General features: G+C 48.0%; 2 protein-coding genes, 1 long non-coding RNA gene and 1 other non-coding gene across 4 annotated transcripts; 1 reads left to right on the forward strand and 3 right to left on the reverse strand.

Moving 5' to 3' along the window:
* Window positions 1-7,969: 7,969 nt before the first annotated feature.
* LOC100284159 (metallothionein-like protein 1) lies at window positions 7,970-8,782 on the reverse strand. The gene is made up of 2 exons (NM_001157056.2): window positions 8,565-8,782; window positions 7,970-8,449 (listed from the first exon to the last, which is right to left on the reverse strand). Exons 1-2 carry the CDS (start codon window positions 8,615-8,617, stop codon window positions 8,263-8,265), a joined length of 240 nt encoding a protein of 79 aa, NP_001150528.1. The 5' UTR covers window positions 8,618-8,782; the 3' UTR covers window positions 7,970-8,262.
* A 785-nt stretch (window positions 8,783-9,567) lies between these two features.
* On the reverse strand, window positions 9,568-9,640 carry TRNAK-CUU (transfer RNA lysine (anticodon CUU)). Its single transcript has one exon. It is a non-coding gene; the product is annotated as a tRNA-Lys (tRNA).
* A 1,647-nt stretch (window positions 9,641-11,287) lies between these two features.
* LOC100286090 (uncharacterized) lies at window positions 11,288-23,641 on the reverse strand. Its single transcript, NM_001398270.1, has 10 exons — window positions 23,383-23,641; window positions 23,184-23,311; window positions 18,719-18,833; window positions 18,486-18,544; window positions 17,973-18,180; window positions 16,458-16,543; window positions 13,199-13,300; window positions 12,696-12,829; window positions 12,017-12,065; window positions 11,288-11,547 (listed from the first exon to the last, which is right to left on the reverse strand). Exons 3-10 carry the CDS (start codon window positions 18,822-18,824, stop codon window positions 11,353-11,355), a joined length of 939 nt encoding a protein of 312 aa, NP_001385199.1. The 5' UTR covers window positions 18,825-18,833; window positions 23,184-23,311; window positions 23,383-23,641; the 3' UTR covers window positions 11,288-11,352.
* Window positions 23,642-24,134: 493 nt separating this feature from the next.
* On the forward strand, window positions 24,135-25,253 carry LOC103636473 (uncharacterized). The gene is made up of 2 exons (XR_558037.4): window positions 24,135-24,284; window positions 24,354-25,253. It is a non-coding gene; the product is annotated as an uncharacterized lncRNA (long non-coding RNA).
* The last annotated feature ends 46,664 nt before the right edge of the window (window positions 25,254-71,917 follow it).

Consider the following 71,917-nt stretch of genomic DNA (forward strand, 5'->3'; position numbering starts at 1 on the left):
ATGGTGTGTCGTAGATCGTTTGGCGGGTGAGCAAGCGGTAGAAGATGGTTGGCCGCCTGGGTGAACAGCCGTCGGTAGCCCTCGGCGTCAGGAGTCCGAGGGAGTCCATCAGCTATCCGAGCTAGTACTCCTCCGACTTCGCTCGGCGTGTTCATGGCTCGGGCGAAGTCAGGGTTCAGGTTGCGCCCAAAGAATGGATTCTCCCGACGTTGCCTTGCATCTTGCTCGGCTTGTTCCTGAGCCCGTCGGCGATCACGTCGTCGGGAGTTCCTTCGTTCTCTGAAGACGCGTTCTTCCGGAGTTTCTCCTATCTCCTAGACCTCGTCTCGCGAGACAGGTTGCTCCGGATCCCGTTCTCCGGCCGCGTGATGTCGTCGAACGTTCCTGCGCCGGTTCCTCCGTCGGCGGGATTCTCGTTGAGGCGGTTCTTCTCCGGGTGCGGTCGGCTCGTCGTCGGAGACGGTGGGTGACTCCACTCTCCCAATGAAGTGGACGTCGGGGTAGAATGGTGCTGCCGTTGTGGCGACCTTCTCTCCGTTCTCCTTTGAGGGCGGAGGAACGGAAAGAACAACTTGCTTCCCCTTGGTCTCCTTTTTCCTCGCGATCTGTGTCCATTCTTTTGTCGGGGAAGTAGACAGCGGAGTTCTCCGGGTCAGCGGGCCCTCGGCCCCTGACTTTCCGAAGACGATCTTTTTCCGGAGAGCTGGAGGTTGCGCTTCTCCGACATTTTCGGAGTTTGTTGGAGGAGACTTCTTTTCCGGTGGATCCGCAATGCGGTGTAGAGTTCCCTCTCCATCGGCTACGGATGAGATTGTTCCGAAGCAGAATACGGATCCGGGATGAAGGGTGATCTTGCTGTGGAAGGTGACGGCCATTGAGCTAGCTTGGATCGTCGACACACCCCCTACCTGGCGCGCCAGCTGTCGGTGTTTTAGGTCCGACCGCACACCCGGGGATGCCCCTCAAGGTGTTTTTAGGAGTAGGACGGTGTCGACGACTGTAGCAAAATAGTTCGTGCCAGATGCACGAGGGACAGTGGACAATGTTTACAGGTTCGGGTCGCTTAGAGACGCGTAACACCCTACGTCCTGGTGAGTATGCTTGGTGAACAAGGTTACAAGAGAGCTCTCTGAATTGAGAACGCAGAGAGTTGATGTGGGTGGCTAAGTAATAGGGTCGATCGTTCTGAAGGGGTGCCCCCTAGGCCTTATATACTCGACCGTGGGGCAATACATGTGGATATGATAACAACGTGTAGCTAAAAGATAGTGAACGGCTTGAGTTTATCTCCTTGTAGTTCTGCCGACTTATCCTCGCATGGCTCCGTTGCATGGGGGCTCCAGCGCGGAAAAATCGGATCTCTGTTGTGGTCACTCGCTCGACGTTGTGGGTCGTCCGGGTTTGCACCAATCCGGCCTCATGTCGATCTGCTTTGCTGGTTGTCTCTCCCCAGGCCCACGAAAGAATGACCTTACGATTTATTGGGCCCTTGGGCCTTTCGTGAGGTCTTTTACTCTTTTAGTGGACCCGGGGGATATCTATCCCCCACAGTACTGTCTAGTTATTGTGGATGATTATTCTCGCTTCACTTGGGTGTTCTTTTTGCAGGAAAAATCTCATACCCAAGAGACCCTAAAGGGATTCTTGAGACGAGCTCAAAACGAGTTCGGCTTAAGGATCAAGAAAATAAGAAGCGACAACGGGACGGAGTTCAAGAACTCTCAAATTGAAGGCTTCCTTGAGGAGGAGGGCATCAAGCATGAGTTCTCTTCTCCCTACACTCCACAACAAAATGGTGTAGTGGAGAGGAAGAATAGAACTCTACTGGATATGGCAAGGACCATGCTTGATGAGTACAAGACTTCGGATCAGTTTTGGACCGAGGCGGTCAACACCGCTTGCTACGCCATCAACCGATTATATCTACACCGAATCCACAAGAAGACATCATATGAACTCCTAACCGGTAAAAAGCCCAATGTTTCATATTTTAGAGTCTTTGGGAGCAAATGCTTTATTCTTGTTAAAAGAGGTAGAAAATCTAAATTTGCTCCTAAGGCTGTAGAAGGCTTTTTACTAGGATATGATTCGCACACAAGGGCATATAGAGTCTTTAACAAGTCCTCTGGACTAGTTGAAGTTTCTTGTGACATTGTGTTTGATGAAACTAACGGCTCTCAAGTAGAGCAAGTTGATCTTGATGAGATAGGTGATGAAGAGGCTCCGTGCGTCGCGCTAAGGAACATGTCCATTGGGGATGTGTGTCCTAAGTAATTCGAAGAGCCACCACAAGCACAAGATCAACCATCTTCCTCCACACAAGCATCTCCACCAACTCAAGATGAGGATGAAGCTCAAAATAATGAAGGAGAAAATCAAGAAGTTGAGCCACCTCAAGAGGAGAGCAATGATCAAGGGGGAGATGCCCATGATCAAGATAAGAAAGATGAACAAGTTCCAAGACCACTACACCCAAGAGTCCACCAAGCAATCCAACGAGATCACCCCGTCGACACCATCCTCGGTGACATTCATAAGGGGGTAACCACTAGATCTCGTGTTGCACATTTTTGTGAGCATTACTATTTTGTTTCCTCTATTGAACCACACAGGGTAGAGGAAGCACTTCAAGATTCGGATTGGGTGGTGGCGATGCAAGAGGAGCTCAACAATTTCACTAGGAACGAGGTATGGCATTTAGTTCCATGTCCTAATCAAAATGTTGTAGGAACCAAGTGGGTCTTCCGCAACAAGCAAGATGAGCATGGTGTGGTGACAAGGAACAAAGCTCGACTTGTGGCCAAGGGATATTCGCAAGTCGAAGGTTTGGATTTCGGTGAAACCTATGCACCCGTAGCTAGGCTTGAGTCAATTCGCATATTACTTGCATATGCTACTTACCATGGCTTTAAGCTTTACCAAATGGACGTGAAAAGTGCCTTCCTCAACGGACCAATCAAGGAAGAGGTCTATGTTGAGCAACCTCCCGACTTTGAAGATAGTGAGTATCCTAACCACGTGTATAAACTCTTTAAGGCGCTTTATGGGCTCAAGCAAGCCCCAAGAGCATGGTATGAATGCCTAAGAGATTTCCTTATCACTAATGGCTTCAAAGTCGGAAAAGCCGATCCTACTTTATTTACTAAAACACTTGACAATGATTTGTTTGTATGCCAAATTTATGTTGATGATATTATATTTGGGTCTACTAACGAATCTACATGTGAGGAATTTAGTAGGATCATGACACAGAAATTCGAGATGTCAATGATGGGGGAGTTGAAGTACTTCTTGGGATTTCAAGTGAAGCAACTCCAAGAGGGCACCTTCATTAGCCAAACGAAGTATATTCAAGACATTCTAAACAAGTTTGGGATGAAGGATGCCAAGCCCATCAAGACACCCATGGGAACTAATGGGCACCTCGACCTCGACACGGGAGGTAAATCCGTCGATCAAAAGGTATACCGGTCGATGATAGGCTCTTTACTCTATTTATGTGCATCTCGACCGGACATTATGCTTTCCGTATGTATGTGTGCAAGATTCCAAGCCGACCCTAAGGAAGCTCACCTTACGGCCGTAAAACGAATCTTGAGATATTTAGTTCATACTCCTAAGTTTGGGCTTTGGTACCCTCGGGGATCCACATTTGATTTGATTGGTTATTCGGATGTCGATTGGGCGGGGTGTAAAATTAATAGAAAGAGCACATCGGGGACTTGTCAGTTCTTAGGAAGGTCTCTGGTGTCTTGGGCTTCAAAGAAGCAAAATTTCGTGGCTCTTTCTACTGCCGAAGCCGAGTATATTGCCGCAGGCCATTGTTGCGCGCAATTGCTTTGGATGAGGCAAACCCTTAGGGATTATGGTTACAAATTAACCAAAGTTCCTCTTCTATGTGATAATGAGAGTGCAATCCGCATGGCGGATAATCCCGTTGAGCATAGCCGCACTAAACACATAGCCATTCGGTATCATTTTCTTAGGGATCACCAACAAAAGGGAGATATCGAGATTGCATATATTAACACCAAGGAACAATTAGCCGATATCTTTACCAAGCCACTAGATGAACAAACTTTTAACAAACTTAGGCATGAGCTAAATATTCTTGATTCTAGGAATTTCTTTTGATGTCTTGCATACATAGGACATTAATATACCTTTGATCATGTCTCTTTTATATGCTATGACTAATGTGCTTTCAAGTGAATTTCAAACCAAGTCATAGATTGAAAGGGATTTGGAGTCTTCGGCGAAGACAAAGGCTTCCACTCCACTCCATCGAAATTACTCATCCTTCGCCGTCGCTCCGAGCATCTCTCCGTCTTTGGTATAATCTTCACTCATATTCCGTTTGCCAAAGGGGAGAAAGTAGTTTGTAAGGGCTTATATTTCACTCAAATAATCCGTTTTTGGCGATTCATGCCAAAGGGGGAGAAAGTATTAGCCCAAAGCAAAAGGACCGCACCACCACCGATTTCAAAAATATATTCAAGTGATGAAATTTTTCAATTGATATCTTATTGTTTTCAAAAGGGGAAGAAAGTAGTATTTTCAAAATTGGTATCTTAAAACCCTCTTGAACACTAAGAGGAGGATTTTATTAAGGGGGAGTTTTGTTTAGTCAAAGGAAAAGCATTTGAAATAGGGGGAGAAAATTTCAAATCTTGAACATGCTTTTCAAAATCTTATTCATTTACGTTTGACTATTTGCAAAAGGACTTTGAAAAGAATTTACAAAAGAATTTGCAAAAACAAAACTTGTGGTGCAAGCGTGGTCCAAAATGTTAAAAATAAAGAAACAATCCATGCATATCTTATGAGAATTTATATTGGCTCAATTCTAAGTAACCTTTGCACTTACAATTATGCAAACTAGTTCAAATATGCACTTCTATACTTGCTTTGGTTTGTGTTGGCATTAATAACCAAAAAGGGGGAGATTGAAAGGGAATTAGGCTTACAGCTTTTTCCTAATTGATTTTGGTGGTTGAATTGCCCAACACAAATAATTGGACTAACTAGTTTGCTCTAGTCTATAAGTTTTACAGGTGCCAAAGGTTCACAATAAGCCAATAAAAAGACCAAGAAAGGGTTCAAACAAAGAGAGCAAAAGACAACCCAAAGGCACCCTGGTCTGGCGCATGCCACCGGACAATGTCCGGTGCACCAGGGCACTTGAAGCTGAACTCGCTACTTTCGGGAAATTCAGAGGGCGCTCCGCTATAATTCACCGGACTGTCCGGTGCACACCGGACTGTCTGGTGTACCAGCGGAGCAACGGCTACTTCGCGCGCAACGGTCGTCTGCAACTGCATTCAATGCGCTACAGTGCGCGCCAGAGTCAGAGCACGCGCAGTTGGCGCACCGGACAGTCTACAGGACCTGTCCGGTGCACCACCAAACAGCCCAGAGGCCCCACAAGTCAGAGCTCCAACGGTCGAACCCCAACGGCTGGCTGACGTGGCTGGTGCACCGGACAGTGTCCGGTGGCGCACCGGACTGTCCGGTACGCCATGCGACAGCAGTCTTCCAACGGCCATTTTTGGTGGTTGGGGCTATAAATACCCCCACCCACCCCACATTCAATGGCATCCACGTTTCTACACTTCTACACCTTACAAGAGCTATAACATTCAATACAAGACACACCAAAGAGATCAAATCCTCTCCCAACTCCACATAAAGCTTTAGTGATTAGAGAGAGAGATTTGTTGTGTTCATTTGAGCTCTTGCGCTTGGATTGCTTCTTTACTTTCTCATTCTTTTGTGATCAAACTCAATTGTAACCAAGGCAAGAGACACCAATCGTGTGGTGGTCCTTGCGGGGACTTTGTGTCCCGTTTGATTGAGAAGAGAAGCTCACTCGGTCTAGGTGACCGTTTGAGAGAGGGAAAGGGTTGAAAGAGACCCGGTCTTCGTGACCACCTCAACGGGGAGTAGGTTTGCAAGAACCGAACCTCGGTAAAACAAATCATCGTGTCTCGCTCTTTATTTGCTCACGATTTGTTTTGCACCCTCTCTCTCGGACTCGTTTATATTTCTAACGCTAACCCGGCTTGTAGTTGTGCTTAAGTTTATAAATTTCAGATTCGCCCTATTCACCCCCCCTCTAGGCGACTTTCAACCTTCACACTTACACAGATCACAATTCACAAGTATATAAGATCAAAACTATATGCCTCACATAGATGAGACCTAAACAACAGATCAACACCTAAAGAATGAGGCTCGACAATATATATGTGTAACGACCTAAACAACAGTCAATAGAATAGATCAAAATCACCTAAACAACAGATCAACAGTCAACAGATCGACAGTCAACACCTAAACCCTAAAGGCCTAAACAACAGATCAAAATCACCTAAACAACATATCAACAAAGTCACCTCTGTTCATAGGAATAAAAATCCCAAACCCTAAACAATAGTTCATAGGATCCAAACCTGAACAACAGATCAAGATCAGGTTACCTCTGTGGCTCTGTGCCAAACACGGCTCGTCGATGGCGTTACCAGTACATCCAGAGCACAGCAAGCAGATTAGGATTCCAAGAAACATCAATTCATCACACAGCGACCAGAACAGGAGCTTAACAGAGGAGAGCAGATGAACACCAGTGAGCAGTAGATCCAGAGCAGATCTGGTCACCTCTGTGCTGGACAGGGAGATGGCACCAGTGAGTAGTAGACCCGGAGCACCGGTTCCATTGCCGACTCGTCATGGAGATGGATGGAGCAGGCGCGCACTGGTTCCTCAAGATCCACACATCTCATAGTTAGGAGCAGATCCGGAGCACCAGTTCACAGTCGCCGGCGCCGGTGCCTTTGAGCCCCGGTGTCGTTGAGGTCAGGGACTCACGGTAGAGAGGGGAGGAGTGGAGGACAGGAGGAGCCGGAGCACGAGCACCGAGATCCAACGTTACCGTGTGGTGTATCGAGATTGATAGGGGGAGGAGGACAGGTCCACGGGGGCGCCGGAGCGGGGATGGAGAGGCCGAGAGCGGAGAGCAGCGGGCGCTCAACGCGTTAGGGTTACGGGGACGGGAGGAGCGAGGAGGGCAAGGCTGCAATGGGGGTTTATGCGGCTGGAGGACGAGGTGCTGTCGCTAGGGCTGGAAACGAGCCGAGCCGAGCCAGGCTCGGCTCGGCTCGGCGAGGCTCGGTGGAATAGCGAGCCGAGCCAGGCTCGGCTCGGTCACTTAGCGAGCTCGGTAATGAGGCTCGGCTCGATATAGGCTCGCGAGCCTGTACACTCAAGTACTCAACAACAATAATTATAGTCATTAGCTCAAATTTGAAGCACAATATGTTCCATATAATAAAAAATTATGTCCCTGCACTCTAGTTCCTTGTGAGTTGTGACCAAAACAGCACACTTACACACTGGTGAACGGAGATACGAGTAAGTAGTAGTTTGGACCAAGCCTTGAGCCCGCTCGCGAGCCTCACCAAGCCGGCTCGGCTCGTTAGTGTAGCGAGCTGCGGAATTAGGCTCGGCTCGGGCTCGTTTAGGCTCGCGAGCCTCACCGAGCCGAGCCGAGCCTGATCGAGCCCGAGCTGGCTCGCGAGCCTCGAGCTTTTTTTCCAGCCCTAGCTGTCGCGCTGGTCAATGGGCTGGGGATGGGGCACTGGGGGATTTATGCGGAATTGCGGAGTATTGGTGGGCAGTGGGTTAGGCTGCGCTAAAATGTAGCGGGCCGGTTTCTAAGCCCAACATCCACCGGGCCGTGCTCGGGCCAGCCCAACGCGTCGGGATGGCTGTCGAGCCCGACACGCTCGCTGGGCCGGGCTGAGCCTGGGCCCATGTTAATTTGTGTCGTGCTAAAAAACCGTGCTTCGTGTCATGCTAACGGGCCACGTGCTTTCTAGACATCTATACATTCAGCAGATAGTGGTCGTACAACATACTGTGTAGAAGACATGATTTACATAGAGAAATTTAAAATAAGAGGTAATCATACTTACTTAGTAAAACAGTATTGTATATATATTCAATCACTGAGCCAATCGTTACAGGGACATAGTCACACACACTGGCGCAAAGAGATCAGAGATGCATGGTGTGTAACGATGCCATACGATTACATGCACCAACACAAGCACAACAGAACCGACACCAAGCATGCATGGCGGAGAGCCAGAGTCAGACCAGACGATGGCTCCATCCTTTATTCTTGACACGCCACAAGCACAAAGCAGACAGTAAAAAAAAGGTGACATCCATGCATGCCGCAAACGAAACAACGCAGCAGGATCAGCAGTTGCAGGGGCTGCACTTGCAGCTGTCACCGCAGCTGCAGCCGTGAGCGGCCTCGCCGGACTCGCCCGCCGCCTCGAACTGCGCCGCCTTCTTCGTCTCAGGGGCAACGCCGAGGACGACGGCGGCGGCGCTGGCCTGAGCGCCCCCGCCGCTCTTCTCCTCCAGGTCAGGGTACATCTTGCTGCGCAGAATTAAGCAAAAAAAAAAAAATTAAAAAAAAAGACACCACGTACAATTCACAAAAGGACACGATCACACAGTTACAGAAAGGAAAATAAGAGCCTTAATTACATTACCCGCACTTGCAGCTTGATCCGCAGTTGCAGCTTGATCCGCAGCTGCAAGACATCCTCGACCTCTTTCGTTTGCTTTGGAAACACACAGACAGAACAGAGCACAAGAAAAGGTTTCGAGTTATGGATTGGTTGATGAGTAGACTCGGGGACACTGGTTTTTATAGCACGCGGTGGTGCATCAAGGTCACCGTAATCTATTGCAAAAACATGCGCGCGGCGGTTGCTTTCGTTCCTAGTACCGTTTATTACAGCTTCCGTTCCCCCCCCCCCCCCACCCCCCCCCCAAAAAAAAAAGAAAAAAAACTATACGTGCGGAACCTAGACAAATGTTTGTCTAGATTCACATCCAGAACTGCGTTGTTGATAATGCGTGCCAGTAATTAACAAGTACACCACCACGATAAATAAGCAAGCTAATAAGGCGTGCTCTACTTGTCTCCCTCTGCTAATTTGGCTGCCTCCTCCTCTTGTTGACATTTGACACACTATAGTTTTATTTTTTATTTATTAGGATATATAAGACCGTACCCACTGTCTTGCTGCAACTTCTAGCCGCGTCAATCTATATCGTCTTGTGCCTTCTTTGATACGTTCGTTCTCAAAATTTCCTCCGCCACACATACTAAAAAACCAAACTAATTTGTGCCTTCTTTTTTATTAATAATATATTTGGAATTTCTTGGCCTTGTCGATCGTTTGACAATGATGCCGATGCTGGCTCTTTACACGCCGTCCAGGGCGCGTAGGCGTAGCTTCCCACGCCTGAATTTGAAACAGCTAGATATTGTTGCCAGTTTAAAACGTTATCCGCTTCATGTCCGGCACTCATCTCATATGCAACTTTGTAAGCTTCAACTACGCAAATGCCCGTCGCCTCGACGCTCCAAAGGTTGGTGGTTTTGGTTAACCTGTAGTGCCTTTTTTTTCTCTCGGAAATCTCCTAGCAGGGGAAAAACCGTCTGCAACTAAGCAAACAAAAAATGTCAAAAAACAAAAAATTGTGCGCCCACCGTGGGGCTCGAACCCACGACCACAAGGTTAAGAGCCTTGCGCTCTACCGACTGAGCTAGACGGGCTCTTGTAAATTTACTTTAAACATTACCTCTTAACAGAATCACTAGCAGTTGGGGAGCTTAAATTATATATTTGTCTTCGCTGTTCAGTAACAACAGTTAACTAGATCTTCTCATGTAAGAGCCCAGAACACCAATATATATATGTAAATTAAATCACTAGCCCATCATGGTTCCCCTCCGCTTAAATAACTTACTACTCCTTCCGTTTTCAAAATAGTAGTCGTTTTAGCCCTAGATTTTTATGTTCATATTCATATGAATAATTATAAACCTAGACATATATATATAACGCATACATTAATTATTACATGAATTTAGTAAAAAGTTTAAACAAATATTAATTTAGGACAGGAGGAGTATTATCTTCTACGCAAAGAAGAAAACAAGTAGCCTCCTTCGATAGTGATTTTTCTCAAACAGATTTGAGGGTATGGATCATACGTCATGTTCTTAAGATCGACTCTCATACTCCCTCCGTTTCTTTTTATTAGTCGCTGGATAGTGCAAAATTTCACTATCCAGCGACTAATAAAAAGAAACAGAGGGAGTATTTGATACTGCCTCCTGTTTCGAGTTTAATGTTGCTCCATGTTCCTCATGCTAGCTCATTGCAAGTAAAATAGACTTAGGTCCGTTTAAAATAAAGTTTTGGTGTTTTGATGGTTAACACAATCATTTATGCTAACATTTTTTCAAAGGGTGCACAAGTGGACTTAGACAAAGGGATGCTTCGAATGAATAACATCTCAAGCAAGATGTTAGAAAACATGTTACATATCTATAAGTATATGCAAGAGTACAAATAGGGCCAAACTGAACGTGAAGCTCACAAAGAAACCAAATAATAAAGAAAAAAAGACTTCTATAGATGTCGGACCGAGGCGTTGGACCACAAACTATTAGAGTATAGATGCACAAGTTAAAGCTTTACGGTGCAACCATTAATTTTTTTTATAGTGATGTATTAACATGTAATTAGTTTCTATTAAATGATTTAAATTTATTTAAAAGTGTATTAAGGCTTGAGACATGATATGGTAAATTATAGACTGGCGGATTGCCGGGCCACATGAAACTATAATAAACTTTAATAGCTTTTAAACTCTTGCAGCAAGTATTTATAAAAGCAACTAAACAACATCTTCAATGGACGAGGCTAAGACACATGAAGACAATCAAACAACATCTCCAATGGACAAGGCTAAGACACATGAAGATAATCAAACATGAGATGTTATATATTTTAAGTCAGGTTAGCCTAAGCTAGGGTCCCTCAGTCAATCTAAAACTGCATCCAGCAATACCGTCTGTTCGGTAAATTTAGTGTTTCATTCATTCTCTAGGCTCTCCAACAACGAACGGTAAAAGTCCAGTAAATAGAGACACCTCTTCATCCGCCAAAGGTATAGGCTCTCCAACAACGAACAATATATATGCATGTATTCGGTGGCACTATACATATAGAGAGAAATTTAGATGAAGTTATTGGAGTTAAAAAGATATAGAGTATGAAATCTTTTAGAGAATGTTATAAAGGATGAGGAATATTTCTTTAGAGGGTTAAAGTTAGGGAACGTTGCTGGAGACTGTCTAAACAACCAAAAGCAAAAGCAAAAGAAAGCTCAGTAATTCAAACGCACAATGAAGTTTTGTAATGAAAATAAATATGCTTTTAGCGAGCGATACACAATAAATTCTGGCAATACTGATCGCTACCACATGTTCCTTGACACTTGGCCAACCATACTTTGCTTCTTGTGCCAAAGGACAACATCTTTGTAGGGTAAATCTCCTCCAAATATATCTAGAGCACTCCCAACAGTTACATCTACTCGACTTTTGCCTGCCTTCTTTATCCTCTCTAGGTCATCCATTGTTGACACACCCCCAGCATAAGTTACTGGGATCTACAAAGTCAAAGAAACAGCGGTGAGCTTAGAAACAGGAACAGAAACACTAAAACATAAAGATATATGCACACAGATATATTAAAATTTCATTTGTTGATATATGCACACAGATATATTGCACATGATAGTTATGAGCTCAATAGAAATAAGCATGGAAAGATGGCTAATCAACTAGTCTTTGATTTGACTGGACCAAGACCTGTAGAAAGACTGAAGAGAATTTTAAATTATGACCGCAGTCAAGTTAGTTTATTGCTTTTGAAATAATAATCACCAACACAAATATTTGTTATAACAAAGAATACCCTGTTTTGCTTCCTATTTTAGTATAGTTTGTCGACAGCATAGCGTAAGCTGTAAAATTAGAAGACTACAGTATGCACTAAACAGGAGAAAAAATATATAAAGAATGAAACGAAGATCCAGAAAAGAAAACTGGAAGTCCAAATTTGAAGTCTGTACGCACTGGTGAATGATGCCCCAATAGTTCCACAAGTTCCTCATCAATCCCTAACCTGTAATTCACATCCTAGCTTAAAATAGAATCAGGGTAACAGGACAGTAGCAAATTTTAAATTGCAAGAGCAGGATAACCAACGAGGTTTCAGAAGATAAGAAATCAAGAGTCAGTGAATTAGAGTACTTAACATGGATGAATATGGAAATTAATTAGATAATACAAAGTGATAATCAATCCAAACAGAAAATTAGATCAAAATCTACATTAAACTCCAAACAAAGGAGCTAGGGTTTAGATCCCCTTGTACTATTACAGTATTAATGCCTTTACATTTTATACTTCCTTTTGTTGGTAGTTTATGTGCCCAACTTGTTGAGATAAAAAAGTTTTTTTTGTCATTGTTGATACTCACAAAAACGAGAGCCTATTTAGTATGATTTTCATTTGGGAGCAGCAGATTAATTTCAATGGTAGGACACAATATATACCCATATAAAAAATCTCAAAGAAGAAACAATTTCAGAACTTAAAATCGGTATGTAAAAACTGGTCCATCATATATATTTCGGAATAATAGGATATGACAACTTGCAAAGCAACTTTGTCCCATATGGTCATGTCAATGTTGCAATATGATTTTTTTAATCAATAAAAGGAAGACTTGATAATAATTCCACAGTTGCACCTTTTGCCCTCCACATCAACACCATGAACCAAAAACTCATCTGCGAAGGCAGCGAGATATTCTAATGCCGGTTCATCCACAAACACATCACTGAACTTCTGCCACCTGTCAGTTACAATAGTATATCTGCCATCCTAACCAGGAACAATGTGGTTAGAAGATACTCAAAGATTGAAAGAGTAGAGAATAGGATGAAAAAAGTGTATGTACAAGAAATATGCTTGCTTCCTTCCTCTGATTACATAAAGAAAATGAAATGAAGAGTAGCATTTGTGACCACAAAAAGAGTGCACACATAAGAATGCATCTACCACAGTTCACATAAAATAGTTGAAATGCTTACTTCACTCTATCTATTTCATTGCACTTCGCATATATTATTAGCATATTCAGCGAATCACAACCCCACACTGTTCACTTGTTTTCACAGATGGAAAAGAACCAAAACATGAATCTAGCATCATAAAATGAAAAATAACATAATTCCCCTATGTACTCGGTACCTTTTTTCGACAGCTAAGGTCCAGCACAAGCCTCTGTTTCCCAACCAGCTCGACAAGTTTTGTCAGCCTTTCAATGTTCATCTTGCCATCGCTAAGCACATACTACATAAAAGACTTGAATACATGAGTTACAGATACTCAAATAATATACAAGGCGACCTGCAGTAAAAGCAAGGTATGTTTGTGCAAAAAATAATATCCAACAATGACAACTATCAAACAACGCAACAAGTACAACAAGGGGGAAAAACTTTCACCTCCATATTAGAACAAGCTAGCTCAGGACTATTATCGAAGGTTGCTTAAGCAGAAGATATAGATGTTATTAGAAGAGAAATAATCAATACTAGCAGCTGAAAAGTGATAACATCATCTACTTGCACTTGCACCAAAGTTCAAGTGGCATCCAGAGATGAGACGAGGATGGGCAACTAAGCGTATTGACCAAGCGGTAAGGATATTGACAAGCCCAATGTGGAATAGGGGCTGTACAAGAATGGTGATAAAGCATTCTTCAACGGCAGCAATGTGACTACAAACTTGTGTCCATCAAGACGAAATCGAGGCAGCCAAGATGCAAATAACATTGGCATGAAGGAATAAACAAAATGTGGTGGTAGACACTGTTAAGGCCCATTAGGCCCAGGCCTACTGCCTATATATTACCAATAGTCCTTAGGGACAGATTATCAATCTCAACGTTAGTAACATGGTATAGAGCAGGTTACGAAACCCTAATCTTTTTTTGCCGCCTTCGCGGCTGTTTCTCGCCCAGCCGCTGTCGCGGCTGTCCTTCCACTACCCACCCAGCCGCCGTCGCGGCTGTTCTCTTCCTCATCTAGCCGCCGCCGTCGAGGATCCTGCCTTAGACGCCGTCGCGGCCGTCCGCCGTCGCGGATCAGCCGCCCGCCGTCGCGGATCCGCCGCCCGCCGTCGAGGCTCCTACCCCTGCCGCCGCGGATCGGGCTTCTCCCACGCGGCTGTCCCCTGCCCCAGCCGCCGTCGAGGATCCTGCCCCTGCTGCCGTCGCTTCATCCGCGCGCCCTCTGCTGCCCGCCGTCGAGGATCCTGCCCCTGCTGCCGTCGCTTCATCTGCACGCCCTCTGCTGCAGTTGCGGCCACCCGGCACTGCTGCTGTCGCGCCTTCTGCGCGCCCGCGCGGCTGCTGCATGCCCTCTGCTGCAGTTGCGGCCGCCCGGCACTGCTGCTGTCGCGCCTTCTGCGCGCCCGCGTGGCTGCTGCACGCCCTCTGCTGCAGTTGCGGCCGCCCGGCACTGCTGCTGTCGCGCCTTCTGCGCGCCCGCGCGGCTGCTGCAGTCGCAATCGCGACCCTCTGCTGCTGCTGTCTTCGTCCACCCGGCGCAGTCGCGGCCTCCTCGTTCGCCCTCTGCGCGCAGTCGCGGCCTGCGGTGCTGCTGCGCTTGGTGTCTATCATCACTGTTCATCCGCTGCTCAAGATCGGGATTTTGGTACCTTCCAGCCAGTTGTTTCAGATCTCTTATTCTTCAGTGATTTATTAATCTGCAATATGTCGGCCAACGCTATTGTTGTCAACATTGTGCTTGATGGCCAGAATTACCCAGAATGGGTTTTTTTGTGTTCAGACTGCATTAAGGGGTCATGGTTTACTTTTTCATTTGACTGAAGATTCTCCAGTTTTAGCCGTTGATCGAAGCAATGCTGCTGCAATTAAGACTTGGCAGATCAATGATGGCAAAGTAATGGCTGCAATGGTCAACAGCACTAAACCAACTATGATTATGAGTCTGTCCAAATTTACCACTACTAAGGCTATCTGGTCACATCTGAAGGATCGGTTTGTTCAGGATAGCGGTGCTCTTTTACATACTCTTATGCAGCAGACTCATGTGATTGAGCAACATGATATGTCCATTGATGAATATTATTCCGCCTTTGATCGTCTTATGAGTGCATTGACCTCCATGGTGCCAGCTTGTACTGTTGTGCCTTGTCCAGCCCATAAGTTCATTGACAAGTTCTTTACCTACAGATTTGTTATGGGAGTTCGACCTGAATTCGATTCCCTTCGTGCAAGGCTGCTTCACAGTTCGGATACTCTCACCATGGCTCGGGCATTGTCCGAATTGCTTGCTGAAGAGACTCGTCTGAAATCTATGTCTTCTATTACTGGTGTAAGTTCTCACAGTGTGTTGGCTGCTGCTTAGAGGTCTAGGAACACCTTTCAGCCTTGTGAACACTGCAAAAAGACCACTCATCGGTCTGAGAACTGTTTTGCTAAGTTTCCAGAGAAGTTGGCTGATTTTCGTGTCCGTCGTGCTACTCGTGGTCGTGGTATGGGACCATCTCCTAAAGGCTCAGTTGTGGTTGCTGCTACTTCTTCTGCTGGTGCTATATCATCATCTTGGGTTCTTGATTCTGGTGCTTCTTTTCATGTGACATCTGATCAGTCACGTCTGGCATCTACTACACCTGTCACCGAGGGTACCTCTGTTCAGACAGCTGATGGTACATTATGTCATGTCACCCACAAGGGTTCTCTTTCTGATTCTAATTTTACTATTCCAAATATATTTTTTGTTCCTGAGTTATCCATGGATCTACTATCAGTTGGTCAAATTACTGATCACAATTGTTTTGTTGGATTTGATGACTCATCTTGTTTTGTACAGGATCGTCACACAGGGGATGTGATTGGGACTGGTCGTCGCCGTAAATCTTCGCCTCTCCTCTACATCTTGGATACCTTGCATCTTCCTTCCTACCATACCTCTACACCTCATGTGCTTGCGGCTTCGGGTTCCACGACGACGTTTGCTCAGTGGCATCATCGTCTTGGTCACTTATGCGGATCTCGTTTGTCCACCCTAATAAAGTCAGGATGTTTAGGTCCTACACATGCTGAGTCTAGTTTTCATTGTAAGGGTTAGTAACAGTTTTAGACCAACAAAAGCAAATAGAAATACGAATATAATGGAGATAGGCCCTAATTATATCTTCATATAGAAGTACAGACTAACCAAAAAAACATTTACACAATACATCACATAATGAAGGGAGTCCACAGTGTCGTAGGCTTCCCGCACTGTGTGGGGTCTGCAGAAGGGTATCTTTAAGCGCCAAGCCTTACCCGCATAATATGCAGAGGCTGGGGCTCGAACCGGGACCTTCCAGTTACAGACGGTAGGCTCTACTGCTGCCCTCCCTTCACAATACATCACATAATGAAGAAGAAAAAAAAATAGCAAAGTTTGCACAGATTTAGAGCATGAGCACTTACAGAGGTCACTATCACATGACTGGCCCCTTCATTAAGGTAAGACATTGCATTCTGCAAATTTATTCCACCTCCAACTTGCAAGCCACCTAGTATGATAGCCCATGTTCATTGCAGTTTGTCATTGATGGCATCTCATGGCTTAAAGCAGAAACAAACCATACTAACAGAAGAAACACTGGAAGATGTAAAAATCTCCATCACAAGAAGGCTGTTGGCTGTGACCGTAGAGAACAAAACGAGCACCGGATTGCAATAATACTTTACCCTGTAATCTCACACAAATTAGGGTTTCAACAAAGTGTAGCTGAAGTACATTATCACCTAATACTACTAGAGACAGCCTTCAAACAGCCTTTGAATAAAGCCATCTACAGGGTGGGGGGCTAATATGTTGATGTGTTAATCATCACCAGCCTAACTTTATATCTACTTTTTGTAACAAAAACCTATCAGAAAGGAAATTAACACGATGAACTTAATTGTCGTACAACAAATACCACATTTCTATTCAGTAAATTTCATGATCATGCACAAAGATCATATGTTTGACAAAATAAACTCAACTGGTACATAATACAGTTTCTTGGATACCATAAACGTGAAAGGGCCTCTAGCCTAGTGGTTAAGGGCTTCCGAGTAGCACCTTCAAAGTTCCGGGTTTGATTCCCCTCGGGGACAAATTTTCCGGCTTGATTAAAAAAATTCCTCGTTGTGCATCATCCGCTGTTGGGTTACGATGTCATGTGCGCCACCCTTCGGTTGAGCCGTTGCAGAGTGGACGGTTGATGCCGGCCCGTTAGGCCAGGGTTCGGAGATTTTCTCGGCCGGGGCCAATGTTTCAGTCTCTTCTTAGCTATCAGTGGGTTGTGTGCATCTTTAAGTGCCGACCCTAGACATTAATACCGGGAGTGCGGTCAATCCCTCCCCGACCGAGTTTTTTTGGATACCATAAACCAATATGCATATGCAGAATCTTGTATCTAACTCTAACAAAATGAAAACCAGAGTTGCCATATTACTTACGATTTACATGTTTTCCACAATTGAAAGACTATATGCTTAAATCACTGCGTTGAATACAGATGATGAAAATGAAATAAATATAATTTTCATCCATCGGCAGCAGCATTTGATCAATGACTTACGATTAAAAGGGATAGCAATGCAGCTTATGGTGCTTTTTTCGAATTACGTAGGAGAGCTATGTATCATTGCATTAAAAGGAGCTTATGGTGCTTTATTAAAATCAAAATTATTTTCCAAGTTTGAACAGGATAATAAATCGTTTCTATGCCTCAAAAATCTATCTGATATTTTGATGTGCTAGTTTTTAAAATAAATACTTTGATTTTTTATGTATTTTAGAATATGGAACATCCAGAGCACCCAATAAGAGACAAGTGGCAAACAATAAGTGCTACTACAAATAAGACTAACAAGAGCAACAGCCAAACGCAAGAGGCTAACCCAATGAGCAACCACAGTTCTTGCAGCAACTAGATAACAAATTCTCACCAGGATATGCATGTAGTGCCTCGAGTGCAGCAGCCTGGCTTGCAGGATCTGAGCCAAGCATTATAACATGTCCTCCAAGAAGTTCATCTTCTTTATATGATTTTGCAAATTCTGCAGGAGATTTGTCTGATTCAAAGTTTGTCACAAGTTCCATGCCATCATTGGATGAATCCCGAAGAGTAGAACCAACAATCTGCTTAACTTTCCCCTGAAAATTTAAAAACATATCTCATAAGATAAACTGTACTTTTACAGCCAGAGGTGTGAGGTGTCTGAACTCTGAACTTAGATGACTACTGATTGCCGAAATTCGGTAATTTTAACACCATTAGTCCACAGTCTAACCACACTACAGAAAAGAAAATAATATACTTAAAAATTGGTCATATCATGTCACAACCAGAGCATCAATTTACAATCATGTAGAAGTGTAGAGCTGACCACAGTATTTTTATTTTTTTCACACACATAAGTATAATATCAGAATAAAGCAAAGGAACCAATCCTATACACCTTGTGAATGTCGATGCATGGTCTGAAGCTAACAGCAGCGCACACAACATCCCGTCCTCCTGCCAGAACACAAGGCCAATTTATCTCAAGGCACACAAGGCCAATTTATCTCAAGGCACAGACGACAGCAAAACGAAATGGCAGACCCAATGCTGGAGGCTTAGTGATGACTCAATGAGACAGTTCTCAGCACTGCACCAGGCTAGAAAAAATACATATACATAGTTACCTACCCAATGCACCGCATTTTACCGAGCAGACGGAAACCCATGAACCAACCAAACGACGTTGTGGCGCCCACCATGGAGACGGTACCCTGGCCACGTATTTCGATGCCATCCTCCACCACTGTGGTAAGAAGTGAATGAGAGCAGAAGTAAATTAGGAGCGCAAGCAAGCATGAGCCTCCAAGAAGATATAGGGATGAGAGACCACCCTTACCACCACCGGTGCTGCGGCCAGCCAGCGGGATAAGGCAAGAGCTGCTGATCTGCTGTGGCGGTGGCGGCAAAGGCATAATGCATTTAGCAATTCGGTAAGAACCATTTATTAACTTGGTAAAGTACCATAAAATTTGTCACACAATTTACATACAGACACAAATTTCTACTGCAGACAGCTATAAAGCTGCATCAATTGAACAAATTCGAGGGAAAATTCAACAACCAGCTAACTACATTAGATCGGAGGAAACAGGAAAGTTAGGGTTAAAGATTTGGAGAACTTGCAAGGAGGAAGAGAATGGAGGGGAACAAGATGCTCAGTGCTCTCACCAGCTGTGCTCAACACTTTGCCAGGGAGGGAGGGACTCACGGGCACGGGCCCCTAAGCCGATGGCGCGGCAGCGGACTGCGGCCTCAAAGACCCCGTCGCACGGACACAGCCGCATAGGCCGTGGGGGGCGGCTGGGCGGCCAGTGGTGGTGGAGGATGGGTACGCCGGCGCAGGAAAGGAGTCACAAAGTTGGGCGACGCAGAATTGTGTGAGGCATCAAGTGGAAGAAAGAAAGTGTAGTCCTATTTTCCCCCTTTTTTACAGAGTATTAGCATATAAGAGTACTAGCATATAACTTATGCTACGATCCCAGGGAGGGAAGAGGTCAACGGCGACGGCGGTGCGAGTGAGGGGAGAGGGAGGGGGCGGTGGGGTCACGGGGGAGGGAGAGGGGGAGGGATGAGGAATGCTCCAAATAATATTGGCCATTGGGTTTGAGTAAGGGAGAGGGGCATCCAGTGATCTGAATCGTTGGTTTTGATGATGTGTTAAGTCTGGGTGCAATTTGTTTGGTGGATTTAGTGAAAGTTGTGGGTGTGGGGATGATTTGGTTGGGTGGGTTTTGCAAAGTTTAAATTGGCGGATTATATAGTAGTATAGTTTATTCTCTTAGTTGGACTGGGCCTACATGTGCCAGACCGTGCAGCCCATTAAGTACGCGACTACGCGGCGACAACAACGACAAAAACCCAAGAGTCTGTGGTAGAGATGGCAATGGAGACCCGATCCTCGATTTTCTGCGGGGAATTCTCTATAGGCTAGAGAAATTTGCTATTATAACACTCCTAACATAACACTTTGATGTTTTGGCACTCCGAACAATTGCATCGCCAAAATGGCATTGCCAACCTTGGGAGCAAACTGCCCCTCCCGCAGCACTCATGCCGCTTCTCGCTTTCTGGCGGTCAGAGCAGGGGTGGGTTACAGTTTATCTCATTCCTTCTCCATCTCGCAGCCGGGTTGAACAATAGTTCAGAAGCACAGTAGTTCAGAAGCACTTGTTGAACTACTCCGAGGAAGAAAACAATTAACTATTGTCCTCATGAAGCATTTGTTGTTGAACTATGTATCTGAACTACTGTGCTCCTGAAACTTCTGTTGAAATACTATGCTCCAGAACTATGTATGTGAACTATGAATCTGGCTTGGAAACTAGCTTAGAAACTGAATCTGGTGCTGAATTTTTTGGTTAGAAACTGAATCTACAAACTGGTGCTTAGAAACTGGCTTGGAAACTGAATCTACAAACTGAACCTTTTGGAAACTAGCTTAGAAACTGAATCAGGTGCTGAATTTCGAAACTAAATCTTTTGGAAACTGGCTCAGAAACTGAATCTGGTGCTGAAGTTTTTGCTTACAGATTGCTGCTTCTGGTGCTCAATCTACAAACTGCTTTTGGAAACTAGCTTCTGCTGCTTTTGGAAAGTGAATCTACAAGCTGCTGCTTCTGGTGCTGATTTTTTTTGCTGAAAGTGGCTTCACATTCAGTCCTACAGGTTCTGTTTAGCTTCTGTTCTGTTTAGCTGCTTCTTATGTTCCTGATTTTTTGTGGTGCTGAGTGGCACTGTTCTGCTGCTTCTGTTCTGTTTAATTGCTTGTGGTGCTGAATTTTTTGTTAGGTGCTGCTTATCATACATCTACACACTCAGCACCTGTATTAACACATGTTGACAGATTCAACGGGAATTTGTTTTGGTCAGCATTCAAGGGGAAATGATTTTGCCCAACATACAGGAAATGGTTGTGCCCAACATGTTGACAGATTTAAGGGGAAAAGCTCTCTGATATTGCAGGAACTTTTATAAAACTGAGGCTCTCTGATATTAAAAAAAACTCGGCCGGTAGGGGAAAGACCGCCCCCACGGTATTATATTAAGAAGCTCAATCGGAGTCCCGACTAAGAAAAGTCACGAAAGCTGGTCCCCCATGCAACATGAGGGTTCGCCCCCTATAGGCCAGATCTTTACGCGTGCTTTGAACCCTCCTAGTCCCTACACGAGAATCCGCCCCCCATAAGCCAGTCCATATCATGTGCACACGACCAGGGGAACCAGCGAGTGACCTTTTTTAACCTCAACTTGAAATTCGCTCCCACTACGGTTCGAACTCAGGACCTAAGGATTGCTACTCAGACCACCTAACCAACTCGGTTAGAAGCCCTTTCGCGAGGCTCATTGATATTGAAGGAACTTTTGTAAAACTGAGGACTGATGACAGAGAGCTGCACATTTACGACAGCTGCCTCAGGTTACATCTGCACTGGATGGTGGAGAAGCCATGTCGCGAAGAGAGAAAGTGGCAACGGCAAGGGGATCCCTCTCCTCAAACCCTAGGGTTAGGGTTCATCTTCAAAGAGACAAATGGGGAATCGCACTCTGCTACTGGCCATCGTGTGTGTTTTAGAGGCAGAGAGCGAGGGGTAGAGGTAGGGATGAAAACGGTCGGTAAACGCTAAAACAGTTTCCGTTTTCATTTTTTTTATTGGAAACAAAATCGAAGACGGTAACTCCAGAAACAAAAACGGTATCAGTATTTCGGAAACATCGAAAACGAAAGTTTGGCACGGAAAATACACCGGTAACGGTCAGAATTTAAAATAAGATCGCCAAACATACCAATATGAAAATATCCCAATATGACAAGTTCACAATTATCACAAGTTAACAATACGACAAATTCACAAAGATCACAAATTCACAAGTTCACAAATTGACAACTTCACAAAGATCACAATAATGAGTAAACGATATCGTAATAAATGATTTAGGGAAGCGTAATCAGTACCATAATTTTACCCCATAGTGTATGGCGTATATGTGATTCAATAAAATCTATTTAGAAATTCGGTGAATAGTGGTTAAATGTACCCCCTCAATTTGAAATTTAAGTATAAAATGCCACGATAAAACTTCAAATTTGACAATGAAGTTCCAAATAACAGCAAGATTTAGCAAAATTCAGAAGTTTATATCTCTCAAAACAGTACATGTTTAAATATAGTGAATTAACAAAATGGAAGAGGGTTGTACCAACTAAGACTTTGCTTAAGGTTGTTTATATAATTTACACTATAAGATTTGAAGAAAATTTGTAATAAACGATCGAGGTTGGGACTGAGATGTTGAGCTCTGAACCCTGAACCTGAGACTCTGGAAATATGAGAAATTACTCATGGCATATTAACGAAACCCATAAATGATAATGGCAAAATTGCCAATGGCTCCTGGAAATATAGTAAGGTGTAGTGATCTCGACTTCTGAGGTTGTATGAGTGGGTAGTAGGGCGAGGCCTTGAGGATTGAGGGCGAGAAGGAGCCGTGCTGGCGCACGGCCGAGACAGAATGTGGCAAGGAGCAATACTCTTCTTAGATTGATCTTTGCTAATCCTCCTGGGTACAAACTAAGGACTTTATATAGCCTAGTACAGGCGCACATAAACTGTTGCCGCCCCTACTTATCCTCTAACAAACTCCTACTATCTCTCCTTTTGATATCTAATCTAACAAACTTATCCTTATCCCTCTAATCCTGATCTCCTGGCATGGCCTGGCCTATGGGCTGCTTGGGCCGCCTTTCATATGTTTTACCCACCATAACATAAGGAGTTACCAAAGTTCAGAGACTTAGATATCCCAAACCGTTGAGATTTAGATCCATGTGTTTAAACCAAGACTCTAGAGCTATAAAGCATGGACTTATTTTTTAAGGCCGGTGAACTGTTTACACATGAAATCGAGACAAGGTGCGATCGAGGAACAGACAGGTTCAAGCGCTGAACCTGGGCTCATCTCTGAATCAGTAGCAGCAGCTTCAGTGCCACGTAGCTTACTGCTGAAACTGAAATAAAACACCCACACTGACACACACGCAATCATATCACTAAAACACACACAGAATTCACATATGCTGATATGCAGTTCACACCTGACCCTGGATGAGTTTAGCAACTGCTTGCCGGAGGGATGAGGTGGACGGAGATGGTCGCGACCGCGAGTGAGCTGGACCGGACGAGCTGGGAGCCGGAGCGAGGTAGCCGCGCCGCGACGGCGAACCTGGAAGCCCGCACGGTGAGTTCAGGGGAGGGCAAGGATTGGACGTCGGCGAGACGGCGAGTCGGTCGGACCTGGTGTGGAGAGACGACGACTCGGCGATGCGGTCCTGCACTCCTGCTGTGGAGGGACGACGGCTCGGTGAGGTGGTCCTGCTGTGGAGGGACGATGGCTCGGCGAGATGGGGGAAGAGGGACGACGGCGAGGTGGAGGGAGGGCCGTCGATGGCTGCTGGCGGCCTGTCACCGTGGCTCTCCAAAGCTGGCGGGCGGCGGCTGTCAGCCTGTCACCCGTCCGAGAGAGTTCAGACCTAGGGCTGGCTGTTGCGAGCTTTTTGGAACTGAGGTATGCCCAAGAGTGGGCTCCTGAAAAAAATTATTTCTAACCCTGCAATTGGATTTATAGTATTATAATATGTTGTGGTTTGGTATTATGTTATACAACAGTGATTTAGGGGGTGTTTGGTTTCTAGGGACTAATGTTTAGTCCCTTCATTTTGTTCCATTTTAGTATATAAATTGACAAATATAGAAACTACAATAGAGTTTTAGTTTCTATATTTGATAATTTTGTAACTAAAGTGGAATAAAATGTAGGGACTAAAAATTAGTCCCTACAAACCAAACACCCCCTTAGAGGGTGTTTGGTTTCTAGGGACTAATGTTTAGTCCCTAGATTTTATTCCATTTTTAGTTCCAAAATTACCAAATATAGAAATTAAAACTTTATTTTAGTTTCTATATTTAGCGATTTATACACTAAAAAGGAATAAAATAAAGGGACTAAACATTAGTCCCTAGAAACCAAACACCCCCTTAGCCCCATCTAAAGGCTTGTTTAGCATATGCGCGGCATTCCGTTTGGCCATAACGAATCTGGCCGAGGAGCGCTCCTGACCGAGCTCCCTCCCGGCAGCGAGCCGGTCCCGTCCATTACTGGCGGCGCTCCCATCCTTCTCTTCCCCGCGCCTCGTCCGGTACGTCTTCCCTTCTCTTCTTCTTCATTCCCATCCTCCCCCGCGCTAACCTGTTTGTCGTGTCTCCAGTGAGCTCCAGTTAAGCGCGCATGGCCCCGGTTGGCGAGCTCCAGTGGCCGTCGTGCCGAGCTGAGGCCATTGCTCTCCTCCACTCTCCCAGGCAGATACTGCAATGGATACTCCCGGCAGCAATGGAGAATCCACAGCAACCGGCGACGAGAACCACGGTTCGTTTCCAATTCAAGCTTCCTTGACCTCCTCGTGCCCCATAGATTTTTCAATGAAATTGATGTTCAGCGACACAATGCGACATATGTGAATTGGTCCCTCGCCATTGAAGATGTTGAGCACTTGTTGATTGAGGTACCAGCCGCGCCTTAGGATATTAGTGCTCCCCCTCCCATTAATGTTGTAGAGCAAGGTCATTCGGTACCGGATTCGTCAACTCAAGGAAATGATTTTGAGGGAATTTTACCGGATTTACGATGGGAAGAAGAAGGACCTCAACATGTACCCAACGAGAGTGTTATGTACCTCAAACTTGGATTAGTTGTCGAGGATGAACGAGAAAATAAAGAGAGAGAGGATGCTTGCAATCGTAGAGGTCATGGAAATAATCTAGATGAACTTGGTGGCGATGGTTCAGCACCTTTGCCTTGTGTTGATTTTTTGCCGCACAAGACCAGAGTTGTCTATGACTCTAATCATCCAGCGATGGAGGTTGGCAGCTTGTATGCATCTATGACTGAATTTAGGCTGGCAATGAGACAATATGCCATAGACAAAGAATTCGAGTTAGGTATTGAGGCTAGTACCCCGAAGAAATATAGAGGCTATTGTCGTGGAGGCGACTGTCCTTGGAGCATAAATGCATAATTGTATGTTTTTCTATGTCGAGAACTTAACATTTATTTATTTAATTTGTTGTGGCCTTCGAAGTAATCCAATGAGAGTGTTATTGTTGTTTCATATGTTTCATATGTTTAGGGCCGAAAAGATAACATAGTTCATTGAACTAGGCACACATAGTTGAAGATTATGGCTGAAATAATCATGGCCGAAACAAAGTTGAGCTAAAAATACATCATGAACTACAAGTCTCACAAAATACATCATGAACTACAAGTACCATTCAGGACATCACAACATACATTGGCCATATAATACTACATCAAATTAATACATGGCTATTGTCGAGGAGGCGACTCTCTCACAGATAAATAGCTCAGATACGCTCGTTCATATGTGATAGACGGCTATCATTGATCTCATCCGAGTCCAGAGAGTTGTCTTCATCCGAACCACACTGCTCATTACAATCACAATGAACATCACCATCAGATTTGAAATCATCGTACAGTCCAAGGTCTTCGTAATCCTCAAGTAGAGGTTGTGGACCAATAAGAACTTGCTCCAAATCCCTCCTCACAGTATCTAGACCTTGTGCAATTTCAGTAACAACACTCATGGCATTAACCAGGCTATTCTTGTGCAGATACTCTACATACTCAGGCACATGATTGTGGCCGCTCAACCTCCTCAACTCATCGGCAGATAATTGCATCTGTCTAATGGCATCTAAAAGACCATCCCAAACTCGATTTAATCTCTGCGCCTTCAATCAAACGAATAATGAGATTCACTAACACATTATAGTATTGACTGTTACTATTTAATGTTATTGACACTAAAACATATCGGATCATGTGTCCTGCATAATCGATGGCGCGAATGTAATCTGCTGGTGCCATAATTAATGTTGCTCATGTCGACGGTGGTTGTGCCTCTATTCCCCTCCACCGCCCTAGCCCCATTTGCAGTTTCTGGTGCCATGGGATTGGAGCTTGGAGCTTTCCCATGGTCACAGGAAGCAACTATGTGTTAAGTTCAAAGCTTTCTCAGTGGCTTTATCCATGGCGCTTTGCGCTCACCGACGGGGGGAGGATGGGAATGGAGAAGAAGAGAAAGGAAGACGTACCGGAGGAGGCGCAGGGAAGAATTGGTTCTCTTTTCTTTCAGCTGACGGCGGGGAAGATGGGAGCGCCGGCGGCGGCAGGGAGCTCGGCCAGGAGCGCTCCTCGGCCAGATCCGCTATGGCCAAACAGAATACCGCACATATGCTTAACAAGCCTTCAGATGGGGCTAAATCACTGTTGGATAACACAATACCAAGTCACAACGTATTATAATACTATATATCCAATTGCATGGTTCAAAATAACTTTTTCATAAGCCCACTCTTGGGCATACCTCAGTTCCAAAAAGCTCGGTTGTTGCCTCTTGCGTCTTGGTTGTTGAACAATTGGAAATGGCCTGAGACCCTGTTTATTTATATTGACTCTGTGTGTTGAACTTTGTAAACTTTAAACTAAAAAATTGCTCAATACTTAATATCTTAGTTAAACTTATAAGAGACCTTTTTAAATGCCAAAACTTATAAGGGACCTTTCAACCACGCATCTAGCGAGGAGGCGATTGATGTGATCTTCAGCGACCAGGCGAAGGGTGCCCCCCAACCATGGAGCCAAGCATGTGTTCCTCGCGATCAGGGGAGAAGTGACAATGACCTAGTGACCTTCATCGATCGTAGGACAACGAAGTGGTTTCCATCACTAACCTACTAACTCAAATTCCACGACTGTCATACCCCCATGTGTCCCCCAGCCAGCACGATCGATGTGGTCGAAGGGTGTGGTCGTGCACTGAGCACAACCAGTTAGAAGAGCTCATGAACACGTTGTGCTCACATCATGACTGCATGAGGCACAAATACTGCGACAATGAAGCCCTACGACGCTTCCTCACACAATAACCGACAAGAAGACCAACTTTACCAAGTGATCCTTCCTCGAATTCTGCGACGACTTCAACATTTGAATAGATTGGGAAGTTGTTGCGCATTCCATGACCAATGGCTAGGTTGAGCAGGCATGGCTAGATCATTTAGGGGTTAAAGCCTAACATCTTTGACAAACTCCAGAGGTGCGCATGTCGACGCACAACCAAACTCCCTTTGACCTTATTGAGTTTACAAACAACTCCAACTCGATCCACCAACTTCATGCTCTTTTTCTTGGTCTATAGGTTTGAGGTAGTTCTCTCAGTCGACATTAAGTATGACGCTCCGAGGATCGTCAACTTCAATGAGCGACATGTAGTCAACGAACAACAAACCGTCGACCTGCTCGGGGAAGCAAGAGAGACAACGACTATAATGTATTGTCGTCCCAAGGTGGCACAAGTTGTTCCCTAGGTCGTCGCTCAAGTGTTATGGCCATGGTCATATAAGCTAAGAGACTCCAACGACAACATCCTCGCAAACACCTAGAACACTGTGAAGCTAAGAAAGTTTTACCTTTAAATAAGTTTTCGATTCCCAAGAACTTATGCATGCTTCTCATTTGATCTGACTGAGATGGATCGACCAAAAGCCTATCGTTGTGACAGCCTCCAGTCAAATGACCCCGCTTAGTAGACAATAACCTAACCAACATTAAGCATAAGTTCCCCTTGGTCCTTAGACGTTCTTGTTCAAGTTAAGACCCGCGCCAGTGGTAGCCTTTGACCAACCCACTACGACAAGGGCCAATCAATAGGAAAATAAACACTCCACCCAATCTGCTTGATAGGTCGCCCTAATTTGGGGTCAATGGGTTGTTTGAATATACCAGAGCTAATAGTTAGAACATCTCCATGAGTCTTTCTAAATTTTACACTCTAAATTATCATTTAGAAAGTCATTTACATAAAAACCATTTTGTATATATTTCCAATCTCCAGTAAATTTTCTATATATTAAATGCAATATATAGTCATTTATATTTTTCTATCTTTAGTTAGCGAGAAACCCATAATAGAATATGGTTATATTTGGATATCCATTGAAATAAGTTGTTAGAGGGTATTTTTTTTCAAAAAAAACTCTATTCGTATCAAGAACCTATTTGGATCCTAGAAGCTAAAGCAAAAATGACTAAACTTTAGTTACTTAGAAGCTAAAGATCCAAACACAAAGAGCTAAAAGTGACTAAATTGGTACTTTTTATCATTTTAGTCACTTTTAGCTCTCCGTGTTTGAATCTTTAGCTCTTAAGTGACTAATTGAAAGGGAAATGTGCCCTTGGGCCATTTCTATAAATGTTTTGGTGATTAGATGCCCAACACATTATTTTGGTTAATATATGCTAAGTGCTAAAGAGATGCAAATCAAGAATCAAGGTATGCCTCTAGCCTTAGTGAATTGTTTTTGGTACTAATATATTCCTCTAAGTGCTAGGAACCTTGTCAAGTCAAATGAGATTGGATTGGAGAAGTTTGGCACCAGCCTGCGGTGCACCGGACTGTCCGGTGTGCACCAGACAGTGTCTGGTGCACAGGCTGGTCCAGCAGCGAACTTGCTGCTCTCGGAAAATCGCCGAGGGCGCTACAGCTAAAATTCACCGGACTATCTGGTGAGCCGATAGCGCCCGCACCAACGGTCGGCGGCACGATTAGCGGGCGACGCGTGGCCCGCGCCAACAGTCACTAGGCCGCACCGGACTGTCCGGTGTGCCAAGGGTACTGAGGGCTCGACGGTCGGCTTCGCCAGAGAAGGAAAGAAATCGGGCACTGTTCATGTCCGGTGCGCCAATCGACAGAATGCAAGAATTGCCTACCAAATGGAAATCCAACGACTCCTAGCTGCCTTGGGGCTATAAAAGGGACCCCTAGGCGCATGGAGCAGGACACCAAGCCTCCATTGAACATCCTAAGACGCCTAGACTCCGCAAACACGCATCCGGATCATTGCGATTAAGATTTGAGCACTTGTCGAGTTGTGAACTCGTTGCGTTGTGTTTTGTGTGCTTGTGTCTTGACTTGTGTGCGTGACTTTGCTACGACTCTAGCTTTTGTGTTTGTTTCTTTCCCTCACTTACTCTTGTGGTTTTCATTGAGATCAATCTTGTAAGGGTGAGAGACTCCAACCTGTGGAGATTCCTCACAAAGGGAACATATACTATAAGGAAGAAAAACGTGGTATTCAAGTGGATAATTGGATCGTTTGAAAGGGGTTGAGTGCAACCCTCGTCCATTGGGACACCACAACGTGGAAGTCGGCAAGTGTTCTACTTGGTCGAACCACGGGATAAAAATCGATGTGTCACTTGTTGATATTCTTGTGTGATCTTCTACTCACTTGATAATTGCTCTAAGTTTAACACTCACTTTGTGAAGAGCAATTAAGTGAAGAAGTCACTTCTCTCTCTTGTCATAACACCTTGGTTTGATTTCACTAACATCCCATAAACCAAGTTTGTGGCATTTAAAGTTGATTTTCACAGGATCACCTATTCACCCCCCTCTAGGTGCTCTGTAACATCCCAATTTTTGATCCCAAGGTTAGAAACCCTAAACTCCTACCCCCTCTTTAATTCTCTTAAGACCTCATGTCATGAGCATTTCATTCACCATACATACATCACGACTTCTAGTAGCACTTCACATATAATATTTCATTTTGGCACCTAGAAAGCATAAATGAATATTTGTATAAAAGAGAAAAGGAATTAAGGAAAAAGGAAAAGAGAAAAAAAAGAAAAAAAAGGAAAACCCTCTCCCCCTCCTCGGCTCGACCAATTCCGACCCACCCCCTCCCCTCCCTCTCGCGCCCATGTCTCCCCCTCCGCTCACAGCCCAGCTCGGCCCAACCGCCGCGTGCGCCCTCGCTCGCACCGCCCCCTCCCTCCCGCTGACCGACTGGCCCCACCCATCAGCCGCACCCGTCTCGCTCTCTCACGTGGGCCCCAGTCGTCAGTCCCTTCTCCCTCACTCGTGATCGGCATCGACGCAATCACCGCCGGTCACCGTTCGCCTTGTCTCCTCGCCATTACTCGCTCACCAGTGAAGTTTGGCACCGATTCGTCCCTGTACACTGTGAGCGGGTGACCGTACGCCACCGTCTTCACCAAGCCATCCCATCGCCACCACTGTGCCGCCATTATCGCCGCCGCAGTGCGCCTCGCCGGTGCCCGCCAGCCTCCACCCCTCCCCTCCCTCGAGCGCCTATAAAAGGGACCGCCTGAGCTCCACCTCTCCTCACACCGGCCTCGACCATCCCTCACGCCGCTTTCTCCCTCCGCTCCGGTGAGTTCCCCCTCCCCTCTCTAGTAGCCTAAGGTCCAATTGAGTTAGCTCACGAACTTCACCACCTCACCACGAACACGAGGCACCACTTTCGCCTCCCCCGTCACGCCCAGTGGCCTCACTGATGATCACGCCAACACGGAGCCACCACCTCCTCGTGGTTAGTCCCTCCCAGAGCGCCACCAGCCAAATTGGTCCCATCACCGTGTTCGCCTGGGTCTGGCCACGCTAGCCCACCTCCCCGACCCCTGAGAACCGGAACCACGGTGGAGAACCACCGCGAAACCTCATCGGCGGTCGGTTTTCCCCGACCCCGGCCGGTTCGCCCCTCCCCCGTCAGCCGCCCGACGTTGTTGGCCCTTCCCCCTTTCTCTGGTGCGTGGGCCCGCGCTCACGGCGCCGTCCCCGCGCCCGCCCGCGCCGTTTCCTCGCTTGTGGGCCATCTAGGTTGGATCGACCACGGCGCCTCGCACCCGCGCTGGGCCAAAATCCCCCCTCGACCCGACTAGCCGAGAATCCCTTCTCTTTTTCTTTTTCCTTTTTTTCCTTTTCCCATTTTCACATATATATATATATATATTTATATGTTGATATTTTATGCACCAAAAATAGTCCAACAATTCTCTAAGTCACAAAATAATAATACTTAGAATTTGACACACTATATTAGCCAAAAATGTTTGATGTATTGTTATTGCCTGTTTTTGCAAGGCGAAGAAGGGTCCGACCCTCCGGAAATCGTAGCTCTGGAAGAAGGGCAGGAGCCCAACCTCCCGGAACTAGAGCTCTCGTGCCTAGAGAGCTTCGACAAAGGCAAGTCCATTCTTCCCTTGATGCATAAATTACCTACTCTTTCTACAACCGCCTAAGCCGGAGTATGGGTTGGGATCTATGCATTGTGAGTCGAGTGATAACCTGCATTAAACAATCTCTTTTGAGGTATGAAAATGTGGGTTGAGAAAATGGTGATTTTCTAAAAATAGAAATGTTTTCAAAGAAGTATGCGATGAAGGGTATTCACCCTTGTCACCAACAGAGTGGGATGATTAGGGACTCCCTGGTTTAGGGGAGGGCCTAAGATGTTGGCTCAGCCGGGTTAGGTGTGAGCATGAAGGTTCATCCCCTCATATAAGGACCAGTTTATCATCCTTCACTACATGTACTCATGACAAGTACAACCACTCGAGACTTTATGGGCAGTCACTCAATCTGAACTTGTACGGCCAAACCCCAGGGTTATGATGGCTGGGGAGCACCGGGAGGATAAGTAAGGGGAATGTTTTGTCCGGTTTGGGTATGGTGGTGGCCTGACTCCTTCCAGTATAATCGTTAAGGTAAGGACGTGCAAGGAAGGAAAGAGTTTCGGATTTGGGTCTCATTGGCCATGAGACCGTAGAGTCGGACTAGTGGATAAAGTGTACACCTCTCCGCAGAGTTTAAAACATATTTGAATAGTCTGTGTCCACTGGTATGGACGAGTCTGGTGTGATATGGCAATTAGTGTTTTTTATCTTCGTAAAAAGGGGAAGTGTGCGAGTGTTTTGGAAATAAAAGCAATGCCATGGGAGCGAGAAGCTCAGTGGTGGTTGAGTGTGAAAATGTGCTACTCCTATCTTTTGGGCAAAACATCAAGTATCGCCCTTCTCTGAAAAAGAAATGAGTGACTTTAACTCCACCATACCAAGCATGTACCATATAGGTCTCTCTCTTTTTACGGGCGGGATGGGCTTGCGGAATACCTAGTGTATTCACCTAGATTTATTTATGTTTTTCAGCTACCGAAGACTTCTTTTCTACTATGTTCGACTAGAAGGGGGGGAGGCTGTGTCTGCACCTAGTCTATTTGTGGCTTGGGCTAGATGATCTTCCATTGTGCTATATTTCCAGGCTCTCTAGAGCTTGCATTTTGGTATTGTAATAACTATTATTCGAGACTCTATACTATTTGAAGAAATGAATGTGTTTACTAGCCTTCTGGGACTAGTAACTGTATCACATTTGAGTCCCAAAGGATCAGGATGCTTTAGGTGGTATCAGAGCCATAGGACTGACCGTAATCGCAGCCCTGACCTAAAAAGCTTTCCTCAAAAGAAAAGACCTCTTAACCTTGAAAGGGAAATAGGGTTAACCTTTTCTTATAAGTAATTTTGGTGGTTGAATGCCCAACACAAATAATGAACTAACTAGTTTGCTCTAGAGTATATGATCTACAGGTGCATAAAGGTTCAACACAAACCAATAAAGATTGAAGATAGGGTTCAAATACAAAGGAGCAAAGAAACTGAGTGTCCCCTGGTCTGGTGAACCGGATTGTCCGGTGCACCAGGACCGTACAGGGCTGAACTGGCCCCTCTCGGGTTTCTTCAGGCGCTCTCCGCTATAATTCACCGGACTATCCGGTGTGCCACCAGACTGTCTGGTGCACCAGCGGAGTAACGGCTATCCAGCGCAACGGTCGACTGCAACGGCGCCTGACATCGCTACAGTGAAGAACAGTGCGCGCGGAGTCAAAGCGCAGAAGTCAGAGGCGCACTGGACAGTGAACAGTACCTATCTGGTGTGGCACCGGACTGTTTGGTGCCACTAGAAGACAAAGCCTCCAACGGTCGACAGCTCCCGAACCCTAACGGTTGGGTGACGTGGCTGGCGCACCGGACAGTGTCCGGTGCGCCCATCGACAACAGCCACCCCCAACGGCTTGTTGGTGGTTGAGGGCTATAAATACCCCCCAACCACAACCACTCTAAGCATCCAAGATTTCTGAGTTTCACATTCATTACAAGAGCTCTAGCATTCACTCCTAGACACAATTCAAAAGATCAAAGCCTCTCCAAGTCCCCAATTCATCTCAAACACTTAGTGACTTGTGAGAGAGAGATTTTGTGTTCTTTTAAGCTCTTGCCTCTTGGATTGCCTTCTTCCTTTCTCATTTATTTTCTCAAGTGATTTGTAATCGAAACAAGAGACACCTAAGTGTGTGGTGGCCCTTGCGGGGTCTAAGTGACCCGGGAAATTAAGGAAAAGGCTCACTCGGTCTAGGTGACCGTTTGAGAGAGGGAAAGGGTTGAAACAAACCCGGTCTTTGTGACCACCTCAACGGGGACTAGGTTCTTTAGAACTGAACCTCGGTAAACAAATCACCGTGTTCATCTATTTTATTTCTTGGTTGATTTGTTTTCCCCTCTCTTTCGGACTCGGATTCATTTCTAATACTAACCCCGGCTTGTAGTGTGTGCTTAAGTTTATAAATTTCAGATTCCACCTATTCACCCCCTTCTAGGTGACTTTCAATTGGTATCAGAGCCCGGTGCTTCATTAGAGTCTAACAACTCAAAGTGATGTCGGAAGGATCTGCCAAGAGGGAGATGGAAACCGGCGAGAAGGCCACAAGCCACGGGAAGGCTCCATCAACGGAGTCCGGCACCAAAGCCAAGGAGGGATCCCCTCCTCGTGTCAAGTCGCATCGGAGTGGCGACAAGAAGAAGAAGATGAAGAAAGTGGTCTACTACGAGACTGACTCTTCGTCTCCCTCCACATCCGGCTCCGACGCGACGTCCGTCACTTCTAAGCGCCATAAGCGCAAGAAGTATAGTAAGATGCCACTTTGTTATCCCCGTATCTCTAAGCGCGCTCCTTTACTTTTCGTTCCATTAGGCAAACCACCATATTTTGATGGTGAGGATTATTGTATGTGGAGTGACAAAATGAGGCATCACCTAACCTCACTCCACGCAAGCATATGGGACATTGTTGAATTTGGAGCGTAGGTACCTACGGTGGGGGACGAGGGCTACGACTCGGACGAGGTCGCCCAAATCTGGCACTTTAACTCCCAAGCAACTACTATACTCCTTGCCTCTTTATGTCGACAGGAGTATAATAAGGTGCAAGAGTTAAAGAGTGCCAAGGAGATTTGGGATGTCCTAAAGACCACGCACGAAGGAGATGAGGTGACCAAGATCACCAAGCGGGAGACGATCGAGGGGGAGCTCGGTCGATTCGTCCTCAACCAAGGAGAGGAGCCACAAGCAATGTACAACCGGCTCAAGACCTTGGTCAATCAAGTGCGCAACCTCGGGAGCACCAAATGGGATGACCATGAGATTGTCAAGGTTATTCTAAGATCCCTTGTTTTTCGCAATCCTACTCAAGTACAATTAATTCGTGGGGATCCTAGATACAAATTAATGTCTCCCGAGGAAGTGATAGGAAAGTTTGTGAGCTTTGAACTAATGATCAAAGGCTCCAAACACATCGTCGACTTGGAGCAAGGTGGCACCTCCACACCCGAGGTGCAACCCGTCGCATTCAAAGCGACGGAAGAGAAGAAAGAAGAGTCTACATCAAGAAGGCTCCCCATCGACGCCTCCAAGCTCGACAATGAGGAGATGATGCTCATCATCAAGGGCTTTCGCTAAATCCTCAAGCAAAGGAGGGGGAAAGACTACAAACCCCGCTCTAAGAGGGTGTGCTACAAATATGGTAAGCCCAGTCATTTTATCGCTAAATGTCCTATGTCTAGTGATAGTGACAGGGACAACGACAAGAAGGGGAGGAAGAAGGAAAAGAAGAAATACTACAAGAAGAAGGGCGGCGATGCCCACATGTGTCGGGAATAGGACTCCGATGAGAGCTCCACCGACTCCTCCAACGAGGATGCCCCCAACATTGCCGTCAACAAAGGCCTCCTCTTACCCCAACGTCGGCCACAAGTACTTCATGGCAAAGGACATCAAAAAGAAGAAGGTACAAACTAGAACCACCCCAAAGTATACTACATCTAGTGATGAGGGTAGTTCTAGTGAAGATGAAGATGATTTTTTTACTCTTTTTGCCAACCTTAACATGCAACAAAAAGAAAAGTTAAATGAATTGATAGGTGCCATTCATGAGAAGGATGAACTCTTGGACAGCCAAGAAGAATTCCTTACTAAAGAAAACAAAAAGCATGTTAAAGTAAAAAATGCTTATGCTCAGGAAGTAGAGAAAAATGAAAACTTGACTAAGGAGCTTAACATTTGCCATGATTCAATTACCAGTCTTAGAAATGAAAATGCTAGTTTAATTGCTAAGATTGATAAATTGAATGAATCAATTTCTAGCCTTAGAACTGAAAATGCTAGTTTACTTTCTAAGGTTAAAAATTTAAATGTTTGCAATGACTCTATCTCCTGTCTTAGAAATGAGAATGCCACATTACATGCTAAGATAGAAGAATTAAATGTTTGCAAACCGTCTACATCTACTGTTGATCATGTTACTATCTGTACTAGATGTAAAGATATTAATGTTGATGCTATAGATGATCATCTTGCTTTAATTAAACAACAAAATGATCATATAGCTCAATTAACTGCTAAAATCAATGAGCATGAAATTGAAAATGAAAAATTTAAATTTGCTAGAACCATGCTCTATAATGGGAGATGCCCTGGCATTAAGGATGACATTAGTTTCCAACAGGGAAGCAATGTCAAGCTTAATGCCCCTAACAAATTGTCTAACTTTTATAAGGGCAAACTCCCATGGTTCAAGATAATGAGGGATATATTTTATATCCTGCTGATTATCCTGAGCACAAAATTAGGAGAATTCATGATAGGAAACCTCATATTGTTTCACATCATGCTTTTATGTATAAGAATGAGGCTTCTAGCTCTAGGCAATCAACCCATGTTAAATTGCCTAAACAGAAAACTCATACTGCATCAAATGATCATAATATTTCATTCAAAACTTTTGATGCTTCTTATGTGCTTACTAACAAATCAGGCAAAATAGTTGTCAAATATGTTGGGGGCAAACACAAGGGCTCCAAGACTTGTGTTTGGGTACCCAAGGTGCTTGTTTCTAACATCAAAGGACCCAAGACTGTTTGGGTACCTAAGAACAAGACCTAAATTGTTTTGCAGGTTTATGCATCTGGGGGCTCAAGTTGGATAATTGATAGCGGATGCACAAACCATATGACAGGGGAGAAAAGAATGTTCTCCTCCTACGAGAAAAACGAAGATCACCAAAGAGCTATCACATTCGGGGATGGAAATCAAGGTTTGGTCAAAGGACTTGGTAAAATTGCTATATCACCTGACCATTCTATTTCCAATGTTTTTCTTGTAGATTCCTTAGACTATAATTTGCTTTCTATATCTCAATTATGCAAAATGGTCTACAACTGTCTATTTACAGATATAGGTGTTACTGTCTTTAGAAGAAGTGATGATTCAATAGCATTTAAGGGAGTATTAGAGGGTCAGCTATACTTAGTTGATTTTAACAAAGCTGGACTTGATACTTGCTTGATTGCTAAGACTAATATGGGGTGGCTCTGGCATAGCCGACTAGCCCATGTTGGGATGAAGAATCTTCACAAGCTTCTAAAGGGAGAGCACATTTTAGGACTAACAAATGTTCATTTTGAGAAAGACAGGGTTTGTAGCGCATGTCAAGCAAGAAAGCAAGTTGGCGCTCACCATTCACACAAAAACATCATGACAACTGACATGCCGCTCGAGCTACTCCACATGGATTTATTCGGTCCGATAGCTTACATAAGCATCGGTGGGAGTAAGTATTGTCTAGTTATTGTGGATGACTATTCTCGCTTCACTTGGGTGTTCTTATTGCAGGAAAAATCTCAAACCCAAGAGACCTTAAAGGGATTCTTGAGACGGGCTCAAAATGAGTTCGGATTAAGGATCAAGATAATAAGAAGCGATAATGGGACAGAGTTCAAGAACTCACAAATCGAAGGCTTTCTTGAGGATGAGGGCATCAAGCATGAGTTCTCTTCTCCCTACACACCTCAACAAAATGGTGTAGTAGAGAGGAAGAATAGAACTCTACTAGACATGGCAAGGACAATGCTTGATGAGTACAAGACTCCGGACCAGTTTTGGGCGGAAGCAATCAACACTGCTTGCTACTCCATCAACCGGCTTTACCTTCACCAAATCCTCAAGAAGACATCATACGAACTCTTCACCGGTAAAAAGCCCAATGTTTCATATTTTAGAGTCTTTGGTAGCAAATGCTTTATTCTTATTAAAAGAGGTAGAAAATCTAAATTTGCTCCCAAGGCTGTAGAAAGCTTTTTACTAGGATATGACTCAAACACAAGGGCATATAAAGTCTTCAACAAATCCACTGGATTATTTGAGGTTTCTTGTGACATTGTGTTTGATGAGACTAATGGCTCGCAAGCGGAGCAAGTTGATCTTGATGAATTAGATGATGAAGAGGCCCCGTGCGTCGCGCTAAGTAACATGTCCATTGGGGATGTGTGTGAAAGGGAAATGGGGTTTAACCTTTTTCTATAAATAATTTTGGTGGTTGAATGCCCAACACAAATAATCGGACTAACTAGTTTGTTCTAGATTATATATTCTACAGGTGCTAAAGGTTCAACACAAACCAATAAAAAGATAAAGTTAGGGTTCAAAAAGAAAGGAGCAAAAGAAACCAAAGAGCACCCTGGTCTGGCGCACCGGACTGTCCGGTGCACCAGGTGAAAGGGAATTAGGCTTACACCTATTTCCTAAATGATTTTAGTGGTTGAATTGCCCAACACAAATAATTGGACTAACTAGTTTGCTCTAGTCCATAAGTTATACAGATGCCAAAGGTTCACACTAAGCCAATAAAAAGACCAAGAAATGGGTTCAACAAAGAGAACAAGGGATAACCGAAGTGTGCCCTGGTCTGGCGCACCGGACTGTCCGGTGTGCCACCGGACAGTGTCCGGTGCACCAGGGGACTTCATGCTGAACTCTTCACCTTCGGGAATTCTCAGAGGCGCTTCGCTATAATTCACCGGACTGTCCGGTGCACCACCGGACAGTGTCCGGTGCACCAGAGGAGAGCGACTCTAAACTCGCCAGCTTCGGATTTCCGCTCCGCTATAATTCACCGGACATGTCCGGTGCACACCGGACTGTCCGGTGAGCCAGCAGAGCAACGGCTACTTCGCGCCAACGGTCGACTTCAACGCATTAAATGTGCGCCTGCGCGCGTAGAGGAGCAGTGCACGCGCGGGTGGCACACCGGACAGTCTACAGGACTTGTCCGGTGAGCCACCGGACAGCCAGGCGGGCCCACAAGACAGAGCTCCAACGGTCGGAACCCAACGACCTGGTGACGTGGCTGGCGCACCGGACACTGTCCGGTGGCGCATCGGACTGTCCGGTGCGCCATGCGACAGCAACCTCCACCAAACGGCTAGTTTGGTGGTTGGGGCTATAAATACCCCAACCACCCCCACATTCAAGTGATCCAAATTTTCCACCTTCCAACTACTTACAAGAGCTCTAGCATTCAATTCTAGACACACCCAAGTGATCAAATCCTCTCCCAATTCCACAAAAGCTTTAGTGTTAAGTAAGAGAGATTTGTTGTGTTCTTTTGAGCTCTTGCGCTTGGATTGCTTCTTTTTCTCATTCGTTCTTGCGATCATCTCAATTGTAAACAAGGCAAGAGACACCAATTGTGTGGTGGTACTTGCGGGAAGTTTGGTTCCCAATTGATTTGAGAAGAGAAGCTCACTCGGTCCGAGGGACCGTTCGAGAGAGGGAAAGGGTTGAAAGAGACCCGGTCTTTGTGACCACCTCAACGGGGAGTAGGTTTGCGAGAACCGAACCTCGGTAAAACAAATCCGCGTGTCACACTCTTTTTCGCTTGCGATTTGTTTTGCACCATCTCTCGCGGACTCGATTATATTTCTAACGTTAACCCGGCTTGTAGTTGTGATTAAGTTTATAAATTTCAGATTCGCCCTATTCACCCCCCTCTAGGCGACTTTCAATTGGTATCAGAGCCACGGTGCTTCATTAGAGCTTAACCGCTCGAAGTGATGTCGGGAGATCACGCCAAGAAGGAGATGGAGACCGGCGACAAGCCCACTACAAGCCACGGGAAAGCTTCATCGGAAGAGTCCCGCAACAAAGGGAAGGGGAAGGAGAAGAAAGCCTCTTCCCACAAGTCGCATCGGAGTGGCGACAAGAAAAAGAAGATGAGAAAGGTGGTCTACTACGAGACCGATACTTCATCACCTTCCACCTCCGGCTCCGACGTGCCATCCATTACTTCTAAGCGCCATGAGCGCAAGAAGTTTAGTAAGATCCCCTTACGGTATCCTCGCATTCCTAAACATACGCCTTTACTTTCCGTCCCATTAGGCAAACCACCAACGTTTGATGGTGAATATTATGCTAGGTGGAGTGATTTAATGCGATTTCATCTAACCTCACCCCACAAAAGTATATGGGATGTTGTTGAGTTTGGTGTACAGGTACCATCCGTAGGGGATGAGGACGAAGTGGCCCAAATCCAACACTTCAACTCCCAAGCCTCAACTATACTCCTCGCCTCTCTAAGTCGAGAGGAGTATAATAAGGTGCAAGGGTTGAAAAATGCTAAGGAAATTTGGGACACGTTAAAGACCGCGCACGAAGGAGACGAGGTGACCAAAATCACCAAGCGGGAAACGATTGAGGGGGAGCTTGGTCGCTTCCGACTTCACCAAGGGGAGGAGCCACAAGACATGTACAACCGGCTTAAAACCTTGGTGAACCAAGTGCGCAACCTCGGGAGCAAAAAATGGGATGACCACGAAATGGTTAAGGTTATTCTAAGATCACTTGTTTTCCTTAACCCTACTCAAGTTCAATTAATTCGTGGCAATCCTAGATATACACTAATGACTCCCGAGGAAGTAATCGGGAATTTTGTAAGCTTTGAATTGATGATCAAAGGCTCAAAGAAGATCAACGAGCTTGACGGCCCCTCCACGTCCGACGCACAACCGGTCGCATTCAAAGCGACGAAGGAGAAGAAGGAGTCTACATCAAGTAGACAACCAATCGACGCCTCAAAGCTCGACAATGAGGAAATGGCGCTCGTCATCAAGAGCTTCCGCCAAATCCTCAAGCAAAGGAGGGGGAAAGACTACAAGCCCCGCTCCAAGAAAGTTTGCTACAAATGTGGTAAGCTCGGTCACTTTATAGCAAAATGTCCTATTTCTAGTGACAATGACAGGGCGACGACAAGAAGGGGAGAAGAAAGGAGAAGAAGAAATACTACAAGAAGAAGGGTGGCGACGCCCATGTATGCCGCGAGTGGGACTCGGACGAGAGCTCCTCCGACTCCTCCTCCGACGAGGACGCCGCAAACATCCCCATCAACAAGGGCCTTCTCTTCCCCAACGTCGGCCACAAGTGCCTCATGGCAAAGGACGGCAAAAGGAAGAAGGTAAAATCAAGATCATCCACTAAAAATGAAACCTCTAGTGATGAGGATGATGCTAGCAATGAGGAGGATAACTTGCACGTTCTTTTTGCCAACTTAAACATGCAACAAAAAGAGAAATTAAATGAATTGATTAGTGCTATCCATGAGAAGGATGACCTCTTGGACACCAAAGAGGACTTCCTAATCAAGGAAAACAAAAGGCATGTTAAGGTTAAAAGTGCTTATGCTCTAGAAGTTGAAAAATGTGAGAAATTAACTAGTGAGCTAAGCACATGCCATGATGTTATCAACAACCTTAGAAATGAAAATGCTAGTTTAGTTGCTAAGGTTGATTCAAATGCTTGTAATGTTTCAATTCCCAATCTTAAAGATGATAATGTTGAGTTACTTGCTAAGATTGAAGAATTAAATGTTACTCTTGCTAGCCTTAGGATTGAGAATGAGAAATTAATTGCTAAAGAACTATATGTTTGCAATGTTACAATTTCCAACCTTAGAAGTGAAAATGATATATCGCATGCTAAGGTTGTAGAATTAAAAACTTGCAAACCCTCTACATCTACCATTGAACATACTTCTATTTGCACTAGATGTAGATATGTTGATATTAATGCTATACATGATCACATGACTTTAATTAAACAACAAAATGATCATATAGCTAAACTAGGTGCTAAAATTGCCGAGCATGAACTTGAAAATAAAAAATTTAAATTTGCTCATAGTATGCTTTATAATGGGAGACACCCTGGCATTAAGGATGGCATTGGCTTCCAACAGGGAGGCAATGTCAAACTTAATGCCCCTCCTAAGAAATTATCCAACTTTGTTAAGGGCAAGGCTCCCATGCCTCAGGATAACGAGGGTTACATTTTATACCCTGCCGGTTATCCCGAGAGCAAAATTAGGAGAATTCATTCTAAGAAGTCTCACTCTGGCCCTAACCATGCTTTTATGTATAAGGGTGAGACATCTAGTTCTAGACAACCAACCCGTGCCAAGTTGCCTAAGAAGAAAACTCCTAGTGCATCAAATGAACATAGTATTTCATTTAAAACTTTTGATGCATCTTATGTGTTAACTAACAAATCCGGCAAGGTAGTTGCCAAGTATGTTGGGAACAAGCACAAGGGGTCAAAGACTTGTGTTTGGGTACCCAAAGTTCTTGTGTCTAATGCCAAAGGACCCAAAACCATTTGGGTACCTAAAGTCAAGAACTAAACTTGTTTTGTAGGTTTATGCATCCGGGGGCTCAAGTTGGATCATCGATAGCAGGTGCACAAACCACATGACAGGGGAGAAGAAGATGTTCTCCTCCTACGAGAAAAACCAAGATCCCCAACGAGCTATCACATTCGGGGATGGAAACCAAGGTTTGGTCAAAGGTTTGGGTAAAATAGCTATATCTCCTGACCATTCCATTTCCGATGTTTTTCTTGTTGATTCATTAGATTACAATTTGCTTTCCGTATCTCAATTATGTCAAATGGGCTACAATTGTCTATTTACTGATGTAGGTGTCACTGTTTTTAGAAGAAGTGATGATTCAATAGCATTTAAGGGAGTGTTAGAGGGTCAGCTATACTTAGTAGATTTTGATAGAGCTGAACTCGACACTTGCTTAATTGCTAAGACTAACATGGGCTGGCTCTGGCATCGCCGACTAGCACATGTTGGGATGAAGAATCTTCATAAGCTTCTAAAGGGAGAGCACATTTTAGGATTAACAAATGTTCATTTTGAGAAAGACAGGATTTGTAGCGCATGCCAAGCAGGGAAGCAAGTTGGTGCTCATCATCCACACAAGAACATCATGACGACTAAGAGGCCACTGGAACTCCTACACATGGACCTATTCGGCCCGATAGCTTACATAAGCATCGACGGGAGTAAGTACTGTCTAGTTATTATGGATGACTATTCTCGCTTCACTTGGGTATTCTTTTTGCAGGAAAAAGCTCATACCCAAGAGACTCTAAAAGGATTCTTGAGACGGGCTCAAAATGAGTTCGGCTTAAGGATCAAGAAAATTAGAAGCGACAACGGGACGGAGTTCAAGAACTCACAAATCGAAGGTTTCCTTGAGGAGGAGGGCATCAAGCATGAGTTCTCTTCCCCCTACACCCCACAACAAAATGGTGTAGTGGAGAGGAAGAATAGAACTTTATTGGACATGGCAAGAACCATGCTTGATGAGTACAAGACTTCAGATCGGTTTTGGCCGAGGCGGTTAACGCCGCCTGCTACGCCATCAACCGGTTATATCTTCACCGAATCCTCAAGAAGACTTCATATGAACTCCTTACCGGTAAAAAGCCCAATATTTCATATTTTAGAGTCTTTGGTAGCAAATGCTTTATTCTTGTTAAAAGAGGTAGAAAATCTAAATTTGCTCCTAAGACTGTAGAAGGCTTTTTACTAGGATATGATTCAAACACAAGGGCATATAGAGTCTTTAACAAGTCCTCTGGACAAGTTGAAGTTTCTTGTGACGTTGTGTTTGATGAGACTAACGACTCTCAAGTAGAGCAAGTTGATCTTGATGAGATAGGTGATGAAGAGGCCCCGTGCATCGCGCTAAGGAACATGTCCATTAGGGATGTGTGTCCTAAGGAATCCGAAGAGCCTCCAAATGCACAAGATCAACCATCCTCCTCCATGCAAGCATCTCCACCAACTCAAAATAAGGATGAGGCTCAAGTTGATGAAGAAGAAGATCAAAGAGATGAGCCACCTCAAGATGACGGCAATGATCAAGGGGGAGATGCAAATGATCAAGACAAGGAGGATGAGGAACCAAGGCCGCCACACCCAAGAGTCCACCAAGCAATCCAACGAGACCACCCCGTCGACACCATCCTCGGTGACATTCATAAGGGGGTAACTACTAGATCTCGTGTTGCACATTTTTGTGAGCATTACTCTTTTGTCTCCTCTATTGAGCCACACAGGGTAGAGGAAGCACTACACGATTCAGATTGGGTGGTGGCGATGCAATAGGAGCTCAACAACTTCACTAGGAACGAGGTATGGCATTTGGTTCCACGTCCTAATCAAAATGTTGTAGGAACCAAGTGGGTTTTCCGCAACAAGCAAGATGAGCATGGTGTGGTGACAAGGAACAAAGCCCGACTTGTGGCCAAGGGATATTCACAAGTCGAAGGTTTGGATTTTGGTGAAACCTATGCACCCGTAGCTAGGCTTGAGTCAATTCGTATATTATTAGCCTATGCTACTTACCATGGCTTCAAGCTTCATCAAATGGACGTGAAGAGTGCCTTCCTCAATGGACCAATCAAGGAAGAGGTCTATGTTGAGCAACCTCCCGGCTTTGAAGATAGTGAGTACCCTAACCATGTTTATAAACTCTCTAAGGCACTTTATGGGCTCAAGCAAGCCCCAAGAGCATGGTATGAATGCCTTAGAGATTTTCTTATCACTAATGGATTCAAAGTCGGAAAGGCCGATCCTACACTCTTTACCAAAACACTTGAAAATGATTTGTTTGTATGCCAAATTTATGTTGATGATATTATATTTGGGTCTACTAACGAATCTACATGTGAAGAGTTTAGTAGGATCATGACACAGAAATTCGAGATGTCAATGATGGGGGAGTTGAAATACTTCTTGGGATTTCAAGTAAAGCAACTCCAAGAGGGCACCTTCCTAAGCCAAACGAAGTATACTCAAGATATTCTAAGCAAGTTTGGGATGAAGGATGCCAAACCCATCAAGACACCCATGGGAACCAATGGGCATCTCGACCTCGACACGGAAGGTAAATCCGTAGATCAAAAGGTATACCGGTCGATGATAGGCTCTTTACTCTATTTATGTGCATCTCGACCGGATATTATGCTTTCCGTATGCATGTGTGCAAGATTCCAAGCCGACCCTAAGGAAGCTCACCTTACGGCCGTAAAACGAATCTTGAGATATTTGGCTTATACTCCTAAGTTTGGGCTTTGGTATCCTAGGGGATCCACTTTTGATTTAATTGGTTACTCGGATGCCGATTGGGCGGGGTGTAAAATCAATAGAAAGAGCACATCGGGGACTTGCCAGTTCTTGGGAAGATCCTTGGTGTCTTGGGCTTCAAAGAAGCAAAATTCCGTAGCTCTTTCTACCGCCGAAGCCGAGTATATTGCCGCAGGCCATTGTTGCGCGCAACTACTTTGGATGAGGCAAACCCTTAGGGACTATGGTTACAAATTAACCAAAGTTCCTCTTCTATGTGATAATGAGAGTGCAATCCGCATGGCGGATAATCCCGTTGAGCATAGCCGCACTAAACACATAGCCATTCTGTATCATTTTTTAAGGGATCACCAACAAAAGGGAGATATCGATATTGCATACATTAATACTAAAGATCAATTAGCCGATATCTTTACTAAGCCACTTGATGAACAAACTTTTAACAAACTTAGGCATGAGCTAAATATTCTTGATTCTAGGAATTTCTTTTGATGTCTTGCATGCATAGCTCATGAATATACCTTTGATCATGTCTCTTATATATGCTATGACTAATGTGTTTTCAAATCAATTTCAAACCAAGTCATAGGTGTATTGAAAGAGAATTGGAGTCTTCGGCGAAGACAAAGGCTTCCACTCCGTAACTCATCCTTCGCCATCGCTCCGAGCAACTCTCCGTCTTTGGTATAATCTTCACTCATGTTTTATTTTGCCAAAGGGGAGAAAATAGTTAGGCAAGGGCTTATATCTCACTCAAGTATCCGTTTTTGGCGATTCATGCCAAAGGGGGAGAAAGTATTAGCCCAAAGCAAAAGGACCGCACCACCACTAATTTTAAAAAGAGTTTTTCAATTGGTATGATTTTCAATTTGGTATCTCCTTGTGTTCAAAAAGGGGAGAGAGCAGTATTTTCAAAATCAATATCTTAAACCCTCTTGAACACTAAGAGGAGAATTTCATTAAGGGGCAGTTTTGTTTAGTCAAAGGAAAAGCATTTGAAACAGGGGGAGAAAATTTCAAATCTTGAAAATGCTTCTCAAAATCTTGCTCATTTACCTTTGACTATATTGCAAAAGGACTTTGAAAAGAATTTACAAAAGAATTTGCAAAAACAAAACAAGTGGTGCAAGCATGGTCCAAAATGTTAAAAATAAAGAAACAATCCATGCGTATCTTATAAGTATTTATATTGGCTCAATTCTAAGTAACCTTTGCACTTACAATTATGCACTTCTATATTTGCTTTGGTTTTTGTTGGCATCAATCACCAAAAAGGGGGAGATTGAAAGGGAATTAGGCTTACACCTATTTCCTAAATGATTTTGGTGGTTGAATTGCCCAACACAAATAATTGGACTAACTAGTTTGCTCTAGTCCATAAGTTATACATGTGCCAAAGTTTCACACTAAGCCAATAAAAAGACCAAGAAATGGGTTCAACAAAGAGAGCAAGGGATAACCGAAGTGTGCCCTGGTCTGGCGCACCGGACTGTCCGGTGTGCCACCGGACAGTGTCCGGTGCACCAGGGGACTTCATGCTGAACTCTTCACCTTCGGGAATTCTCAGAGGCGCTTCGCTATAATTCACCGGACTGTCCGGTGCACCACCGGACAGTGTCCGGTGCACCAGAGGAGAGCGACTCTGAACTCGCCAGCTTCGGATTTCTGCTCCGCTATAATTCACCGGACATGTCCGGTGCACATCGGACTGTCCGGTGAGCCAGCGGAGCAACGACTACTTCGCGCCAACGGTCGACTGCAACACATTAAATGCGCGCCTGCGCGCGCAGAGGAGCAGTGCACGCGCGGGTGGCACATCGGACAGTCTACAGGACTTGTCCGGTGAGCCACCGGACAGCCAGGCGGGCCCACAAGACAGAGCTCCAACGGTCGAAACCCAACGGCCTGGTGACATGGCTGGCGCACCTGTCGGGGACCATAATTAGGGGTACCCTCAAGACGCCTAATTCTCAGCTGGTAACCCCCATCAGCATAAAGCTGCAAAGGCCTGATGGGTGCGATTAAGTCAGGGATCAGTCCACACGAGTTACTCGATCACGCTTCGCCCGAGCCTAGCCTCGGCCAAGGGCAGCCGACCTCGAGGGACTTCCGTCTCGCCCGAGGCCCCCCTTTTTAACGGCGGACACACCTCCGGCTCGCCCGAGGCCTTGGCTTCGCTTAGAAGCAACCCTGACTAAATCGCCGCACCGACTGACCGAGTTGCAGGAGCATTTAACGCAAAGGTGGCCTGACACCTTTATCCTGACGCGCGCCCCCCGGCAGAGCCGAAGTGACCGCCGTCACTCCGCCGCTCTACTGACCGGTCTGACAGAAGGACAGCGCCGCCTGCGCCACTCCGACTGCAGTGCCACTCGACAGAGTGAGTCTGACAGGCAGTCAGGCTTTGCCAAAGGCGCCATAGGAAACTCCGCTCCGCCCGACCCAGGGCTCGGACTCGGGCTCAGCCCCAGAAGACGGCGAACTCCGCTCCGCCCGACCCAGGGCTCGGACTCGGGCTCAGCCCCAGAAGACGGCGAACTCCGCTCCGCCCGACCCCAGGGCTCGAAATCGGGCTAAGACCCGGAAGACGGCGAACTCCGCTCTGCCCGACCCCAGGGCTCGGACTCGGGCTAAGACCTGGAAGACGGCGAACTCCGCTCCGCCCGACCCAGGGCTCAGACTCGGGCCCAGCCCCAGAAGACGACGAACTCCGCTTCGCCCGACCCCAGGGCTCGGACTCCGCCCTGGCCTCTGCCGAACGATCTCCGCCTCGCCCGACCCGGGGGCTCGGGCTCGGCCTCGGCAACAGAAGACAGACTCGACCTCAGCTTCGGAGGAGCCCCCACGTCGCCCGACCTCGGACGCGGGCCCGCCACGTCAACAGGGAGCACCATCATCACCCTACCCCGAGCCGACTCGGGCCACAGAGAACAAGACCGGTGTCCCATCTGGCTAGCTCCGCCAGATGGGCAATGATGGCGCCCCACCAGCTCTGTGACGACGGCGGCTCTCAGCTCTCTTACGGAAGCAGGGGGACGTCAGCAAGGACTCGACCACTCCGACAGCTGTCCCTCCACCAGGCTCCGTTGCTCCTCCGACAGCCACGACATCACGCCAGCAGGGTGCCAAGATCTCTCCGGCCGCCACATTGGCATGTACTTAGGGCGCTAGCTCTCCCTCCGCTAGACACGTAGCACTCTGCTACACCCCATTGTACACCTGGATCCTCTCCTTACGCCTATAAAAGGAAGGACCAGGGCCTTCTTAGAGAAGGTTGGCCGCGCGGGGACGAGGACGAGACATGCGCTCTCTTGGGGCCGCTCGCTTCCCTCACCCGCGTGGACGCTTGTAACCCCCTACTGCAAGCGCACCCGACCTGGGCGCGGGACGAACACGAAGGCCGCGGGATCTCCACCTCTCTCACGCCCGTCTCCGGCCACCTCGCTTCTCCCCCCTTCGCGCTCGCCCACGCGCTCGACCCATCTGGGCTGGGGCACGCGGCACACTCACTCGTCGGCTCGGGGACCCACCGGTCTCGAAACGCCGACAGTTGGCGCGCCAGGTAGGGGCACGCTGCGTGCTGATGAACAGCTTCCCGTCAAAGCTCCAGATGGGCAGTCTCCAGCAACCTCTCCGGCCCGGGACGGTGCTCCGCTTCGGGAATCTTGAGTTCATGTCCTTCGACGGCAGCTACGACATGATACTCCTTCCACCGCCGCGCGACAACGACAATGGCGGCCGACATCCCGCCCGCCGGCGGCGGAACCGACGACATCTTCCCCGCGCGGTGGAAGAACAACATTCGAGCTCGCCCCGTCCTCTCCCCCGCCAACGGAGGAGGAGGCGGGGCAACCAAGGCCAAGCGGGAGGCCGCGCTTCGTCGGCTGTCGAGCGAGTCGACATCCCCAGCGCCCCGACGGAAGGCACGCCGGGCGTCGACCTCGCGTTCAAGACGAAGGCGAGCGCCGTCCCCCCGCGACACGCCAATCCCGAACAAGTGGACGACGCCGGCGCACTCGCGGAGAGCTTGCAGGACGTCGCCCTCGTACCTGCGATGACGGTGCAACCAGTCCCCGACGTGACTACGTCGCTCCGCGTCGACCAAAAGGTACTGACTAACTCCCATCCTACGTCTTTTCGACTCGGCCTCAACCCGCCAAGCGACCTCGCTTTGGCGGGCGCTCTCATTGAGGCGAGTGCAACCCCACTGGGGTTTCGTATGCGGTCGCCTTGGGACCGGTTGACGGACGTCTCGACCTACGGGCCCTCTGGGTCCGAGGAAGATGACGATCCCAGCATCTGTTGGGATTTCTCTGGACTTGGCAATCCCAGTGCCATGCGGGACTTCATGACCGCATGTGACTACTGCCTCTCCGACTGTTCCGACGGAAGCCGCAGCCTTGACGACGAGGACTGCGGCCCAAGCCGCGAATGTTTCCACGTCGAGCTGGGGGATCCCTCCGAAGGCAATCATCTTGGCATGCCGGAGGATGGTGATTTTCCTAGGCCGGTGCCTCGCGCCGACATCCCGCGGGAGCTAGCTGTGGTCCCCGTTCCGGCGGGGGGTCACGACCCACAGCTCGAGCAAGTCCGCGGGGCGCAGGCCAGGCTCGACGAGGGAACAGGAGCGCTTGAGACGATCCGCCGGGACGTCGGGCAGGTATGGGCGGGCCAACCCCCGGCCAGAGAAATACGTCACCTGCCCCAGGGTCTCCAGCACCGCGTCGCCAACGATGTCAGGGTCAGGCCGCCTCCCGCATCCAACGGGGTTGGTCAGAACCTGGCAGCCGCAGCGATGCTCCTCCGCGCGATGCCGGAGCCATCAACCACCGAGGGTCGGCGAATCCAGGGAGAGCTCAAGAATCTCCTGGAAGGCGCTGCGGCCCGACGGGCCGAGAGCACTGCCTCCCGAAGGCAGGGATACCCCTCGGAACCTCACGCCGCGACTTCTCGATTCATGCGGGAAGCCTCGGTCTACATCGGGCGCACGCGCAACACCGCGCCTGCGGCCCCGGGCCACCTCGGCAACGAGCACCACCGTCGCGACCGTCGGGCCCACCTCGACGAAAGGGTGCGCCGAGGCTACCACCCCAGGCGTGGGGGGCGCTACGACAGCGGGGAGGATCGGAGTCCCTCGCCCGAACCACCCGGTCCGCAGGCCTTCAGTCGGGCCATCCGACGGGCGCCGTTCCCGACCCGGTTCCGACCCCCGACTACTATCACAAAGTACTCGGGGGAAACGAGGCCGGAACTGTGGCTCCCGGACTACCGCCTGGCCTGCCAACTGGGAGGAACGGACGACGACAACCTCATCATCCGTAACCTTCCCCTGTTCCTCTCCGACACTGCTCGCGCCTGGTTGGAGCACCTGCCCCCGGGACAGATCTCCAACTGGGACGACTTGGTCCAAGCCTTCACCGGCAATTTCCAGGGCACGTACGTGCGCCCCGGGAATTCCTGGGACCTCCGGAGCTGCCGACAACAGCCGGGAGAGTCTCTCCGGGACTACATCCGGCGATTCTCGAAGCAGCGCACCGAGCTGCCCAACATCACCGACTCGGATGTCATCGGCGCGTTCCTCGCCGGCACCACCTGCCGCGACCTGGTGAGTAAGTTGGGTCGCAAGACCCCCACCAGGGCGAGCGAGCTGATGGACATCGCCACCAAGTTCGCCTCTGGCCAGGAGGCGGTTGAGGCTATCTTCCGAAGGGACAAGCAGCCCCAGGGCCGCCCATCGGAAGAGGCTCCCGAGGCGTCTACTCCGCACGGCGCCAAGAAGAAAGGCAAGAAGAAGTCGCAATCGAAACGCGACGCCGCTGATGCGGACCTTGTCGCCGCCGCCGAGTACAAGAACCCTCGGAAGCCCCCCGGAGGTGCTAACCCCTTCGACAAGATGCTCAAGGAGCCGTGCCCCTACCATCAGGGGCCCGTCAAGCACACCCTCGAGGAGTGCGTCATGCTTCGGCGCCACTTCCACAGGGCCGGGCCACCCGCAGAGGGTGGCAGGGCCCGCGACGACGACAAGAACGAAGATCGCCAAGCAGGAGAGTTCCCGAGGTCCGCGACTGCTTCATGATCTACGGTGGGCATGCGGCGAATGCCTCGGCTCGGCATCGCAAGCAAGAGCGCCGGGAGGTCTGCTCGGTGAAGGTGGCGGCGCCAGTCTACCTAGACTGGTCCGACAAGCCCATCACCTTCGACCAGGCCGACCACCCCGACCGCGTGCCGAGCCCGGGGAAATACCCGCTCGTCGTCGACCCCATCATCGGCGACGTCAGGCTCACCAAGGTCCTGATGGACGGGGGCAGCTGCCTCAACATCATCTACGCCGAGACCCTCAGGCTCCTGCGCGTTGATCTGTCCTCCGTCCGGGCAGGCGCTGCGCCGTTCCACGGGATCATCCCTGGGAAGCGCGTCCAGCCCCTCGGACGACTCGACCTTCCCGTCTGCTTCGGAACGCCCTCTAACTTCCGAAGGGAGACCTTGACGTTCGAGGTGGTCGGGTTCCGAGGAACCTACCACGCGGTACTAGGGAGGCCATGCTACGCGAAGTTCATGGCCGTCCCTAACTACACCTACCTGAAGCTCAAGATGTCGGGCCCCAACGGGGTCATCACCGTCGGCCCCACGTACAAACACGCGTTCGAATGCAACGTGGAGTGCGTGGAGTACGCCGAGGCCCTCGCCGAATCCGAGGCCCTCATCGCCGACCTGGAGAACCTCTCCAAAGAGGTGCCAGACGTGAAGCGTCATGCCGGCAACTTCGAGCCAGCGGAGACGGTTAAGGCCGTCCCTCTCGACCCCGGTGGCGACACTTCCAAGCAGATCCGGATTGGTTCCGGGCTCGACCCCAAATAGGAAGCAGTGCTCGTCGACTTTCTCCGCGCAAACGCCGACGTCTTTGCATGGAGTCCCTCGGACATGCCCGGCATACTGAGGGATGTCGCCGAGCACTCGCTGGATATTCGGGCCGGAGCCCGACCCGTCAGGCAGCCTCTGCGCCGATTCGACGAGGAGAAGCGCAGAGTGATAGGCGAGGAGATCCACAAGCTAATGGCAGCAGGGTTCATCAAAGAGGTATTCCATCCCGAATGGCTTGCCAACCCTGTGCTTGTGAGGAAGAAAGGGGGGAAATGGCGGATGTGTGTAGACTACACTGGTCTCAACAAAGCATGTCTGAAGGTTCCCTACCCTCTGCCTCGCATCGATCAAATCGTGGATTCCACCGCTGGGTGCGAAACCCTGTCCTTCCTCGATGCCTACTCAGGGTATCACCAGATACGGATGAAAGAGTCCGACCAGCTCGCGACTTCTTTCATCACACCGTTCGGCATGTACTGCTATGTCACCATGCCGTTCGGTTTGAGGAATGCGGGCGCGACGTACCAGCGGTGCATGAACCATGTGTTCGGCGAACACATCGGTCGCACAGTCGAGGCCTACGTCGATGACATCGTAGTCAAGACAAGGAAGGCTTCCGACCTCCTCTCCGACCTTGAAGTGACATTCCGATGTCTGAAGGCGAAAGGAGTCAAGCTCAATCCTGAGAAGTGTGTCTTCGGGGTGCCCCGGGGCATGCTCCTGGGGTTCATCGTCTCCGAGCGAGGCATCGAAGCCAACCCGGAGAAGATCGCAGCTATCACCAGCATGGGACCCATCAAGGACTTAAAAGGCGTACAGAGGGTCATGGGATGCCTCGCGGCCCTGAGCCGCTTCATCTCACGCCTCGGCGAAAGAGGTCTGCCTCTGTACCGCCTCTTAAGGAAGACCGAGTGTTTCGCTTGGACCCCTGAGGCCGAGGAAGCCCTCGGGAACCTGAAGGCGCTCCTTACAAAGGCGCCTGTCTTGGTGCCCCCAGCTGATGGAGAAGCCCTCTTGGTCTACGTCGCCGCTACCACTCAGGTGGTTAGCGCCGCGATTGTGGTCGAGAGGCAAGAGGAAGGGCATGCACTGCCCGTTCAGAGGCCAGTCTACTTCGTCAGCGAGGTACTGTCCGAGACCAAGATCCGCTACCCACAAGTTCAGAAGCTGCTGTATGCTGTGATCCTGACGAGGCGGAAGTTACGACACTACTTCGAGTCTCATCCGGTAACTGTGGTGTCATCCTTCCCCCTGGGGGAGATCATCCAGTGCCGAGAGGCCTCGGGCAGGATCGCAAAGTGGGCGGTGGAAATCATGGGCGAAACAATCTCGTTCGCCCCACGGAAGGCCATCAAGTCCCAGGTGCTGGCGGACTTCGTGGCCGAATGGGTCGACACCCAGCTGCCGACGGCACCGATCCAACCGGAGCTCTGGACCATGTTTTTCGACGGGTCGCTGATGAAGACAGGAGCCGGCGTGGACCTGCTCTTCATTTCGCCCCTCGGAAAGCACCTGCGCTACGTGCTACGCCTCCATTTCCCAGCGTCCAACAATGTGGCCGAGTACGAAGCTCTGGTCAACGGGTTGCGGATCGCCATCGAGCTAGGGGTCAGACGCCTCGACGCCCGCGGTGATTCGCAGCTCGTCATCGACCAAGTCATGAAGAACTCCCACTGCCGCGACCCGAAGATGGAGGCCTACTGCGATGAGGTTCGGCACCTGGAAGACAAGTTCTTCGGGCTCGAGCTTAACCACATCGCTCGGCGCTACAACGAGACTGCGGACGAGCTGGCTAAAATAGCCTCGGGGCGAACGACGGTCCCCCCGGACGTCTTCTCTCGGGATCTGCATCAACCCTCCGTCAAGATCGACGACGCGCCCGAGCCCGAGGCACCCTCGGCACATCCCGAGGCGCCCTCGGCTCGGCCCGAGGCGTCCTCGGTTCAGCCCGAGGTACCCTCGGCCCCCGAAGCCGAGGCACTGCACGTCGAGGAGGAGCAGAGCGGGGCCACGCCTGATCAAAATTGGCAGGCCCCGTACCTGCGATATCTCCGCCAGGGAGAGCTACCCCTCGACCAAGCCGAGGCTCGGCGGGTAGCTCGACGCGCCAAGTCGTTCGTCTTGCTGGGCGATGAGGAGGAGCTCTACCACCGGAGCCCCTCGGGCATCCTCCAGCGATGCATCTCCATCGCCGAAGGTCAGGAACTCCTGCAAGAAATACACTCGGGGGCTTGCGGCCATCATGCAGCGCCTCGAGCCCTTGTCGGGAATGCTTTCCGGCAAGGCTTCTACTGGCCAACGGCGGTGGCTGACGCCACTAGAATTGTCCGCACCTGCGAAGGGTGCCAATTCTATGCGAAGCAGACCCACCTGCCCGCTCAGGCTATGCAGACGATACCCATCACCTGGCCCTTTGCTGTATGGGGTCTGGACCTCGTCGGACCCTTGCAGAAGGCACCCAGGGGTTACAGGCACCTGCTGGTCGCCATCGACAAATTCTCCAAGTGGATCGAGGTCCGACCCCTGAACAGCATCAGGTCCGAGTAGGCGGTGGCATTCTTCACCAACATCATCCATCGCTTCGGGGTCCCAAACTCCATCATCACCGACAACGGTACCCAGTTCACCGGCAAAAAATTCCTGGATTTTTGCGAGGATCACCACATCCGGGTGGACTGGGCCGCCGTGGCTCATCCCATGTCGAATGGGCAAGTAGAGCGTGCCAACGGCATGATTCTACAAGGGCTCAAGCCTCGGATTTACAACGGCCTCAACAAGTTCGGCAAGCGATGGATGAAGGAACTCCCCTCGGTGGTCTGGAGCCTGAGGACGACGCCGAGCCGAGCCACGGGTTTCACGCCGTTCTTCCTGGTCTACGGGGCCGAGGCCATCTTGCCCACTGACCTGGAATACGGCTCCCCGAGGACGAGGGCCTACAACGATCAAAGCAACCAAGCTAGCCGAGAAGAATCGCTGGACCAGCTGGAAGAGGCTCGGGACAAGGCCTTACTACACTCGGCGCGGTACCAGCAGTCCCTGCGACGCTACCACGCCCGAGGGGTCCGGCCCCGAGACCTCCAGGTGGGCGACCTGGTGCTTCGGCTGCGACAAGACGCCCGAGGGAGGCACAAACTCACGCCCCCCTGGGAGGGGCCATTCGTCATCGCCAAAGTTCTGAAGCCCGGAACATACAAGCTGGCCAACAAACAAGGCGAGGTCTACGTCAACGCTTGGAACATCAAACAGCTACGTCGCTTCTACCCTTAAGATGTTTTCAAGTTGTTCATATACCTCGCACCCACGCAAAGTTTAGTCATCAAGGAAGGGTCGGCCTCGCCTCGGCAAAGCCCGACCCTCCCTCGGGGGCTAAAAGGGGGGAGACCCCCTCTGCGTCGAAATTTTCCTCGAAAAAGGATCTCTTTTTGGCAGAATTTCTTTCGTGCTTTTTGACTACTTCGAAAAGCGGATCCTGGAAACGACGGAGTACACGTAAGCAGCCAAGGCTGACCGAGCCGAGGGACTCCTACGCCTCCGGGATACGGATACCTCACTCATCACCTTCTGCGATAAGTAACTCGCGTTCGGATAAAGTGATTCCGCGGACCGAACAAGTCTTCACGTTCGGAAGCTCTTCTGCCGAGGCGGTCCTTCAAGCCTTCTCGACTGAATCGGTGACAGGGCCTCATGGACGGGCGAAAGTACGCGTAAGCGGCAAGGCCGACCGAGCCGAGGGACTCCCACGCCTCTGGGATACGGATACCTCACTCATCACCTTCCGCGAGAAGCAACTCTCGCCCACGCAAACATCCCTGTTACCGACAGAAAGTCCAGATGCTCGAAATAAGAGGAAAGGAGACGCGGCTTTACAACGGAGCGAGGGTGTGTTTTCTGGCCTCGACGGCCGCAGAAGGCACACGCTACAAGACAATCTGATCCTACAGGCTCGGGTCTTCACACTGAAGGGGGCTGTAGCACCCTCGGCATCGACGGCGCCTTCAGCGAGGTCCGACCCAGCACCGGACGACGACGCGGTCCAGGGACTTCTCCGGGAATCCGGCCCGAGCAGGCGGCTCGGCCGGTTACCCCTGGGGCCTCGGCCAACCATCTTCCAAGGGCGCCAGCCCGACCCGAGGCCTCGGCTGATCGACTCCGGCGCCGGCCCCGCTGACAGGCAACCCGGCTAGGCTCCGGCCAACCAGGTTCCCATTTTCAAGCCAACTCCGCCTCTGTTCGTACTGATATCGCTACCCCTGGCCTCGGCTCATCGAAGAGCGGCCAAGGGGTCCCTTTAACTAAGCTAGAGGAGCCTCAGACAACAAGGCCGATCGAGCCGAGGGACTCCTACGCCTCCGGGATACGGATACCTCACTCATCACCTTGACACGGGGCGACTCATGCTTGGTGAAGCGGTTCAGATAATCAAGGCGAGACTTAGTGCTCGAAAATGAAGAAAAAACACGGCTCCGTGCCGAAATTACATACATGTTCAGGCCTCGACAGCCACAATGAACAAAAACACTGGCATTCAAGGTGCCATCACAAACGGAACTCCGGTTCCGTCCCCGCGGGTACGAGCGACCTCGGGCCTACGGGGTGACGAACATCGGGAGGCTTGCCAGCGACCTCTGCAGCAGCAGCCATGGTCCCGGGTGGACGCGGCCACCGGAGGGCTCTTGTTCGCGGTCCCGCTCAAGGGATGCGAACCAGCCATCAAAGCCAAAGAGCGGGCCGCTCCCAAGCGCCCCGGTAGATCCTCGCTGCCGTCCTCGCCGCGAATGCGAGGGAAAGGACGGAATGTTGTGTCCTAGCTGGACAGCACCAGTTCGCCTTCCTCGGCATGACTGGAGGACGTCTCCGTCGCAGCGCGGGAGGACGATTGCCACCACCAGAAGCTGGAAGAGGAGGTGGTTCGCCGACCCGCGCAGGAGGTAGAGCCCCGGCTCGCCTCGCTCCCCGCCCCAGCGAGGATGACGAACACCCCCGATGCTGAGGGCGGGGTCACAGCCTGGTTTGCCTCTCCCCATCCAGGAGCTGGAGGTCACCGTCTTGGGTGACCACCGGCGGAGGGGAGCAACCAGGCTGTGTGATGAAAATCCTTGAAGCCGAACGATCGCTGAAAGGTACCAACTCCCACGGAGTTGCGTTCCTCCAACGAGGAGGCGGAAAGACGGCGGATCCCCCCCATCCGGGGGCTTGGAAGATGGGAAGACACGACGCATAAGGGAGGAAGAAGACATGGTTGCCTTCCGAAAGGGGTCGCTCTCCTTTTAAAGGCAACTCTCCCTACGTGCGCCCCCAAACGCCACGGGCTGAGTCTTCTCCAACACGCTCCAAGACCCTCCCCTGCGGCTCGGGGGCTAGGTCCCGCATGTCATGCAAACCGGCTCAGAGCAGAAGAAGCCAAACCGCCGCGCGTGGTGCACACAACCGCCCAGCGGTTACAAGCGACCCCCCACTTTTGCCCAGACCAACGGGCGGAAAGGGCGGGCAGCCATGCAGGCGGCATGCAACCGCGCCAGGTGGACGCGCTTCTCCGACTTCTAACACGCCAGCTTGGAGGCCCAGGCCCACGCGTCACGCGACCAGCGCGACAGCTGCTGCATGCAAGCAACCGCACCGCCACTTGCGCCACCGTCGCACCTCTTCAGTTGCGGAACCTATGCCGCGACTCGAGGCGACCCAGCGCGCGACCCAGCAGCGCCAGCCTGGCGCGACGGTCAATGCGGCCGAAAGTGGGCCGGCAGTAATGGCGGTGGCAGGCGGGCGGGAGCAGCAGTCACGTCGTCAGCCAGGCTCACGTCCCATCCAGGGACAGCAAGAGAGCCTCCTCCCACGGCGTGAAGACGGTGCGCCCGTGACCCGTTCCTCGAGCGGCTCGCGCACGTGCAACGGCCGCCCCGCCAACCTCTCGCCCCGTCACATTAACTCCGCGGCGGGACAGGCGGCGCCTCTGGCAGGAGAAGCGGGCGACGCTTCGCCTTCGCCGTAATAACCGCGCCAAAAAAGGTACGCCACGTCGTTCGATTTCGTATCCTTTTTCTTTTTTTCCTCTTTCTCTATCTCTTGCAACAGGGACCGGGAAAGGGGGATACCCCGAAAAGGATCCTTCCCTGTGAAGGAACCGGGCTCCGAGCCCTCCCCTACTGATCAGAGGTTCGAAGGCTGGCCCTCCGAAGGGTTCAACAGTCGCCTCAGATCGCGTGGGCCCGACACCCACTACTGGTCAGGGGTTCGAAGGCCGCCCCCCCGAAGGGCTCCATGGCCGCCTCAGGCTACTCGGGCTCCGTGCCCATTACTGATCAGGGGTTCGAAGGCTGGCCCCCGAAGGGTTCACAGTCGCCTCAGACGCCGAGCGAGGGATGACCAGGGGTACGTTCGATACATAACCGAGGCTCGGGCTGCGCTCCCGAGGTACCCTAGGACATTTCCGAGACCAGCGGGAGCGATCTTGTAATGGAATCCCATCGGAGGGAGGCATCGAGCCCTCGGACCCCGTCGCCAGGGGACCGGGTCCGGCAGATCACCCGCAGGTACTTTTGGGCGTGCCTCTGGGCCCCTAGCCGACCCCCAACGAACGGGGCACGGACGTCCACTCGGATCACCCGCTTGCAGCTCACCGGAGACACCATGTTCGGTGCCCATCGAGGGTAACATGGCGCTCTCCCCCCCTCCTCCTTGCGGAAAGGCGACGCAGGGGCGTATGTAAAAAACCGAGTTTGTCCCTGACCGTCCTCTCGCCCTGTGCGGAGGCTCGGGGGCTGCTCTCGCAAACTCGGCTCCGGCCAAACCGTTGACAGCGTCAACATACCAGCCCGAGAGCTTGGGCCCCGACCGTGCACCCGGGCTACGACCAGTTCGCATGAGGGAACAACCAGACCAGCCGAAGCATTACGCAAGGCATTAAGACCTCGAAGGAGTGAAACCACTCCTCCGAGGCCTCGGGGGCTACACCCGGTGGGTGCGCTCGCGCGCACCCACCGGAACAAAATGCAACCGAGAAAGGCTGGTCCCCTTGCAAAAAAGTGCGACGAAAGCCTCCAAGCGAGTGCTAACACTCCCTTCGAGGCTCGGGGGCTACTGTCGGGGACCATAATTAGGGGCACCCTCAAGACGCCTAATTCTCAGCTGGTAACCCCCATCAACATAAAGCTGCAAAGGCCTGATGGGTGCGATTAAGTCAGGGATCAGTCCACACGAGTGACTCGATCACGCTTCGCCCGAGCCTAGCCTCGGCCAAGGGCAGCCGACCTCGAGGGACTTCCGTCTCGCCCGAGGCCCCTCTTTTAACGGCGGACACACCTCCGGCTCGCCCGAGGCCTTGGCTTCGCTTAGAAGCAACCCTGACTAAATCGCCGCACCGACTGACCGAGTTGCAGGAGCATTTAACGCAAAGGTGGCCTGACACCTTTATCCTGACGCGCGCCCCCCGGTAGAGCCGAAGCGACCGCCGTCACTCCGCCGCTCCACTGACCGGTCTGACAGAAGGACAGCGCCGCCTGCGCCACTCCGACTGCAGTGCCACTCGACAGAGTGAGTCTGACAGGCAGTCAGGCCTTGCCAAAGGCGCCATAGGAAACTCCGCTCCGCCCGACCCAGGGCTCGGACTCGGGCTCAGCCCCAGAAGACGGCGAACTCCGCTCCGCCCGACCCAGGGCTCGGACTCGGGCTCAGCCCCAGAAGACGGCGAACTCCGCTCCGCCCGACCCCAGGGCTCGGAATCGGGCTAAGACCCGGAAGACGGCGAACTCCGCTCCGCCCGACCCCAGGGCTCGGACTCGGGCTAAGACCCGGAAGACGGCGAACTCCGCTCCGCCCGACCCCAGGGCTCGGACTCGGGCTAAGACCCGGAAGACGGCGAACTCCGCTCCGCCCGACCCCAGGGCTCGGAATCGGGCTAAGACCCGGAAGACGGCGAACTCCGCTCCGCCCGACCCCAGGGCTCGGAATCGGGCTAAGACCCGGAAGACGGCGAACTCCGCTCCGCCCGACCCCAGGGCTCGGACTCGGGCTAAGACCCGGAAGACAGCGAACTCCGCTCCGCCCGACCCCAGGGCTCGGACTCGGGCTAAGACCTGGAAGACGGCGAACTCCGCTCCGCCCGACCCCAGGGCTCGGAATCGGGCTAAGACCCGGAAGACGGCGAACTCCGCTCCGCCCGACCCCAGGGCTCGGAATCGGGCTAAGACCCGGAAGACGGCGAACTCCGCTCCGCCCGACCCAGGGCTCGGACTCGGGCTCAGCCCCAGAAGACGACGAACTCCGCTTCGCCCGACCCCAGGGCTCGGACTCCGCCCTGGCCTCCGCCGAACGATCTCCGCCTCGCCCGACCCGGGGGCTCGGGCTCGGCCTCGGCAATAGAAGACAGACTCGACCTCAGCTTCGGAGGAGCCCCCACGTCGCCCGGCCTCGGACGCGGGCCCGCCACGTCAACAGGGAGCACCATCATCATCCTACCCCGAGCCGACTCGGGCCACAGAGAACAAGACCGGTGTCCCATCTGGCTAGCTCCGCCAGATGGGCAATGATGGCGCCCCACCAGCTCTGTGACGACGGCGGCTCTCAGCTCTCTTACGGAAGCAGGGGGACGTCAGCAAGGACTCGACCGCTCCGACAGCTGTCCCTCCACCAGGCTCCGTTGCTCCTCCGACAGCCACAACATCACGCCAGCAGGGTGCCAAGATCTCTCCGGCTGCCACATTGGCATGTACTTAGGGCGCTAGCTCTCCCTCCGCTAGACACGTAGCACTCTGCTACACCCCCATTGTACACCTGGATCCTCTCCTTACGCCTATAAAAGGAAGGACCAGGGCCTTCTTAGAGAAGGTTGGCCGCGCGGGACCGAGGACGGGACAAGCGCTCTCTTGGGGCCGCTCGCTTCCCTCACCCGCGTGGACGCTTGTAACCCCCTACTGCAAGCGCACCCGACCTGGGCGCGGGACGAACACGAAGGCCGCGGGATTTCCACCTCTCTCATGCCCGTCTCCGGCCACCTCGCTTCTCCCCCCTTCGCGCTCGCCCACGCGCTCGACCCATCTGGGCTGGGGCACGCGGCACACCCACTCGTCGGCTCGGGGACCCCCCGGTCTCGAAACGCCGACAATATTGTTGAGTATGGAGCGTAGGTACCGAAGGTAGGGGACAAGGACTACGATTCGGACGAGGCCGACCAAATTCAGCACTTTAACTCCCAAGCCACAACTATACTCCTCGCCTCCTTGTGTCGAGAGGAGTATACTAAGGTGCAAGGGTTAAAGACGGCCAAAGAAATTTGGGACGTCCTCAAAACGGCACACGAAGGGGGCGAGGTGACCAAGATCACCAAACATGAGACGATCAAGGGAGAGATCGGTCGATTCGTCCTCAACCAAGGAGAGGAGCCACAAGCCATGTATAACCGGCACAAGACCTTGGTGAATCAAGTGCGCAACCTCGAGAGCACAAAATGGGATGACCATGAAATGGTCAAGGTTATTCTTAGATCACTCGTATTTTGTAATCCTACTCAAGTTCAGTTAATACGTGGTGATCTTAGATATAAGCTAATGTCTCCCGAGGAGGTTATAGGGAAGTTTGTGAGCTTTGAATTGATAATCAAAGGCTCCAAACAAATAGTCAACTTCGAGCAAGGCAGCACCTCCACACCCGAGGTGCAACCCGTCGTATGCAAAGCGATGGAAGAGAAGAAAGAAGAGTCTACATCAAGTAGGCTCCCCATCGACACCTCCAAGCTCGACAACGAGGAGATGGCGCTCATCATCAAGAGCTTTCGTCAAATCCTCAAGCAAAGGAAGGGGAAAGACTACAAGCCCCGTTCCAAAAGGGTGTGCTACAAGTGTGGTAAGCCCGACCATTTTATTGCAAAATGTCCTATATCTAGTGACAGGGGCAATGACAAGAGGGGGAAGAAGGAGAAGAAGAGATACTATAAGAAGAAGGGCGGCGATGCCCATGTGTGTCGGGAATGGGACTCCGACATGAGCTCCACCAACTCCTCCTCCGACGAGGATGCTGCAAACATCGCCATCAACAAAGGTCTTCTCTTCCCCAACGTCGGCCACAAGTGCTTCATGGCAAAGGATGGCAAAAAAAGAAGGTAAAATCTAGAGCCTCCACTAAATATACAACATCTAGTGATGAGGGTAGCTCTAGTGAAGATGAAGATAATTTGCTTACCCTTTTTGCCAACCTTAACATGCAACAAAAAGAAAAATTAAATGAATTGATAGGTGCTATTCATGAGAAGGATGAACTCTTGGATAGCCAAAAGGAATTCCTTATTAAGGAAAACAAAAGGCATGTTAAAGTTAAAAATGCTTATGCTCAGGAGATAGAAAAATGTGAAAACTTGACTAAGGGGCTTAGCATTTGCCATGACACTATTTCCAACCTTAGAACTGAGAATGCTAGTTTAATTGCTAAGGTTGAAAAATTAAATGTTTGTCATGATTCAATTGTCAATCTTAAAAATGATAATACTAGTTTAATTGCTAAGATTGATAAATTGAATGAATCAATTGCTAGCCTTAAAACTGAGAATGAAAAGTTAATTTCTAAGGCTAAAGATTTAAATGTTTGCAATGTTTCTATTTCCAATGTTAGAAATGAGAATGCTATTTTACATGCTAAGATTGATGAATTAAATGCTTACAAACCCTCTACATCTACTGTTGATCATATCGCTATTTGTACTAGATGTAGAGACATTAATGTTGATGCTATTCATGATCACCTTGCTTTAATTAAACAACAAAATGATCACATAGCTCAACTAACTGCTAAAATTAATGAGCATGAAATTGAGAATGAAAAAAATTAAATTTGCTAGAAGCATGCTCTATAATGGGAGACGCCCTGGCATCAAGGATGACATTGATTTCCAACAGGGAAGCAATGTCAAACTTAATGCCCCCAAAAGGTTGTCTAATTTTGTTAAGGGCAAGGCTCCCATGGCTCAGGATAACGAGGGTTACATTTTATATCCTGCTGGTTATCCTGAGCACAAGATTAGGAGAACTCATGCTAGGAAACCTCATAATGTTTCACATCATGCTTTTATGTATAAGAATGAGGCATCTAGCTCTAGGCAATCAACCCATGTTAAATTGCCTAAAAATAAAACTCCTACTGCATCAAATGAACCTAATGTTTCATTTAAGACTTTTGATGCTTCTTATGTGCTTACTAACAAATCAGGCAAATTAGTTGCCAAATATGTTGGGGGCAAACACAAGGGCTCCAAGACTTGTGTTTGGGTAACCAAGGTGCTTGTTTCTAACATCAAAGGACCCAAGATTGTTTGGGTACCTAAGAACAAGGCCTAAATTGTTTTGCAGTTTTATGCATCCGGGGGCTCAAGTTGGATAATTGATAGCGGATGCACAAACCACATGACAGGGGAGAAGAGAATGTTCTCCTGCTACGAGAAAAACGATGACCCCCAACGATCTATCACATTCGGGGATAGAAATCAAGGTTTGGTCAAAGGACTTGGTAAAATTGCTATATCACCTAACCATTCTATTTCAAATGTTTTTATTGTAGATTCTTTAGATTACAATTTGCTTTCTGTATCTCAATTATGCAAAATGGGCTACAACTGTCTTTTTACAGATATAGGTGTTACTGTCTTTAGAAGAAGTGATGATTCAGTAGCATTTAAGGGAGTATTAGAGGGTCAGCTATACTTAGTTGATTTTAATAGGACTGAACTCGATACTTGCTTAATTGCTAAGACTAATATGGGTTGGCTCTGGCATCGCCGACTAGCCCATGTTGGGATGAAGAATCTTCACAAGCTTCTAAGGGAGAACACATTTTGGGACTAACAAATGTTCATTTTGAGAAAGACAGGGTTTGTAGCGCATGTCAAGCAGGAAAGCAAGTTGGTGTTCATCATCCACACAAAAACATCATGACAATGGACAGGCCACTGGAGTTACTCCACGTGGATTTATTCGGCCCGATAGCTAACATAAGCATCGACGGGAGTAAGTATTGTCTTGTAATTATGGATGATTATTCTCGCTTCACTTGGGTATTCTTTTTGCAGGAAAAACCACAAACCCAAGAGACATTAAAGGGATTCTTGAGACAGGCTCAAAATGAGTTCGGATTGAGAATCAAGAAGATAAGAAGCGATAATGGGACGGAGTTCAAGAACTCACAAACAGAAGGCTTCCTTGAGGACGAGGGCATCAAGCATTAGTTCTCTTCTCCCTACACACCTCAACAAAATGGTGTAGTGGAGAGGAATAATAGAACTCTACTGGACATGGCAAGGACCATGCTTGATGAGTACAAGACTCCAAACCGATTTTGGGCTGAGGCGATTAACACCGCATGCTACTCCATCAATCGGCTCTACCTTCACTGAATCCTCAAGAAGACATCTTATGAACTCCTCACCGGTAAAAAGCCCAATGTTTCATATTTTAGAGTCTTTGGTAGCAAATGCTTTATTCTTGTTAAAAGAGGTAGAAAATCCAAATTTACTCCTAAGGTTGTAGAAGGCTTTTTACTAGGATATGACTCAAACACAAGGGCATATAGAGTCTTCAACAAATCCACTGGATTAGTTGAGGTTTCTTGTGACATTGTGTTTGATGAGACTAATGGCTCCGAAGCGGAGCAAGTTGATCTTGATGAGCTAGATGATGAAGAGGCTCCGTGCATCGCGCTAAGGAACATGTCCATTGGGGATGTGTGTCCTAAGGAACCCGAAGAGCCAATCCAAGCACAAGATCAACCATCATCTTCCATGCAAGCATCTCCACCAACTCAAGATGAGGATCAGGCTCAAGACAATGAAGATGAAGATCAAGAGGATGAGCCACCTCAAGAGGAAGACAAGGATCAAGGGGGAGATGAAGTTGATGACCAGGGTCAAAGACCGCCACACCTAAGAGTCCACCAAGCGATTCAAAGAGATCACCCTGTGAACTCCATTCTCGGTGACATTCATAAGGGAGTAACAACTCGATCTCGAGCCACTCATTTTTGTGAACATTACTCTTTTGTGTCTTCTATTGAGCCATACAGTGTGGAGGATGCACTAAGAGATTCAGATTGGGTGCTGGCAATGCAAGAGGAGCTCAACAACTTCACGAGGAATGAAGTATGACATTTAGTTCCATGTCCTAACCAAAATGTTGTAGGTACCAAATGGGTATTCCGCAACAAGCAAGATGAGCATGGTGTGGTGACAAGGAACAAAGCCTGACTTGTGGCCAAGGGATATTCACAAGTCGAAGGTTTGGATTTTGGTGAAACCTATGCACCCATAGCTAGGCTTGAGTCAATTCGTATATTACTTGCCTATGCTACTTACCATGGCTTTAAGCTTTATCAAATGGACGTAAAAAGTGCCTTCCTCAATGGACCAATCAAGGAAGAGGTCTATGTTGAGCAACCTCCCGGCTTTGAAGATAGTGAGTACCCTAACCATGTGTATAAACTCTCAAAGGCGCTTTATGGGCTCAAACAAGCCCCAACATCATGGTATGAATGCCTGCGAGATTTCCTTATCACTAACGGCTTCAAAGTCGGAAAAGCCGATCCTACACTCTTAACTAAAACCGTTGCAAAAGATTTGTTTGTATGCCAAATTTATGTTGATGATATCATATTTGGGTCTACTAACAAATCTACTTGTGAAGAGTTTAGTAGGATAATGATTCAAAAATTCGAGATGTCTATGATGGGGGAGTTGAAGTATTTCCTAGGATTTCAAGTCAAGCAACTCCAAAAGGGCACATTCATCAGCCAAACATAGTACATTCAAGACATACTTACCAAGTTTGGAATGAAGGATGCCAAGCCCATTAAGACACCCATGGGAACTAATGGGCATCTCGACCTCGACACGGGAGGTAAATCCATAGATGAAAAGGTATACCGGTCGATGATAGGATCTTTACTCTATTTATGTGCATCTCGACCGGATATTATGCTTTCCGTATGCATGTGTGCAAGGTTCCAAGCCGATCCTAAGGAAGTTCACCTTAGGGTCGTGAAACAAATCATGAGATATTTAGTTTATACACCTAAGTTTGGACTTTGGTACCCCAAGGGATCCACCTTTGATTTAATAGGATTTTCAGATGTTGATTGGGCAGGGTATAAATTGATAGGAAGAGCACATCGGGGACTTGTCAGTTTCTAGGGAGATCCCTGGTGTCTTGGGCTTCAAAGAAACAAAACTCAGTAGCTCTTTCTATCGCCGAAGCCGAGTACATTGCCGCAGGCCATTGCTGTATGCAATTACTTTGGATGAGGCAAACCCTCATAGACTATGACTACAAATTGAGCAAAGTCCCTCTCCTATGTGATAATGAGAGTGCAATCCGCATGGCGGATAATCCCGTTGAACACAGTCACACTAAGCACATAGACATTCGGTATCACTTTTTGAGGGATCACCAACAAAGGGGGATATCGAATTTGCTTATGTTAGCACCAAAGAACAATTAGCCAATATCTTTACCAAACCATTAGATGAGATAACCTTTAGCAAACTTAGGAATGAGCTAAACATTCTTAATTCTCGAAATTTCGATTGAAACATTGCACACATAGCTCATTCATATACCTTTGATAATATCTCTTCTATGTCTACGACTAATGTGTTTTCAAGTGTATTTCTATGCTAAGTCGTAGATTGAAAGTAAAAAGGAATCTTCGGCGAAGACAAGGGTTCCACTCCACTCTATCAGTATCATTTACCCTTCGCCGTCACTCCACACCACTCTTCGATTGGTATAATCTTCACTCATATTTACTTATACCAATGGGAGAGAAAAGAATGAAGGGCTCTCAAACGACTCCGTTTTTGGTGATTAATGCCAAAGGGGGAGAAATATTAAGCCCAAAGCAAAAGGACCGCACCACCACCTTTCAAAAAAAATTAATTGACATATTTTCAAATTGGTATGTTTTCAACTGGTCAGTATTTTCAAATTGGTATCTAAATATATTGATATTTATTAAAAACCCTATTGAAAGCTAAGAGGAGAATTTCATTCAGGGGGAGTTTTGTTTAGTCAAAGGAAAAACATTTGAAACAGGGGGAGAAAATTTCAAATCTCGGAAATGCTTCTCGCAATCTTATTCATATACATTTGACTATTTGCAAAAATACTTTGAAAAGATTTTCCAAAAGAATTTGCAAAAACAAAACCAGTGGTACAAGCGTGGTCCAAAATGTTAAATAAAAGAAAGCAACCATGCATATCTAGTAAAAGAATAAATTGGTTTAATTCCAAGCAACCTTTGCACTTACCTTATGCAAACTAGTTCAATTTTGCACTTATACATTTGCTTTGGTTTGTGTTGGCATCAATCACCAAAAAGGGGGAGATTGAAAGGGAAATAGGGTTTAACCGTTTCCTATAAATAATTTTGGTGGTTGAATGCCCAAAACAAATAATCAAACTAACTAGTTTGTTCTAGATTATATATTCTACAGGTGCTAAAGGTTCAACACAACCCAATAAAAAGATCAAGTTAGGGTTCAAAAAGAAAGAAGCAAAAGAAACCGAAGAGCACCCTGGTCTGGCGCACCGGACCGTCCGGTGTGCCACCGGACAGTGTCCGGTGCACCAGGGCCGAACGACTTCAAACTCTTCACCTTCGGGTTTTTGAGGCAGCGCTCCACTATAATTCATCGGACTGTCTGATGTGCCACCGGACTGTCCAGTGCACCAGCGGAGCAACGACTAGCCAGTGCAACGGTCGCCTGCCAGCTACAGTGCGCGGACAGTTCACGCAGAAGTCAGAGCAGTCGCCAGAAGGCACACCGGACAATGAACAGTGCCTGTCCGGTGCCACCAGAAGACAAAGCCCCAACGGTCGAAACCGTCAGAACCCTAACGGTTGGGTGACGTGGCTGGCGCACCGGACTGTCTGGTACGCCCATCGACAACAGCCTGCCCCAACGGTTGAATTGGTGGTTGAGGGCTATAAATACCCCTCAACCACCTCCACTCCAACCATCCAAGCATTCACCACACTCCATTCAATACAAGAGCAAAACACAACACTCTAAGACACAAATCAAAGCCTTCGATCCGATCAAAGTCCCTAAATCAATTCTAGTCTTTAGGACTTGTGAGAGGGTCGTCCTTGTGTTTATTTGTTGCTCTTGTTGCTTGGTTGGCTTTCTTCTTCCTCATTCTTGTTCTCTAAGTGACTTGTAATCAAAGCAAGAGACACCAAGTGTGTGGTCTAAGTGACCCGTTTGATTAAGGAGAAAGCTCACTCGGTCTAAGTGACCGTTTGAGAGAGGGAAATGGCTGAAAGAGACCCGGTCTTTGTGACCACCTCAACGGGGACTAGGTTCATTGGAACCGAACCTCGGTAAAACAAATCACCGTGTCATCCGCATATTTTCTTGGTTGATTTGCTTTCCCCTCTCTCTCAGACTCGGATTTAATTCTAATGCTAACCCCGGCTTGTAGTGTGTGCTTAAGTTTGTAAATATCAGATTCCGCCTATCCACCCCCCTCTAGGCGACTTTCAGTGTATCCTAAGGAATCCGAAGAGCCTTCACAAGCACAAGATCAACCATCATCTTCCATACAAGCATCTCCACCAATTCAAGATGAGGAACAGGCTCAAGATGATGAAAATGAAAATCAAGAGAATGAGCCACCTCAAGAGGAGGACAATGATCAAGGGGAGATGACCATGACAAAGACAAGGAAGATGAGCAAGAAGTACAGGTTCAAAGACCGCCACACCCAAGAGTTCACCAAGCAATTCAACGAGATCACCACGTGAACTCCATTCTCGGTGATATTCATAAAGGGATAACCACTAGATCTCGAGTTGCTCATTTTTGTGAACATTACTCTTTTGTGTCCTCTATTGAGCCATACAGTGTGGAGGATGCAATAAGAGATTTGGATTTGGTGTTGGCAATGCAAGAGGAACTCAACAACTTCACGAGGAATGAGGTATGGCATTTAGTTCCACGTCCTAATCAAAATGTTGTAGGTACCAAATGGGTATTCCGCAACAAGCAAGATGAGCATGGTGTGGTGATAAGGAACAAAGCCCGACTTGTGGCCAAAGGATATTCACAAGTCGAAGGTTTGGACTTTGGTGAAACTTAAGCACCCATAGCTAGGCTTGAGTCAATTCGTATATTACTTGTCTATGCTACTTACCATGGCTTTAAGCTTTATCAAATGGATGTGAACAGTGCCTTCCTCAATGGACCAATCAAGGAAGAGGTCTATGTTGAGCAACCTCCTGACTTTGAGGATAGTGAGTACCCTAACCATGTGTATAAACTCTCAAAGGCGCTTTATGGGCTCAAGCAAGCCCCAACAGCATGGTATGAATGCCTGCGAGATTTTCTTATCACTAATGGCTTCAAAGTCGGAAAAGTCAATCCTACACTCTTTACTAAAACTATTGCAAAAGATTTGTTTGTATGCAAAATTTATGTTGATGATATCATATTTGGGTCTACTAACAAATCTACTTGTGAAGAGTTTAGTAGGATCATGATTCAAAATTTTGAGATGTCTATGATGGGGGAGTTAAAATATTTCCTAGGATTTCAAGTCAAGCAACTCTAAGACGGCACCTTCATCAGCCAAACAAAGTACATTCAAGGCATACTTAACAAGTTTGGAATGAAGGATGCCAAGCCCATCAAGACACCCATGGTAACAAATGGGCATCTCGACCTCGACACGGGAGGTAAATCCGTAGATCAAAAGGTATACCGGTCGATGATAGGATCTTTACTATATTTATGTGCATCTCGACCAAATATTATGCTTTTCGTATGCATGTGTGCAAGGTTCCAAGCCGATCCTAAGGAAGTTCACCTTAGGGTCGTAAAGAGAATCATGAGATACTTAGTTTACACTCCTAAGTTTGGACTTTGGTACCCCAAGGGATCCACCTTTGATTTAATAGGCTATTCAGATGCTGATTGGGCAGGGTGTAAAATTGATAGGAAGAGCACATCAGGGACTTGTCAGTTTCTGGGGACATCCCTGGTGTCTTGGGCTTCAAAGAAACAAAACTCAGTAGCTCTTTCTACCGCCAAAGCCGAGTACATTGTCGCAGGCCATTGCTGTGCGCAATTACTTTGGATGAGGCAAACCCTCAGGGACTATGGCTACAAATTGAGCAAAGTCCCTCTCCTATGTGATAATGAGAGTGCAATCTGCATGGCGGATAATCCCGTTGAACACAGCCGCACTAAGTACATAGACATTCGATATCACTTTCTGAGGGATCACCAACAAAGGGGGGATATCGAGATTGCTTATGTTAGCACCAAAGAACAATTAGCCGATATCTTTACCAAGCCTTTAGATGAGAAAACCTATAGCAAACTTAGGAATGAGCTAAATATTCTTGATTCTCAGAATTTTGATTGAAACATTGCACACGTAGCTCATTTATACCTTTGATCATATCTCTTTCATTTTGGTACAAATGCATATTTCTTATCATTTATGTACCAAAACTATGACTAATGTGTTTTCAAGTGTATTTTTATACTAAGTCATAGATTGAAAGGGAAATGGAGTACGTGATGAAGACAAGGCTTCCACTCCACTCTAACGGTATTGTTTATCCTTCGTCGCTACTCCGCTCGCTCCAAATTGGTATAATCTTTCACTCACATTTACTTATACCAAAGGGGAGAAAGTAAAAAAACAAGGGCTCTCAATGTCTCCGTTTTTGGCGATTAATGCCAAAGGGGGAGAAATATTAAGCCCAAAGCAAAAGGACCGCACCACCAACTTCAAATTTTTTCGAAATAATGATTTATTTGGATTTCACAAAAGTTTGTTTTTCAATTGGTATCTTGTAATAAGCAATTTCTTCAATCGGTATATTTTCAAAATTGGCATCTAAATTACATACTTCCAATTGGTATCTATTAAAACCCTCTTGAAAACTAAGAGGAGAATTTCATTCAGGGGGAGTTTTGTTTAAGTCAAAGGAAAAGCATTTGAAAAAGGGGGAGAAATTTCAAATCTTGAAAATGCTTCGTGCAATCTTATTCATATACCTTTGACTATTTGCAAAAGACTTTGAAAAGATTTCCCAAAAAGACTTGCAAAAACAAAACAAGTGGTGCAAATGTGGTCCAAAATGTTAAATAAAAGAAAGTAATCCATGCATATCTAATGAAATTACGAATTGGTTTAAATCCAAGTAACCTATGCACTTACCTTATGCAAACTAGTTCATTTATGCACTTTATATATTTTCTTTGGTTTGTGTTGGCATCAATCACCAAAAAGGGGGAGATTGAAAGAGAAATAGGGTTAACCTTTTCCTATAAGTAATTTTGGTGGTTGAATGCCCAACACAAATAATGGACTAACTAGTTTGCTCTAGAGTATATGATCTACAGGTGCATAAAGGTTCAACACAAACAAAAAAAAGATTGAAGATAGAGTTCAAATACAAAGGAGCAAAGAAACCGAGTGTCCCCTGGTCTGGCGCACCGGACTGTCCGGTGGGCCACCGGAAAGGCTGAACTGGCCACTCTCGGGTTTCTTCAGGCGCTCTCCGCTATAATTCACCGGACTGTCTGGTGTGCCACTGGACTGTCCGGTGCACCAGCGGAGTAACGACTATCCAGCGCAACGGTCGACTGCAACGGCGCCTGACATCGCTACAGTGAAGAACAGTGCGCGCAGAAGTCAGAGGCACACCGGACAGTGAACATTGCCTATCCGGTGCAGCACCGGACTGTCCGGTGCCACTAGAAGACAAAGCCTCCAACGGTCGACAGCTCCCGAACCCTAACAGTTGGGTGACGTGGCTGGCGCACCGGACTGTCCGGTGCACCCATCGACAGCAGCCACCCCCAACGGCTTTGTTGGTGGTTGAGGGCTATAAATACCCCCCAACCACCACCACTGTAAGCATCCAAGATTTCAGAGTTTCACATTCATTACAAGAGCTCTAGCATCCACTCCTAGACACAATTCAAAAGATCAAAGCCTCTCCAAGTCCTCAATTCATCTCAAAAACTTAGTGACTTGTGAGAGAGAGATTTTGTGTTCTTTTGAGCTCTTGCCTCTTGGATTGCCTTCTTCCTTTCTCATTTCTTTTCTCAAGTGATTTGTAATCGAAGCAAGAGACACCTAAGTGTGTGGTGGTCCTTGCGGGGTCTAAGTGACCCGGGAGATTAAGGAAAAGGCTCACTCGGTCTAGGTGACTGTTTGAGAGAGGGAAAGGGTTGAAAGAGACCTGGTCTTTGTGACCACCTCAATGGGGACTAGGTTCTTTAGAACCGAACCTCGGTAAAACAAATCATTGTGTTCATCCGCTTTATTTCTTGGTTGATTTGTTTTCCCCTCTATTTCAGACTCGGATTCATTTCTAACGCTAACCCCGACTTGTAGTGTGTGCTTAAGTTTATAAATTTCAGATTCCGCCTA

Source organism: Zea mays, chromosome 1 (assembly GCF_902167145.1).
Source record: "Zea mays cultivar B73 chromosome 1, Zm-B73-REFERENCE-NAM-5.0, whole genome shotgun sequence".
In the NCBI taxonomy this organism is placed as follows: Eukaryota; Viridiplantae; Streptophyta; class Magnoliopsida; order Poales; family Poaceae; genus Zea; species Zea mays.

Coding starts and splice junctions, on each gene's coding strand:
- LOC100284159 (NM_001157056.2), bottom strand. CDS start 8,617: ATGTCTTGCAGCTGCGGATCAAGCTGCAACTGCGGATCAAGCTGCAAG. Junction 8,450..8,564: donor GGATCAAGCTGCAAGTGCGG/GTAATGTAATTA, acceptor AATTCTGCGCAG/CAAGATGTACCCTGACCTGG.
- LOC100286090 (NM_001398270.1), bottom strand. CDS start 18,824: ATGGCATCGAAATACGTGGCCAGGGTACCGTCTCCATGGTGGGCGCCA. Junction 18,181..18,485: donor CATGCATCGACATTCACAAG/GTGTATAGGATT, acceptor TTAAATTTTCAG/GGGAAAGTTAAGCAGATTGT. Junction 12,066..12,695: donor GTTGATGTGGAGGGCAAAAG/GTGCAACTGTGG, acceptor TGTGAATTACAG/GTTAGGGATTGATGAGGAAC.